General features: G+C 34.9%; 5 protein-coding genes, 1 non-coding gene and 1 pseudogene across 11 annotated transcripts; 4 read left to right on the top strand and 3 right to left on the bottom strand.

Moving 5' to 3' along the window:
• Positions 1 to 2160: 2160 nt before the first annotated feature.
• On the bottom strand, positions 2161 to 4523 carry LOC143561149 (F-box protein PP2-A13-like). Its single transcript, XM_077049282.1, has 3 exons — positions 4119 to 4523; positions 3102 to 3220; positions 2161 to 2688 (listed from the first exon to the last, which is right to left on the bottom strand). Exons 1-3 carry the CDS (start codon positions 4458 to 4460, stop codon positions 2292 to 2294), a joined length of 858 nt encoding a protein of 285 aa, XP_076905397.1. The 5' UTR covers positions 4461 to 4523; the 3' UTR covers positions 2161 to 2291.
• Positions 4524 to 10908: 6385 nt separating this feature from the next.
• On the top strand, positions 10909 to 14888 carry LOC143561148 (uncharacterized). 2 transcript variants are annotated; one of them, XM_077049280.1, is made up of 14 exons: positions 10909 to 11193; positions 11285 to 11332; positions 11740 to 11800; positions 12050 to 12079; positions 12435 to 12559; positions 12636 to 12770; positions 12859 to 12935; positions 13521 to 13753; positions 13826 to 13882; positions 13972 to 14140; positions 14229 to 14286; positions 14371 to 14456; positions 14554 to 14610; positions 14690 to 14888. In XM_077049280.1, exons 1-14 carry the CDS (start codon positions 11040 to 11042, stop codon positions 14780 to 14782), a joined length of 1383 nt encoding a protein of 460 aa, XP_076905395.1. In that variant the 5' UTR covers positions 10909 to 11039; the 3' UTR covers positions 14783 to 14888. The 2 variants fall into 2 exon arrangements, with proteins under 2 accessions (XP_076905395.1, XP_076905396.1); XM_077049281.1 differs by having other exon boundaries at positions 11069 to 11193; positions 12455 to 12559.
• A 5152-nt stretch (positions 14889 to 20040) lies between these two features.
• Positions 20041 to 22937, top strand: LOC143561128 (cytochrome P450 87A3-like; annotated as a pseudogene). The gene is made up of 9 exons (XR_013140241.1): positions 20041 to 20275; positions 20636 to 20957; positions 21042 to 21190; positions 21578 to 21829; positions 21894 to 21983; positions 22169 to 22247; positions 22337 to 22443; positions 22514 to 22641; positions 22723 to 22937. The product of XR_013140241.1 is annotated as a cytochrome P450 87A3-like (transcript).
• Positions 22938 to 23115: 178 nt separating this feature from the next.
• LOC143561142 (protein HAPLESS 2-like) lies at positions 23116 to 28196 on the bottom strand. The gene is made up of 17 exons (XM_077049273.1): positions 27972 to 28196; positions 27746 to 27889; positions 27084 to 27172; positions 26386 to 26425; positions 26181 to 26238; positions 26016 to 26076; positions 25745 to 25823; positions 25504 to 25638; positions 25068 to 25262; positions 24914 to 24994; positions 24729 to 24829; positions 24535 to 24652; positions 24418 to 24450; positions 24253 to 24346; positions 23859 to 24165; positions 23684 to 23784; positions 23116 to 23599 (listed from the first exon to the last, which is right to left on the bottom strand). The coding sequence occupies exons 1-17, from the start codon at positions 28137 to 28139 to the stop codon at positions 23196 to 23198; spliced, it is 2208 nt and encodes a 735-aa protein (XP_076905388.1). The 5' UTR covers positions 28140 to 28196; the 3' UTR covers positions 23116 to 23195.
• A 1207-nt stretch (positions 28197 to 29403) lies between these two features.
• On the bottom strand, positions 29404 to 33627 carry LOC143561147 (putative NOT transcription complex subunit VIP2). Of its 4 annotated transcripts, none has more exons than XM_077049277.1 (13): positions 33524 to 33627; positions 33316 to 33430; positions 33073 to 33245; positions 32927 to 32975; positions 32702 to 32857; positions 32408 to 32611; positions 32211 to 32306; positions 30849 to 30937; positions 30632 to 30763; positions 30134 to 30547; positions 29969 to 30063; positions 29760 to 29904; positions 29404 to 29684 (listed from the first exon to the last, which is right to left on the bottom strand). In XM_077049277.1, the coding sequence occupies exons 1-13, from the start codon at positions 33539 to 33541 to the stop codon at positions 29625 to 29627; spliced, it is 1746 nt and encodes a 581-aa protein (XP_076905392.1). In that variant the 5' UTR covers positions 33542 to 33627; the 3' UTR covers positions 29404 to 29624. The 4 variants fall into 4 exon arrangements, with proteins under 4 accessions (XP_076905392.1, XP_076905393.1, XP_076905394.1 ...); XM_077049278.1 differs by having other exon boundaries at positions 32702 to 32851; XM_077049279.1 differs by having other exon boundaries at positions 32702 to 32851; positions 33073 to 33236.
• LOC143561157 (small nucleolar RNA snoR35) lies at positions 33325 to 33405 on the top strand. Its single transcript, XR_013140250.1, has one exon. It is a non-coding gene; the product is annotated as a small nucleolar RNA snoR35 (small nucleolar RNA).
• A 10120-nt stretch (positions 33628 to 43747) lies between the features above and the next one.
• LOC143561141 (uncharacterized) lies at positions 43748 to 44467 on the top strand. The gene has a single exon (XM_077049272.1). The coding sequence runs from the start codon at positions 43748 to 43750 to the stop codon at positions 44465 to 44467; it is 720 nt and encodes a 239-aa protein (XP_076905387.1).
• Positions 44468 to 60978: the final 16511 nt, after the last annotated feature.

Below are 60978 nucleotides of genomic sequence, written 5' to 3'. Positions count from 1 at the left end.
AATATGGGAGTAAAACAAATGATCATATAAACTTGGAATGGTATTTAGCATATATGATCTTATTTTCATTATCATGAAAATTTACAATTATAAATTTGCATGTATGAACCAATATATATATAAGCCATTTTCTTAGGCGTGTTATACATATACGATTATGTTAGAACAAATACTCGTCTATAGTCGTCATATAATCAACACCTTGCTTGTGTACATACATTCACTCGCCCGTAGCAAACTTTATGCAATAACAGTACTTAAAATATTTATGAAGTAGATACGAGAATACAATTTGAGTACCCGCCATTTAGAATAGTATACTCCTAAATAATGTTTTTTTTGTTCCACACATATTAAATGACACTGAAATCAAATTTAAAATTTTGTCTTTTAACAGTGTATGCTTGTCATCTTCTCATATTATATGATACACGAATCAAATTCGAGTATCTGCCTATTATATACGCCTCTAAAAATGCTATTTTTTGTCTACGTTTATCAAATAATATACAAATCATATTTTAATATCCGTCTTTTAGATTCGCACAACCTAAATAAATGTCTATGCCTTTCCCCATATTTGATTAACGACTGCGTTGATCTTTGGAATATTGAACTAGCTTGTCGTGTCTTAAAGAAAGTTATAGCATTTCTTAATCATTGATTCTGAACTTGTTTAGGATGATTATATTTGGATAAGCATTGCTTAAAGTATTCTTATGTTTATTTTTTAAAATTTGTTATACTAGCTTTTAATTTTCAAATCGATAAAGACTTTATATGTTATTAAGATCGATACGACTAGTAAACTAACATCATCAAAAACTATTTGATAGATACATAAAATCCTAAACCCGTACATCATGTACCCGTCAACAATCAACATCATCAAACATTAAGAAAACTAGTTATACGCCACTTGACATATCACACATACATGAATGTCTATTAAACTAATCTTGAATTTAAAACAAGTTGCATATAAAGCCATTGGTTAAACACGTCATAGGTAGCACATAATCATTGATGTCCAACCTAGTTTTCTTGTCATCTTCTTGAAGAAAGATACTTCTTCATCCCTTGAGTTTCATGTTAGGTTTAACATTCTTTTTTCCTTGAAATAAGCTTGGCACATGGATGTGACAAGATTGTGTAGATACATATGAACCTAGAATATGCAAGTCATGTCTAACATAGGTTCTCAATGGTGATGGCAACAAATCATTTGAGTCTCATGAAAATATCTAATGTGACATAATTATGAAAAACCAAGTGATACTAATTATTATATATGTTAATGGAGATGGCTACAAAGCATTTGGTCCCTCTTAAGAAAATATCTAATGTGGCTGAAAGATGAAAACCAAACGAGACTAATTATATAGAAGAAAATTACGAGAACCGCATAATTACTTGTATGTAATGCTAATCAAATGTAGTGGGATAAATATAAATATAATTATATGGTTACATAAACATATTAGAGCTAAAATAATCGGTACATGTGTTTATGCGCTTTTCATATCATTTATATATAAAAAATTAGCTCTATATTGAACGATACTTTTTATATAAAAAGAGGAAATTTCAACACAAAACCAATTTATTTTATGTAGATATATGTTAAAAGACATGATTACTTGTAACAATTGTGATCCATATTCCATAACATGATTATGTAACCATATAAGTGCTAAACCACCTCTTTTTTTCTCCAATCATTAACTTTTAAGCGCTAAATACATCTATGAAAAATTAACGGATAAACAATCGATTAAAATTGTATTTGTGGTAGATTAAGGTCTTCAATCTGGTATGTGTCTTTTGCTTGTACAAAATCTTATTTTTAGTTGGAACATTCTCTTATCATTGTATTACACACAAAATCGATATCGGTTTCATGCATCTCAGGTATATACGCCACCTGATTTGTAGTTTTGGTTCGATTTCTTATGGATCCAGATCTATTCCGGGGACCTACAAGCTTATGCTAAGGATTCTATAATCAAAATTTGATGTTATATTAAACATACACTACATATGTTTGGTATATCTTTTGGTTTATATTATTAGTAAACAAAAAAAATATTACAAACAATCAAATAGACCAACAACTTGCAACACATCACCAAAAACAACTTAATAAAAATATACAACTTGCTTATTACTACTTCTTAATCTCACCTCACTGCATATATCATACACACATGCTATAAACTTACTAGCAAAAAAGGTTACATGCAAATCAAAAAAGTTGCTTATAACCTCATTCAAACAAAACTTATAAATCTTCACTTAGGGAGTATGACCACACTATCGACACACAGACCACCTTTAGTGTGTGTGCAATCGATTTGCGTCATCGAAAACTTAATTTTCATCGGCACCTTTGAATCCTCAACAACAAAATCACCAGCCCGATAAAGATTCCATTTCCCCGGATCAGTTGACAAATAGCATTGACTAACCGCCTTTTGACCATCTGAAGTTGAGAGCTGGAACTTCACGGGTTTTATATCCCAGCCATGGACATGGTCCGAGTTGCACACTCGTCGACCAAACCTCCTGCCTGACCGCCCGAGCTGCAGGCGGAAGTAAAGGGTGTAGGTCCCACAGGGAAATGGAAAGTCCACCTCACCATCAACTTCAAACCACCAAGTCTGCTGCAGATAAGCCACTGGATAGAATCTAACATAACAAAAATGAAAAATACAAATTCGTTTTGTCATTTGCTATAATCATTTCTTGCATTATTATGCTACAAGATATCTTTTTTTTCAAAGTAAGCATGAACCACATGTATGAAAAAATATCATAAACGCGATATATTCAACTAAAATTAAAGAAGCCGAAAAAGAACTCAAAATCTCACCTAGATAATCTTTTTATTAAACGAGTCCATTATTTATATACTTTTTATTTATTACATTAAAAACATATTTACATAATAATTATTATATAAAATTATAATAAAAATAAAAAAAATCTTATATATTATGTTACGTATAACAATTATAATCATAATCACATATATAAAAACAATAAGAAATGTATATAAATTAATTTATAAATACTAAACGGGTCGAGAGTCAGACCCTTACCTAGATTCCTCAGTAGAGATCCAGCTCCAGTATCTACGATCGTCGATACCCGTTATTGCTAATCCACTAGAAGATATTAGCACATAAGCTTTTCCTGTGCCTTTATCCAACCAAACTTTCTACAAAAAAAAATCGAAAATAATATCAAGAATTTGCTTAAAGGTAAGCCAAGATCACACCATCCGTTTTTTATGATCATTACTAAACTCAATCAAGTATAACCCGGGTTTTCATTTTATAATTAGGGAGTGCTTGGATGTGCATTTAAACTGAAAGTTGTAATAATAATTTTCTAAAATTTCCTGATTTCTACCTATAAGACCCTGACTAATTAACTAATTAATTCTTATTATTCATGTAACAATCCAAATCTTGATCTACCAATCAAGCTCAGGAATTTAACATAAACACTATACTTCAAACAAATTATAATCCAAGTCAGCAACTTTATTCAAACCCAAAATCAGATCAAATCAAGAAAATACTTCTAAATTACACAAAACAGATAATTCCATTAAAATCAAGAATTTTTGTCATCAAAAAAACCTTCATGCCACCATCAATGGAAGTGTGTGCAGACAATCTTGCATAAATGTCCTTTTTACAAAAGATTGAAGAGAAATTATTATTATTACTATTATTATTATTATTATTATTATTATTGTTATTGTTATTGTTATTATTATTATTATTAATGTAAGTAATAAATAATAAACGAGTCAAGCTCAAGCTTAAAAAACCACTCAGAAGCCAAGTTCAAGCTTTAGAATTCGAACTCAAAACCAGCCGAACTCGAGCTCTCTCTACGATCCCTAATTCTTATTATTCAAGTAACAATCAATATCTTGATCTACCAATCAAGTTCAAGAATTTAACACAATCATCAAATTTCACACAAATTATAATCCAAGTCAGCAACTTTATCCCAAACCCAAATCAAAACACATCCAGAAAACACTTGAAATTACACAAAGCATATTAATTCCCAATAAAAATCAAAACTTTTTGTAATCAAACCTTGGTTCCACCATCAATGGAAGTGGGTGTTGACAATCTTGCATAAATATCCTTCTTGCAAAGACTTGAACAAAACTTATTATTATTATTATCAAAGACTCTTGAAATAATCAACTCATAATTCTTGGGTAGTTTCAACTCCCATACAAAATCAGCCAAGGATGCATAACGAAAAGCACGGTTAATAGATGCAAGTCTGCATATTTGTTGTGGGTTTAAGTTAACAAGAACTGAAGCCACCACACTCTCCGGCAAGTCGCCGAGACTGGGCTCCGGCGAGTTCGCCGGAGATGAAGTGGTGCTGTTGCAGAGAAGAAGGAAGGTTGAAAACCCAGATCCCATTGGTGGGAAGATGATGATGATGAATAAAGGAAGGTGTTTTATAGTATTTATTAAAAGAGGTTTTTATACCGAAAAAGAGTAAAAATTTAGTCCCTTGGCTTAGGCTATATGTATGCGAAAGTTGTCCGTTCGAACTTTAAGTTAACTTGAATTTTCGTTTCAATATGTATTACGTCAGTGAATTATGCTCTGCTTTTATGGTGGCACAACGACTGTCAAGTGACAACCAGTGGTATTGCTTCCTCGGAGAACGCCCAAGTCAAACTTTGAAGTTAGCGTAGGTTCGGTTAAGACAACGTAATATGCCCAGAGTGAAACAACGTGGCTCTCCAAATATAAAGTGCAGTGGCCTAACATAAAAAAAGTCAATGTTCCAAAAAATTATGTATACTTATAGGTATAGTCCCTTTACAAGTTAAATTCGTTTTTATTTTTGAATTTTAAATTGATTACTTTGTTACGCTTAGGGTGCAAACGAGCCAAGTCGATCCTGAGCTCCAACTCGACTCGTTTAACTCACACAAAAACTTGAGTTTGAGCTCGGCTCGTTTTGATCTATGATAATAAAGCTCGAGTTCGACTCGTGAGTAGTTTTTCAAACTTGACTCGGGTTCGACTCGTTTACAGTTTCTTAATTAATTTCTATATATTTATAATTATATGTATATATTTTATTTCATTTATAATTTTATATGTAACCTAATATATTTTGTTTAGTTTAATTTCTCCATTGCATAATTTGCATTTTATTGATTAATTAATAATTATTAATTATATAAAAATATATATTATAAAATTATATTAATGATAGTCTCGTTTAGGTTTGTGAGTCTACTCGAACTCGATAAGGGAAGCTCGGGTTCGGGCACACTTTTTAAACGAGTGTAATTTTAGGATCGACCTCGGGCTCATTTAAGCTCAGCTCGATCGAGTTTTAAATGAGCCGATCTCGAGTAGCTCGTGAGCAACTCGGCTCGTTTACACCCCTTTACGCTAGTATGTTGCATATGTGAGTTGCTATTAGGTTAGTTGGGAAGTTGTGAGTGCTTGACGTAGGTGGGGCACACCTAGACAAGGTAAATTATAAAGAAATTAAATTTTGAGAAATTATGTGTATGTCAAATACCATAATTTTACTAATGTTTATATCAGATTACTTTAATATCAATGCAAATTAAAAGGATAAATTTTCAAATACTAGAGTACTTAAAAAGTAATACAATATTATAGGCAATATTGACATTTAATTCTCGTTATTCAATATATCTTCGTGACAAAACTACGAAATTCACAAGATTCGGTGAAAAACCACGAAAATTTGACTTATCCAAGTTGGATCGACTTGCTCCGAGTTTGACTGCCTCAAAGTAATATTAACCAAGCTGAAGCAAATTGTTTCGGCGTCCTACTGAGTACCAAATACTCGACGTCAAAACTGGTGTTTACAACACTTAGTAATGGGAATATTCTTAAGAAAACAGCCTACATGTGGTCACTATTAGGTTTGAAGTCGATTAAACTAAAAAATCAAATCAAACCAAAATTGATAAAACCAAAATCAAATCCCAAATTCAAATTTTTACTTTTATTAAAATACGAATTCGGTTCAAATCAAATAACAAATAATGTTTATTTAAGTTTTATCATTTAGTCCATTTCAGTTACAATATTACTTTTAATCATACTTAGTTCAACTCAATATCCATTGTTGTGGATCAATATTGAGTTATTTTAAATCAATTTGTCATTATAAAATAAAAAGAATGTAAGAAAAGATACAAAAACCTTTATTGTATTCTCTGCCTACTCTATTATTCTGATTTGGCAAACCTCTTAGATTTATTCTCTTTTGGGCACTTTCGGCAACCCGGTGATGTGTTAAAAGAATTTAAAAGAGCCAAAATAAAACACTCCACACATGTGTAAGACTTCCAAATGTTCTATACTATTATTTATAACCCGTTTTCTTAAATTATTGCATCTTATGCAATCATTAACATAAGATGTTTCATGTTCGTATAAATTTCATTTTAACACGATTTATTTGAGAGATTGTCAAATAAAAATTGTATACTGTGAATAAATTTGAAACGTTACAATAATGGTATGTAACAACAAGAACAATTGAACAACGACTTTATAAAATCAGTGAAACCAACGTATAAATAAGATTGGTCTTAAATGTTTTGAGTTTGGTAAGTTTTGATCAATTTTATTTTAAGCAATAAAATCGAAATAATTATATTTTGTTATGTAAACATGATGCTATTATTTGTATTAAAAAAAAAGATGGAGTGAAGAGTGGTAGAAACTAGAAAGTGAAAGTCATTTTTATGGTTTAGTTATGAGAAATGAAAGTTGATGTGACGTTAATGTGACAATGAGTGTGGAGTGAAAAAACGCTCACGGTCATGGTCATCTCCATCCATGTGTTCATTACTCTTTCTCTTGATGTTTAAGACTCGTGTTAATATTTGTCTAGCAAAGTTGCTTTCAATAGCTTTAAAGATTGGAAATATGTGTTTCCATCTTCTTCCTTACTGATAGTGGATCTTTCAAGGACTCTAGTCCATATAAAGTATCACTTTCTAATAAAAAGTGTAGGAAAATACAAAAGCGACAGATTACGAATAGTATTTCTGAAATGGGGGTGAAGCTATGTGGTGATGGATGGGAAGACAAAACAAAAGAGTAACAGATACCACTCATAGAGAGGTACTAGGTAACTCACACTTATCACTTATGGAACAACGTGCTACTAGTGGCAATTTGTTAGCACTAAGTAGAATTATCGATGATAGTGTAGCTTGCTATTGATGGTATGCTACCATTGACGATGATACCTGTAGTAACGAAGCAACTTGGTCTTGATAACAATTTGCCATTGAAGATCACTAATGGTAACTTACCGTTATAAAATATGAAAGTATAACTGGTTGATAGCACGTTACCATTGACAACTAACCAAAAACCAATTGAGTTGTTGTAACTTACTTCTAACACAAACCCTATGATACGTAGTTGTTCCTAGTCAATGTCATATAGCAAACGTGTAATCTACGAACTATGCATATACATATATTGACACTGAAATTTACACAAAGGTGACAAGATTTGAGAGAGCAACTGATCCATTCATTAAAAAAAAACTGATCCATCTATCCAAACCATATGACAACAACACTCATCTCATGTGGGTAATGTGCATGGCTTCATTCTATGATAAAGATTTGATGTGACAGTATATGATTGACCAATACATGAGTGGCACCCATGAGTGTCCATTCCCCTCTTAGAACTATGTTGTAAGGCCCCGTTACCGTGCCCTACACTGGACGTTGGATTTACTCATAAACACAGTTTTAAAATCAGAGTTAATTAAAAACTTTCGCGCAATAATAAAATAGTCAACCATTCGTTACAATCATCCATAATTCGTCTTTTTAAAACATAACGTAAAATATAGTGATAAAAATCATAACAAAATCCTCGGATGCCAGCTTCATCCAACCATGCCATGTGTCATCCTCAAGCTAACTGCCTCATCCTACTCACGTGCGTGCATACTAAAAGTCAGCTACGCTGAGTGAGTTCTAGTTAATACAATCAACATACAATACACTCTTTTATTACATACTTGTCCTTCTTTATTTTCTTTCATACATACGTAAGTATATACTTTCATTCTTACCTTCATACTTTCTTTCTTTCATACCTCATATTTTATCTTTCTCTACATACATACTTATTCATTATAAAGAGCATTTCGCCCTATAACCTCAAATATTATTAGGGCCTGCCACCCTTTAAGAGCCTTTCGCCCTATAACCTCACAGATATTATTAGGGTCTGCCACCCTTAAAGAGCCTTTCGCCCTATAACCTCACATATATTATTAGGGTCTGCCACCCTTCTTCACATATATTATTAGAGTCTGCCACCCTTTACCGTCAATTCCTTCATATTATACCTTCTTTCTCATTTATATATTTTACATACTTTCTTTCATACTCATATTCTATAACATACATACTTCATACATGCAACATATATATAAACATCCACATCATCTAACTATCTCCTGAAAGTACATGCAGTATCCGAAGATCGTTCATGTACTGTCAAGCATTATTCTATAGCATACATATATATCATAAATAGGCATACACTTACCACTTAAGGTAAGTGTATTAACTAATCACATCGAGTATGCACACAGCCCCGAAAACATAACAAGGAATGGGACTAGAAACTCACCTGAGTGCGGTTACGTTCACCATTAATAGTTATTCCCTTCTTGAGCTGTGCACGGCTAACTGTATAATATTCACATGTATCAATTAACTATTGCTACTCATATCGTATTTCTATCCTTATATAACCCACAACGAACATGGGTCCGGGGGTAGCGCCCCTGGCAGCGAGGTTCTAAGGGCGGCAGCCCCTAACGGGGTCCAAGGGGCAGAGCCCCTGGCTGGGGTTAAGCTGTCTTAACACATTTTCCATTAACATTTAAAGTTATTTTCTAAGTTGGGCTTGTCTGGTTAAGCCCCAAGATAATGGGCTAGTTTGTCTAAATTGGATATGGGCTTAGCTGATTCAGGCCCAACTGTCCATTATGGTATCTGGGCCCAACTGGACTCAGGCCCAAATCCAAATAGAGAACAGGGATGGGTGAGAACACTGATCTGACCGAGAATTCAGATTTGACCGAGATCTCATGTTGACCGAGAACCCCAGTCACCGAGAACCCAGGTCACCGAGAACTCTCGTTAACCGAGATCCCGTATCTGGCCGAGGACATGGGTTAGCCGAGAACCCTCAATCTTGGCCGAGAACACTCAGCTCAGCTCATCTTTCCATTTTTATGTTTCTACCATGCTAAGTTACTGTTCTAAGGTTCAATTCATGAACTTTTAACACCTTTTTGCCATCATTCATAACTGTTTTACACCCATTACCACCAGGGCTTCAAGATTTAACCCTTTTAGACATAAAGCTCAAACCTTTATAGGGTTAAAACACTCTAGGCTAGATTTAGGGTTTCCTTTATTAACCGTTTAAACCCATGAGTCCATTTTGCACATTTTAATCATCAAGTTTGTATTTTTATGAAACATCTAGACCCGATCTATCCTAGGGTCAAGTTTCATGGCAAAACGTTCATAAAAATGTAACCTTTAAGCTTAAAACATACCTTTGGAATTCTCTCCGAACCGTGTTTAGATTGGTATGTGATCTAGGGCTTGTTTGCTTACTTGTATGATCGAAGATTCAATATTACGAAGCTTGGTTTTGGGGTCGGATGGTGGCCGCCGGCTAAGGGAGGTATATTTGGCTCAAGTGTGTGTTTTAGGGTGTAGGCAAATGTGTAGAATGGATGGGAATGAAAAGATTTAGGGTTTAAAGGGTATTTATACTCCCTTAAGCCTATGAACCTAAGACTCATCTTTCCTTTTTAGTCAATGATTAATTCCCTTAATTAGCCTACTTATCTTCCTCTTTTACCATTTTACTATTTATTTATTAACTCAAGTAACTTTTCCGTCATAACGAATCAATATACCATATTATTTATTATTTGAAATTTTGGGATGTTACATATGTGTAAACCACTTAACCTATTATTGGATTAAATAATAGTTCCGCCATTTATGTCTCACTTCTCATATCAATCTAACCTAACACGTAACCTGTGTTGACTGTTGATATGCATGTAACCGATTTTGTTATATATAAACGAAGCCTTTAAAAGCTCTCTAGTTATTTCTTACTTTTAAAAGTTATTCTCACAAAATATTTGATATGGAAATTTCTATAAGATAGAGATATACTAAAAACTAATATAAGATTTTTTTAAAATATTATTTATAATCAAGAAACAACGTTATAGTAAAAAATTAAGGACGTCATGGGTCTCACCAAACCCAATTAACTTTTAAAACGACTTATAACATCTCATTTATTTGTGAAACCCTTTTCACATCAAATCCTAATTACATTATTAACTTTCTTATAATAAACAAAATTTAAAAAATCCAAAAAAATATATAAATATTATAAACGAATAATGTAAAACAACTCCGTAATCCGAGAGATAAAAGCTAGTTAGCCTATATACAGCTTTAGTTATTATTTTTATATTAAAAAAAATAAAACCTTAAATAAACCTAAGTTCGACCTCGAGCTCATGTAGTATGGTACCTTAAACGAGCCAAAGCTCAAACCGAGCTTGGGTGTGCAATGCGAGTTTAATACAAGGCTCGAGCCTAATTGAGTTTCCCATAAGACCCGACCCGACCCAACCCGTTTACCGGTCCAAATTATGCAGTTGATTCAGATCTCACAAGACAGACTAATTTTAACCCCAAATTCCGTCACCGGCGATCAACATTTTCCGGTCTCAATTGGTCCCACATAAAAGGTTCAGTTTTCTCAATTACATCTCATATTCATCACTTTAAAGTTAATAATAATTTAAATCACAACTTTTATCACACTGCACAATTTAATCACACGCTCCGACGTCGTTTCACAGGTACAGATAATATTATCAACCACCACAAACAAACCCTAACAATGGAGAACTCATCAACGAAGAAGAAATTGTGGTTTTGGAGGTCTGCTGGAGCTTCAGTTGTGTTGAGATTAGTGCTTATACTCTATTTCCCCAACTCGCTCAACTTCTCGTCTCGGCCCGAAGTTTCGACTCCGGTTACCAGCCTTCGCAGGCGTAATTACTAATGTTTATTACCTTTAATTGTGTTTTGTTTATTGAATATTCATTCAGTTACTTGATCAAGGGTTTTGTGTTGTTGTTGCAGTGGCGGAAGGTTATTGGTTGAAGCGGTCGTCGATGTTGCCGTATGCCGGTTTGTGTTTTGATATTTAGTTAATGAATGACTTGTTCGTGCATTTATGTTCGTGAACGTTCGTTAGTTTACATTTGTTTAAGTTTGTTCATTAATATATAATCATTCTAAGTTTTCTGGCCCAATTATAAGTTAGTATAGTTTTAAATAACGTTTTAGGCCCAACAAATTTTTTTTCACTGGTTTTAACTCCGTTACATTCGTTCATCTATGCTTTGCTGTTATTGGTTGGTTTACGTTCGTGAAACGTTCATTTATACTGTTAGCGAACGAACATAAACGAACATGAACATGTTTATTTTCTTAACGAACGGACACGGACAAGAAAACTTTGTCTGTTTGTGTTTGTTCAGTTCGTTTACAAGCCAGTTACATTTTTCATCTTCACTGAATTTGGTTGCTTACAGGTTCGATGTACCATGGATCTCCTCTTTTGCTATCCATCCTTGGTCCTCTTACTGTCGATAGGTAAATAAGCTATTGACGAGTTTCATGATTTTTATTATATGTGTTCAATCCTATAGGCTATAGTAATTTATTTATAGTTATGCAATTTTGGAAATAACAGGAAATGATATGAACATTTCGTGTCTTTGGTTTTCAAAATCCACACATGGAATTCTAGGACTATATTTACTGGGAGGGTCAATTCCATGTTTGTGATATGACGTGACGTGGTTATAATGTTCTGATAATTGCTTGTTACCTTGTTTGCAGAGGCGAAGGGCAAAGTCGTCTTTTATGCGGGTAAGTTTCCATTTTCTTTAAGTTCCTTTCATATGTGAAGTTAAACAGGAAGCCAAAGCTAAGGATGATGTGCTATGTACCAATATCATACATGTTAATTGCTAATGATACTTTCTTGCTGATGAAATTACGGCATTATATTGTTATAAATTAGAAGTCGAATAAAACGTTAACATTGTCTTATTATAAAAAGCAAATTAATAAAGATAGAAGGTATACGAGGATGGCTTCTGAATTTACTCATGCTTACATCTTTACTTGGTTAATATTGTTACTTCTTTGTTTGTTTATTGTTATCATCTTATTGTATACGTATTAATTACATTGTTGATATAAAGCGTATTTTTGGAAACAGTCTGGTGTTTGTTATTGCAGATTTCATCACTGCAATTCTTATGCGTTCAATTGGTCAGCATCTCCAAGTGGCTGATATCCTGAGTTTGAAATTGTTAGGAGCTGGCAAATTTTCACAAATTTCAGGTTTTTTACTCTCTCTGCAAAATTCAGTATCTTTTATGTTTCTTTATTCGAAAAACTAAAACTTTATGTTAAGCAGAAAATTTTCCATCTGGTGATATTGCTTCTCTTGTGTACTTATGGAATCCTTTGACCATCATAACCTGCTTGGGATATTCCACATCACCAATAGAAAATCTTGTGATCGTTTTGTCTCTATACGGGGCTTGCAAAAGTAAGAACTTTATCTCCTTTAGATGCATGATTAGTGTTAATATTCTTTTCTAGCAGTTAACACTTTTTCTTAATTTTTCCTGCAACAGGACTAGTTCCTCTAGCTGCTTTTGGATGGGTGGTAGCATCTCATTTGTCTCTCTATCCTGTTATTCTAATCATACCGGTATGATTATACTTACACATTTCATCCTCTTTTGGTAGGCCTATAAACGAACCGAATGAACACGAAGGGAGCATGCTCATGCTTGTTCGTTTAATTTTAACCGAGCAAACGACTGAACACAAACAATTAAACGCATGTGGTTTTCTTGTTCGTGTTTGTTTGTTAAGAAAATGAGCGTGTTCGTGCTCGTTTATGTCAATTTGTTATCACCATAAATGAATGTAAACGGACAAAGGTAATTGTGAACATCAATGTTTTGGGTCTAATAAGTTGTTAAAACCATGCTACATTGTAATGAGCCTAAAATTTAATGAAAATACCAACGATCATGAACGAACAAACTTAAACCAACATAACTAACGAACATAAATGAACATAAATGAACGTAAACGAACGAATATAAATGAACGAAAGTAACTGAACGTTCACAGACATAAATGAATGAACGAGACATGTGTTCATGTTCGTTCGCTTAACTAACCCAGTTTTTTGTTCATGACGCGTTCGGTTCGTTTACTGGCGTATCTTTTGATACACCAGTCTTCAATGTTTTAACATTTCTTTTCTTCATTTTTCTATGTTTAGTTAGTTCTGTTAGTAGGTTCTGGTGTAGACACACCACCAAGAAAACTGTTTCTGCAACAGACTCATGGCGATGATCACAAGAAACCTACAACTGGATCGTTTAATTTGGTAAATTTTTCATGGAGACGAGTCGTTTTGTTCCTTTTTTGGGCTTCTGTTTGGGCATTATATGTCCTAGTTCTGTGTGGTATTTCTCTAAAAGAGTACAGTGGCCTTGGAGAAATGTTTAAAAGGTACAACCTCTTATATCATATTTCACTAATGTAATTATATTACCATCCTTATGTTACATGTTTTGTTTTCAGAACGTATGGGTTTATTCTCAGTGTAGAAGATTTATCTCCAAACATTGGTGTGTTGTGGTGAGTACATAACCACATATTGTGGTAGTTGTTTATGGATTACGTTTTGTTAAAATTAAGATTCTTGCAATGAATTTATGTGGATACAGGTACTTCTTTGCAGAGGTTTTTGATTTCTTTAGGGATTTCTTCCTGATAGTATTTCATATAAACATTCTTTTCATGGTGTTACCACTCGCTATACGGTTATACCATCGGCCTTGCTTTTTAGCATTTGTCTACATTGCAATCTCTTCTATTCTTAAATCCTATCCTTCGGTAACTCAACTTTATATTCTTATTCTGGTACATTCTTAATTGATAACATATTAATATTGCCATTATCATTGTTCATGAATATGGATAGGTTGGAGACTCGGCTCTTTACTTGGGTTTATTGGGCCTGTTTGTGAATGCACTAGCTGGTAATTGATCAAACCAACCATTGTTTTATGATTATTGATTTCACCTTTTCTAAGTTTTTAAAGTTTTTATTACATTTTTGGCAGAGATGCAATTCTCCTTTTTTCTTTTCTCTGGGTATTTGGGGACATTACTTCTTAGCCCTGTGATGCATAACCTGTGGATATGGAGGGTATGATTATTGATTATTAATCGTTAATTATTGCTAGCTTGTTTTCTATACTTGTGCTATGATACATTATTAAGTATTGTTCTGATAAAATTTACAGGGAACGGGAAATGCAAACTTTTACTTTGCTACTGCAATGGCTTATGCTTGCTTTCAGGTCGGTCAATCTACTGTCAAAACCTGTTCTGTTGATTCAGAATGGCTAATTCTGTTACTTTATGTTTTCAAATGTACAGATTATCTTGGTTGTGGAGAGTGTTAGTTCGATGCTTAACCACGATAGAGCTTTAAAGAAAGGTACTACAACGGCCGACAAAAAGGAACAATAGTACAAACTATGCATGATACAAACAAAGTTCTAGTAAGTTTGTTTTCAAGAGGTGATCTGCGCCTTCAACCAGGTTTCATAGGTTGTTTTCCTTATTAGACATATATGGGTCTGTATCACTGTATTTTGTATTAACAAATTTGTAGCAGATAGAGTTGGATGCATTCATCACAATTAGGCTCAATCATAATTTAATAATCTATGATTGCCAAACCGTGCTAACCCTCTAGTTTGATCCTGTTAATCCATCCTAGTAGAACTAGTAGTTGACCCGTCCGGTGGACGGGAATATCAACTTAGAAATGTGATTACATTAATTAATTTAGTAACAAATGTGACGGTTTGGTTACTTTCCCACACATTTTGAGAGTTACGTGTTCAAGAATAGACGTAAACTACAAGTAGAAAATGATAAATTTTTTGACGATTAGATCCTACAAACTTAGAAAAAAGAAATTAATTGAATGGAAAGGTTAAGGAACAAATACAACACCATCTGAGAATAGATTAAGATAACCAAACGCCAGACTTGATGAGTGCGCAGGTTTGTTCTCAATCTCGGGCTTCGTACTTTCGGGCCCGTTTTCAGTAGTTTTTCTCTGCAACGTAGATTTTGATATAGATGATAAATATAGTGCGTGAACCTAGTTTGATACTATCTAAAGCCACCCTGTTATTTTAGTCAGGCCCGAACCAAACCGATACTTTTTAAAAACGGCGTTTTTGACCCACTATTTGATCAGAATCCATGTTACCTGAACCAAATTAATACCTTTCAAAGACAAACCATATGATCTGCTAGTGGGTCAGAAATCAGAGCGCGTTTAACGGGCTATTTGGTCCGAACCCATTTGACCAGCTATTTGGTCAAAGCCCGTTTGACCCACTATTTGTCAGGAACTGTTTGGTCTTTATCAGAACCCACTTGACCCGAACCAAATGGATTCTTTTTAAAATGATCCGTTTGACCTGCTATTTGGCCAGAATCCGTTTGATCCAAAAGAAAATGACACTTTTTTAAACGAACTATTTGACCCACTATTTGTGGAGTTGATCAAAAAAACCGGTTCCTGGAACCGAACCGGTGGACCCGAACCGGAACCGAACCGGTTCCTACCCGTTTTTGGTAGGAACCGGACCCTATCTGATTCAACCCGATGATCCGTGACCGGTTCTTGCAATTCTGAGTGGGGCGGGAAAGGAACCGGAACCGGTTCCTAACCGGTTCTAGGCGTTGGAAATCGTTTTTTTGGCCGTTTTTTGACCGTTGGGGTCAAAAATAGCCGTCTTTTGGCTCCCCCAAGCACCCCACTACTAGTATAAATAGGTATTTGGTGTGATGGGTTCATCACAACACTCAAAACGCAAACCCGAACGCAAAAAAATACAAAAAAAACGCTATTACAACGTTTTGAGTTCTCTAATCTCTTGTTTTCTCTTCTTCTATATTCATATTTGTTGTTATGGCTGCCTCATAATCATCGGTTGGTCAAGGTTCCAACGCCGAACCAAGTTTCGTTTGTATTGTACCTCATAATCGTAATCAAGAGATTTGGTGCAATTGGGATTTGGTTGAATTGAGTGACCATTCATTGAAGGCTCGGTGCAAGTTTTGTGGGGTTTATTTAAACCCACTTTCGAATTCAAATTTGAAGAAACACATCGAAAAACCGTATTGCAAGGCGTTGAAAAAGAACGTCGATTCGCAACAAACGCAAATGGATAGTGAAGGCGGAATATTTACATACCAAATTGATCGAGTTCAAGATCGTATGGCGAAGTTTGTGATTCAAGAAGCTTTGCCGTTTAGCCACTTCGACAACCCTCGCTTAACCGCCATGATTCGAGATACGCTTCAACCACAATACACTCACGTAAGTCGTCATACTTTTAAACGTTATTGTTTAAAATTGTGGAAGAAGGCCAAAGAGGTACTAATTGCATATTTTGAAAATATAAATACGGGAATAAACTTAACTAGTGATGTTTGGTCGGCTCCACATGGTCTACCCGAATCTTATCTTTGTGTCACCGCTCATTGGGTAGACCCGTCATCGTGGGAAATGATGAAACGCACCATTGCTTTCGAACTCTTTGAGTATCCACATACGGGAGATAATTTGTTTGAAATTTTAGATTATGTTATAAAAACTTATAAACTAGAAAATAAAATACTTTCAATGGCATTTGATAACGCGTCGAATAATACATCGGCGGTTGATAAATTAAAATTAAAATATACGCCGATTTGCAATGGTGTATTTTTTCACTCAAGGCGTGTTGCACATATCATTAATTTAATCGTGCAAGACGGACTTGCTTCAGATGAGGTTACATCGGTTATAAACGATTTTAGACTAATGATACATGAAGTTTTTAAGAAAAGTAAAAAAAGACAAATGGAATATAGAAAATTTTGTAAAGATACGGGAAGAAAAGCTTTGGGAGCTAATTGGGATGTACCTCATCGATGGAATTCCACTTGCATAATGTTTCAAAGTGCTTTGAAACAAAGAGAAACTTTACAAATGTTTCATTCTAGTCTTGCCGAGAATGATTTGGCAATCCCCTTTTCAAATGAGAAATGGGAAATTATCAATGACTTATCGACTTTTCTTGAAGTTTTTAAAACATCAACTACGAAACTATCGGGAACGTATTATCCGACAAGTCCCTTGGTTCTTTCGGAGTTATTTTTAATCGTTAACAATCTTAAAGAATTTGAAAATAAAAGTCCAATGTTTTCAAACATCATATTACCAATGAAGTTTAAATTAAAAAAATACTTTCTTGAATTGCCACCGGTTTTTACTTGCGCCGCCGCTTTAAACCCAATGTTAAATGTTACGGGGGTTGAATGTGTGATAGACGAAATTTTTTCAGCCTTAGATATGCATGAAGTTGACCCAAACTTTTCAACAGAGGCAAAAAATGATTTTAACTTGAATTTAAATTTATGTATGACTTTTATTTAAATAAATATGGGTCAAACATACACATGCCTATGCCGGGGGGGTCTTCATCAAGTTCAAGTGCTATTAGAGTACGAGATCCCATGATTAGCCTTATGAACACCGTTCGCAACGTAACGGCTAAAAAACAAAGGGGTAACACCCCTTCAAGCGAACTAGGAAGGTATAGTGCAAATGATTACTCTACCGTTTATCCGAAGAGGAATATGGCACTTTTGATGTTTTGGCTTGGTGGAAGGTAAAGGAAACCGAGTTTCCGATTCTTGCCACCATGGCCCGTGATTTACTAACCGTCCAAGCTTCTACGGTAGCTTCGGAATCCGCTTTTTCTCTTAGTGGCAGGGTAATATCGGTGAGAAGAACAAGACTAAATTCGGAGTCGGTGGAGATGTGCATTTGCTTAAAGGATCACTTGGACTCAATCGATCGTATTCAACACGTAACCACTCTCGAAGATGAAACACCACTTGATGTTCGAGTGCACGACGAACAAGAAGACATTTCTACAAGTAATTCCGAGGAAGAAGTCGCCGCTCAATAATTACGACGAACAAGAAGGCTTTTCTAGAAATAAGATGTCACAACTTTATATTTATAAGTTTAATGTTCCCACTGATGAGTATTCCTCATCAGTGGCAACCTTCAGTAGTTGTCATCCGTGGCAGCTTTCCCACTGATTTAACTGATGACTGTTCCCACTGATGAGGAATACTCATCAGTGGCAGTTTTCCCACTAATGAGTATTCCTCATCATTGGCAGTCTTCAGTAGTTGTGATCAGTGGCAACCTTCAGTAGTTGTCATCAGTGGCAACCTTCAGTATTTATCATCAGTGGCAACCTTCAGTAGTTATCATCAGTGGCAACCTTCAGTAGTTGTCTTCAGTGGCAACCTTCAGTAGTTGTCTTCAGTGGCAAACATCTTCAGTAGTTGTCTTTTCTTCATCAGTTAATTGTTTATTTTTATGTTAATTGTTTTTTTATTTTTCATGTTATACAAATACGAATCGTAGTTTAGAATCCAAATCGCAAACGAAAAACGAAAAAAAAAAAATTTTACACTGTAACCGGTTGGAACCGGTTACGGTATAGGAACCGGGTTAGGAACCGGTTAGATAGGTTAGGGGTCCGAGGGTGGGAGAACCGGTTCGGGAGCCTGGAACCGGTTTAAAAGGGGGTTTTGAATATAGGAATCGGTTAGGAACCGGTTCCGGTTCCTAGTCCCAAACCGTTTTGAACATGCCTATTCAGTGGCTGGCAAACAAAAAGTGCCACTAAAGTGCCATTGTAAGTCCAAATTTTGGTGGCAAATAAAAAAGTGCCACTAAAGTTCAAAATGCTTTTAGTGGCATATTAAAAAAGTGCCACTAAAAGTTCAAAATGCTTTTAGTGACATACAATAAAAGTGCCACTAAAGCCAAAAGTTTGTAGTGGCAGAAGAAAAAAGTGACACTAAAAGGCTTTAGTGGTAGCGCTTCCAGTGACATTTTTTTTGTGTGTCACTCATTCCAAAAAGGTTCTTTAGTGGCACTTCTTTGGTTTGTTGTGACACTTTTTGTATGCCATTAAATGGCATTTTATTTGTAGTGCACGTTAAAAACAAGTAAACATATATTAAATAATCAAAACAAAACATCTCCATGCATTGTTTAACAACCCACGTTTGCCTCCAATATACTTGATCAAACTCTTGACCAAATCTGCAAACTATTAATGATCCATATCCATCTCTGACTCGGTTAAAACCCGTACCCATTAAGATTAACTGAATAGTGATTGGTTGGAGCCGGTCCTACCATTTGGAGCTCTTGCACGCCCGGCGCCCAAGAAGGCTCAGGGACCGTGGGTTTGTTGTGGGTCAGGCCACGTTGAAGGCTGAATCGGACAAAGTTGTTAAACACGAGAAAGCTTGTTTAGAGAATCAACATGTGTTTCTCCCTTTTGCTTTTGATACATTTGGTTTCCCGGGCCACAGATTGTGAAACTTTTTTAGTAGGGTCCAGCGTGTCGTACATGGTACCTCTCCGGCTCCTAGGTCCCAAAGCTTCGTTTTTAATAGGATTGATTTTGCTATTCAAAAGAAGGGTTGCGGCGCTGCTTGTTGCACGTTTGCCTGCCACTTTATTGTAATCGTTTTTGAATTTGATTATTAAGTTATCTTTGAAAGCACTTGGAGTGGTGTAATGGTTTAACCACCAATTTAGCGGTGATGTGGCAGGGAGTGGCGTCCACATCCCACTACACTTGCTATAAAATACCTCCTCACCAATCATTCCCATCTAGCTTAGCTTCTTTCAATTCTGTAGTTTTCTTGCACACCAAAAATGTTGCTTGTTGGTCTATGCATTGCAGCTTTGATTGTAGTAAGCATTACCCATTGGGTTTACAGATGGTTAAACCCATTATGCAATGGAAACCTTCCTCCTGGTTCAATGGGTTGGCCGCTACTCGGTGAAACTTTACAGTTCTTCTCCCCAAGTCAAACTTGGGATACTCCTCCTTTTATCAAGAACAGATTTGAAAGGTGAATAGTTTGTTATTTTGAGGTGAAAAAAAAATGAACAGGCCAGCTTTTTTGGCTAAATAACGAGTTATTTATGATTAGAAATACTAGTACAAATTAATCCAACTTTTCTTTTTCACAAAACTATTCAGGGCCTTTTATGCACTTCACACTTTGAAACTTTGTATATACTTTGGACAACTTTGAAATTATCTTAACCCATTTGACTGACTTGTTAGAGAAAAATTATTACCATGATCTTAGCAGTTAACTTTAAATGGGTAGAGATAGCTAGTCACCACTCACCTTGTTGTAACAATATGCCTGTTTCAGTCTTCTAGTCATTTGGTTTTGACATAAACATGCCTTTTAATATTTCAGATATGGATCTATATTTCGAACCAGTTTGGTTGGATTTAAAGTTATCGTATCAACGGATTCGGAACTTAATTATATGGTGTTCCAACAAGAAGGCCAGTCCTTTGAAAGTTGGTACCCGCCGAGCTTTACAAAGATATTTGGAAGCCAAAATTTAAGTTCTTTGCATGGGAGCTTGCATAAGTATCTCAAGAACATGGTACTAACTGCCGTTGGTCCGGAAAGCCTTAAAAAGATATTTTCTGAAGTCGAAAGTGTAGCAAACCAAAACATGGACAAGTGGGCTAGCAAAGAAACAGTGGGACTGAAAACTGCAGTTGCGGACGTAAGTGGTTTTCTTTTGTTTTTTTTAAGGCAAGTTATATATTAATTAACTTAAATTTATGAAACTACACTGGTGTTTAATCAGATGATATTTGACTTCATGGGGAAGATTTTGATAAGTTATGATCCAGAGAGGTCGTCTGAGAATTTGAGGTAAATTTTGAAACTTTTATACAAGGATTAATTTCATTCCCTTTGGAGATACCTGGGACTGCTTATTACAAGTGTTTGCAGGTAGATAAATGATTTGATCAATATGCATACTATATTCCATCAGTGTGTATCATCAGCCGTTACCTTTAACGGGTCGAATTGAAGTTTACTTATCTTTAACACAAAAAAAATCACTAAAATGAAAACAGGTCCCAAAAAAATATACGGTATAAAACGCATGTCTAAACGAGGGCGATGCCCCCTTGGAACCTCCTGGTCTAGGTGTTTCTCCCCTAAGAACCATTGAGGTTCCATGGTGCTAAAAACTATAATAGTCTTGATCGAGTGTGTACTCCACACCCCCTAACTTATTTGGTCTTTTAAGTAAATCTTGAATGCCTAAAAAACTTGATGACACTAAAATTACCAACAGATCGAGACCTCATTATTGATCCTAAATTTAAGCAGGGAAGAAAAAAGGTGATGATTGTGCTCAAGAACATGCTAAAAGCAAGACGGGCCAAGCCGAATAAGTTAAAAAATGATTTCTTTGATTATTTTCTTGAAGAACTAAAGCAAAATGACACTATCCTTACTGAAGAAATTTCTTTGGACTTGATATTTGTACTATTGTTTGCTAACTATGAAACGACTTCTCAAGCAATAACACTAGCAATCAAGTTTCTAACAGACAACCCTCTGTCATTGAAAGAGTTAACGGTATGTAAAGAATGGAAATTCGCCAAATAAATATCAATCATTTAACACTTGTTATTATATTCAGGAAGAACATGAGAAAATCCTAAGAAAGCGGGAAAACCCAGAGGCTGGACTCACATGGGAAGAATATAAGTCGATGACGTTCACCTTTCAGGTGCACTGATTATTGCAAATCTAATTATTAGTGATATAAGTAGAAATTACAAGAGGTTGACCCATTTAACGATTCGAGATAATCATAAGTCATAACACAAATCAACTTATTCATATGTAACGGATCAAAGCTACAAAAGTGTGTATGCACCCTAATTTGAACAAAATAACAGCTTAACATTTCAGCTTATTAATGAAACATTGAGGCTGGGAAACATAGTTCCAGGAGTATTCAGAAAAGCCGTAAAAGATATAAAGTTCAAAGGTAAATACTAAATATTCACTATGGCATATAAGTTTCTAGATATGGTAAGATTCATAGGCATACTTGATATAGCAACCGGCTTAATGCAGGCTACACTATCCCGTCTGGTTGGATGATAATGGTATGTCCCCCAGCTGTTCATTTAGACCCCATCAACTATAAGGATCCACTTATATTCAATCCATGGCGATGGGAGGTAGGTAGACTCTGTTTGTTCCCATATTGCACTTAACAGAAAATAAAACTCTAGTGCAACTTTCAAGCAGGGGATGGATTTGAAAGGCGCGTCAAAGACTTTCATGGCTTTTGGAGGTGGCTTGAGGTTTTGCGTTGGAGCAGATTTTGCTAGACTTCAAATGTCTGTCTTTCTTTATTGCCTAGTGACCAAATACCGGTAAAGATAAATCAAGAATATACCGCTATGCTAGAGATGGAATTATAGAGATATGTAACCTGTTTTCCTTTTCAATCTTAGGTGGAAACCAATAAAAGGAGGAGATATTCTACGGACTCCGGGTTTACAGTTTCCTAACGGATTTGATGTTCAGTTCTTTGAGAAAGATAAACCAAACTAAGATATGCAACTTCTGGATCTTGCTATGTTTAATCATCAAGTTTTATTTAAATAAACTGATAAGGAGAGTTTCAACTTTCAACTGTGTGATTGTAATTCATATATCTCCCTGTATAAGGACTTTGCCATCATATAATGTAATATATATATAACCTATACATATGTATTTTCACTTTGTATATATAGCTTAATTAGTGTTCGGGCATTGAATCTTTAATTCCGAACACTTAAAAGAGGAATTTAGATGCATAAAAACAAAACATTCAACACTGGATAACAAAACCTTCAAGGTCTATTTCTACTATTCTAGTCTTGTTTTTGTCCTAAATGATAACATGACTACTTAATAAAGAACTAGCAAAAGTGTCATTCCTCTATGTCCTTCTCTTAGTTCGAAAATGCTTATGCCCGTGCTTGTACGCTGTCTTTGAGGTTCCATCATCACGTCTAGAATATATGTTTTCGTCTTCCATAACATCTCCCCGTTTACTTGCATAAAGCAGATGCTGCGTGATACTTGCATCCTTAACTCGCTCGGATTTGTGTTTGTCCCTCTTGAAATGATGATGATGGTGCTCAGTTTTGTGTTTGTCTCTCTTAACATTATGAGTACCATCTGAATGTTTTGTTTTCTTCTTATGATGTTTAACCAAATCAACTACCCGGTGTTTATTAATGTGTTGGAGTTTTCGTTCATTGTCCCAAAAATGGTCTTCCCACCAGTCGTAAACGGGATCAAATAGTCCGGTTTCGTGTAGAAGCCAGATTAGTATAATCACTATAAGTCATAAAGATGAAAAAATTAATAAGAAAGTTGAATAAGTAACAAAAAATCAGAAAGTGAAATTAGTAGTTTAATTACCAGTAGGGAAGACTGCCAAAAACAGACCAAATAATAGCATCCAGGTCATACAAATGTGGCGTATGTGACAACCAATGTCGAAGAAACCCGAGCATTTCATTCTGCTTGCATCGAGTAATGTAACAATCAGATCAATAAACATTTATGGAGATTTAATTAAACTTAGATTAAATATTTTAACCTGCAAGTTTTTCCAGTGATGAAGTCCACCATATACTCCCAAACTGAGTGCCAAAATTCCTCAAAACCTGAAAAGTAGCCTTGTGCACCCCCCCCCCCCCTCGCCCTCAGGCGGTTCCCATGGAATCTAAAATAAATAATATGCAAGCAGATTAATGAAATATTGTAAAACCATAAATTTTTGTTTGTATAGATTATATACAGATACAATACCTGTGTTCCATTGTCAAGAACTGTGGCAGTTGTTGTAAATTGGCACTCAGCTCTATCAGTTTCTTGATAGTCCGAATCTTTTAATATAGCTGCATTGTGATGTTTTTTTTATTTGCAACAGATTAGCATACTATTCATAAACAAATGTGGTAATATGATGGTTATACCGGCCATACCGTTACACAAATATTTGGCAGCTTGATCAGTTGTTGGTTGCACTTTAAAATATCGATTTACGACTTCTCTTGGCTTCATGATGAAAAATTGTTCCTGTAAGAAGGTGTTCAAATTAATTATTTAGTACAAAATATCATTAAATGATGGTTTAGTTTAATGCATACCTCCATTTGATTGACACCTCCAGAGCAATCAAACTGCAAAATATAAACATGTATAATGAAGTCTGTAATTTTAATCCAATACTTATATTAAGAACATATATCAAATAATATAATTACAGTTAAGCTGTAGGAGGCTTCCACGTCACCGGTGTTGTTAGTTGTGATTGTGGCAGTCCCAAATTGAGTAAGGGCTTCAAAAGTGGGGACTCTGATGCTTAAAATGTTCCCGGGACTCCTGCAACCAAACAAGATATATGACTTGTCGTTTAAAATGCAGAATAATAATAATTTTTTAAAAAAAATGTACTAACCTTTGATACACATATTCTATATCATCAGCACTCAGTTCTATCAAAAGGTTTGAGTTTACAACTTCTGTAACTCCTATGGAAAATGAATGGCTTCTTGCATTCTGCATAAAATTTAATTGGTGATTAATTGTTTATGTAGATATGTATAAACATACATAATATATTCAGAATCTAAGGAACCTAACCGGATGCTCATTTATCCTTTCAAATCTTCCTACCACATCATAAAGAGGGAGCTGATTTCTACGGATCCTATCCTGATCCGACTGTAACATTCAAGTGTTAAAATGAACAGGTTAAAACAATAAAAATAATAATAATAATAATAATAATACTCACATCCCAATAGTTCCATAACTGATTATGCAGGCAACTCATAAATGGTATATTGCAGAAATTTGGCTGGTTTCTAAAAGCTTCAAAGCTTGTGCCAATTTTATCGCATTCGAGGCCATCTAACGAGAACCTCATTCGTTCAAGTAGCATCCACCTAGAAAAGTCCCTTCCCAAATCTTGTGGTTGACCTTGACCACCCTTCACATAAGTATTAAAAGAAAAAAAAACAATATGTGTTAGCTAAGAATTTATAATTTAAAGATTGCAATTGATAAGGGTAGGGTTCCATAGAAAACTACAAAGTTACGAGAAAACTACTAACTACCAATATTTTTTAGAACTTTTTTTTCATTTCTTTTATTTATAAGGTAACAAAATGTAAAAAGCTAAAAAAATTAAAATATATATATATATGTGTGTGTGTGTGACACAAAAATACCTGTCTTGGTGTAACAAGAAAGAAATTTTCAAAAGAAGGAATACTGTGATATCCAACATAATCCCCAATAAGATTCACTCGTAGAAAGTTATCAAGTGACGAGGCAGTTCGATTATTAGGCCCGATAATGACTTCCTGGTGCAACAAAACCATAGAAAGGAAAGGACAATATAAGTTTTTTCAACAGTTTTATTCAATAGTTTCGGTTATGGTTTAGTTGATGACTTTTAGAATGGCTTACAGAATTTTTCAATCCTGTCTTGACATTAATATGAATGTTGAACCCAATTGTGTGCTGGCCAATAGCGAACACGTGGAACCTAGAAACGCGTTAAACAGTTTTACAATAATATGCAATATATCCTTTGTGCATAAAGTATTCTTAAAAGTATCAGGCATTCATATCAACTTACATTAGTAGCTTACATTCACTACATAAAATTTTAAGAAAAAGATAATTATTTTAACCTGCATAACATATAACATGATTGCAAGAATGGCAAAGTCCATACCAATCACCTGGAAACCGGAGGCAGTGGGCGGTGTTCCTTTTTCCTTTCGATAACTTAGTAACTGATTTGATCAACAACAATTCAATATACATTATCATGAAGTAAAAAAAATGTCTAAATACTTAAATGCATAATAGAATATGTAACCAATTTCACAGAACTTACAAAATTTTCCACACGATGACGCTATCCGACGCCAGTCCCCACAAGGACAACAAATTGGCTATACCAGGAGCATTTATAGAAAAAAAAATGTTAACGAAAATTTGATAATATAGAATCAGTAAATCATTCATGATAAAGCATGCTGTAAAGACATGTTCTTAATATACAAAATGCTTCAATGAGGCTGTATCCCTTGAAATAATACCTGAGTATTCGCGATTTCATTTCCTTTGTCGTCTCTAGCCCTGCTTGTGGTGCGCACATATGATGTATATATGTGTGAACCCTCGGGTGGGCAAAAGTGAAATTGCACTAATTTTGACGTTATTTTACTAATCTCGTGAAAATAACGTTAAAAGTGACGGACGGTTAATCAGGCATCATGTAGTGGCGTTGATAGCCGAAAGACAAGGGTACATGCACCGATCAGCCGGTGTCCCGATGATTGAGTGCTATGTGCCTTATGTCCAAGGCTTGATGCAAAACTACTATCGAGCCGGGGGTCTCACCGAAAGCAGCCTCTCTATCCTTATAGGGTATAGGTAAGGCTGTCTACATCTTACCCTCCTCAGACCCTACCATAGCTTTGCTATTGGTGGGATATACTGAGTACGATGATGATGATGATGATGATGATGATGATGATGATGATGATGATGATTTCCTTTGTCGTCTCGCAAACTATGAAGAACAGTAGTGAAGAAATAATAAGTGGGTGAATATACCAAATAAAGTAGTTGGCCTTAGAATTGCACCTCTTTAAAAAGATTATTGTTCATGGATTCCGAAAAAAAAACAAAAACGTTATGTTCTTATGCATCTTTCCAAGATGAAGTCACTTTTAATTTGAAGTTTTGCAGATCAGATAAACAATATATATACTAGAAGGTTGATGATTCTTGCCTCGCGCAATTGCCAACAATATTTGAACCAGCATGAGACTCACACTTGCGCGTTCGAACATGCCACTCTTCAGGCTTATAAGGGACATCCTGAACATATTTATATAACAAAGTAAGCATCAGAAAACAATTTAACACCTTTGTTTGACAAACTTGAACCAATTAAAGATTCATTCTAAAGTTCATGCTATAGCTATTAGCTATACCACTCTCATCTGATTCAGACCCAAACAGCCGTTCACAAATCACTCGGAAGGCCGTGTTGGCCAAAAAATCAAACTTTGGAAATTATTGGTCAGAACGGTCGTTTGAAACAATATCTGACGGGACTTTTTGACCATTGGAGGTCAAGCTTTGAAAATTAATGGTCAGGTCGTTTGACCAATATTAGGAAAGTCGTTCTGATCATAAACGGTCAAACTTTGGAAATATGACCTCCTATAGTTAGAACGGTCGTCTAGATACTGTGCAAACGGCAGTTTTGACCAATATTTTTTAAAGTTTGACTTTTTTATCAAAACAGCCACCTAATAATGTTATCATATGGAGTGTAGCTATAGCATGACCCTCGTTAACAGCCAAAAGCCCTAGATCACTAAACTTAATCGATTACGCAAACATACTGAAAAAAATAAAAGTTGAAAGAAGTTGCAAGATGCATACTATAATATATGTCAATGAATACAGCGCATACGCTGCGGATTTGCTAACAGTAATCACGGGTGGATTCCGGAGCTTTTTTATGTTATCACCGGATTTCTCCTCCACTTCATCCACTTTCGCCACAATCGACGATTCTTTGCCACTCTAAAACGAATAAAAATAAATAACATTCTTAAGTTTTTTATTAACATAATCACATACTAAACATATTTATTGATCAACTTACGGCGTCACTAGGGACCGCCATATCGATGACTACTTTGGAAGAGCAGTTTAGAGGAGAGTTGGAAGAGTGTTTTTCGCATTTTTCGAGCTTTGATTTCGAGAGGATTTGGACGGCTGTGATGATGGTGAGATTAGAGAGGATGAAGGAGATGAATAAGAGTAGTTTCATTTGTGTTTGTGTGTGAGTTTTGATAGGATGACGATGAAATATATGTGGATGATTATTGTGGCGGGAAATAACTGCTAGTGGTTTTTTTTAATATAAGAACCGATTATTTTATACTGATTTTTAAGGTTTTATAACTACTAATTCTATCATGTAAAATAAATTAAAAAAAAATCCGTGACAACTAAAAAATAATAAACAAAGCAATAATGAAAAATAATAACCTAAGTAGTAAGTATGCATGTGAAGGTGTTTCATTAGGTGTAATATGAATATATCGATTTGTAGTTTTGTATACATCAAATTTGATATGTGAACGTCTAAAGTACAAAACTAAAAGCATAAATGCAATGCCAAAAGTTGTAACTTATCGGTTACATTTTTATTTATCTATATAAGAGCATCTCCAATGAGGTCTCACATACATGTCTTTCTCCTTCACATTGGCACCAATTGTTCCTACCCGCACAATTGTCTTCCCTTCCCTCCACCCCCTTCTCGTAATCTCCAATTCTCCATATGTGGGCATGTGTCCTCATAGGTGTATTTATCCTTTTCTCCCTTACAACAATCAAAATGCCTCGTTTATATAGGCATCAAAAGTAACTAAACACTATACAACACTGTTATTATTGTCCTATACTATTGCTAGCGCCAAGAAAATGTTGCACAACTATGTCTACAAAATGAAAATTTCAAAAGAAACATGATTAAAACGACACTTTATGAAAAAAAAAATTATGTCAACGAAATCTTGAGTCGTGCTATCCTTTGGAGCCCAACTCTGCCACCATATTTAAAGTTTAATTTCTTCCTCTATTACTCGACTTCCACTTATTATTTTCATATTAAAATGACTGTACTGTAGAGGAAACACTCTATATTCGGTTTCACACATGGTCAACTCGTCTCTTCGGTTACACAGAGCAACATCATAACATCAACATTGTCACGGTTCTCTTCGGTTTCAGCTTACACTCTCAAGAATTTGTTTCTCAGAATTTATTGAGAATTTGTATATTATATATAGTTTTATATTTTGAACTTGTTGGTTCTAATCAATGCATAAAATTCAAGTGAATAGACATAAGTGATCACAGATGAGGAAGAACAAATAGTGTGTGCAACTTTGCAACTCAAATCAAGTCAAATGAAGCAATATTGCCTCCTCCAACAACAATGCTTAAAAGATCGCTGCGACCTAAAATCAACTTCCTTCATCTAGAAGAGATAAACCGTGCAAGTTGGACAAAGCAGGAACCAAACCAAAGAAAACACAACATAAAGTACCAACATTTTTATGATTTCTAAAGGAGGTTTGTAGCCTTATAACACAAAACATTTCCAAAACATATCCTGATCTGACACAACTTTCTAAACTTTTGCATTATGCACCAAACCATTTGGATTACTTACTTTCTTACTATATAAACTTCTAAAAGGTTTATCTCATCAACTTCATTTAGATTATCAGACGCTTCAAAGTCACTAATGACGGGGGACCACTGGTCGATCTTCCACCATTTCATAGTGAACCACAAAGTTGTCCTGCAATCCAACAATTAAAGTTAACATCACCATACCAAAAAAAAATTAAATAATTGGTCATTAAGATGTTGCTACCTTTCGAATAGTTTCCCAGGTGTTAGGGTCAAAACAGAAATAACAACCCCTCTCATAAGTACTTGTTTTGACTAGCAGTTCCATGTTTGGAGCCCTCGAAAACCATAGGCGAACTTCTCTATGGTAAAACCATCCCCTATTGTGCCTGCAACATAATGTCAAATAACATTTAAAAAGAACAAAAAGAGAACAAATATCAATATACATACAGTTCATTAGCTGCAAACAGCTGAGCCTCATCCTTTGGCATGCTATAGAATATATAAAACAAAGTCTCGGTATTAAATCTTGAGAAGTTATCTTGCTGCAATATACAAAAAAGCAAAATCAGTCCCTAAATTTTATGAATAACTGGTTAGCAGAAAGAGGCTCACGTTTAAGGGTGCCGGTGGTTTTGTATTGAAACACTCAGGAATGGAATAATGGGGATCGCCTTTTGCAGATTCATCAGACCATGGAGATGAAAACTTCTTGTAAAGATTATCGGGTGAATTCAAGTTTAGACCGAGTGTCATCAGGTCAATGCCCAAAGCAAGTGGGGTCAAATCAGGATTATTCATCCTGATGACATTCAATAAGCCTAGCAATCCAAATCGGTCTGCAGCAGATTGAGTTGACTGGGTTGGCTTCACATCCTGGTCTCTAAACGGGTTGACTAGTCGTATCTGTGACTGTTTTTGAAAGTGTTGATACTGCTGCATGAGGTGATCGTAGGACCCGCCACCTGACACTGTGTTTGATAAGTTTACAGGCCTTGATCCAGTAGCTAGCATACCCGAGTTTCTAGCCTACAAGAAATATTATTTTAAGATGATAATAAAATAAAAACTATTAAAAAGAAGCTTGTAATGGGAGTATAGAGTACAGACCACCTCAGAACCATGAAAATGGAGATCTTGAGTGTTTGCAGGAATGTAGGACCCACCACCATTAATTGGAGCATGTTGTTGCTGTTGATGTGATGAATATGCGCCTCCCAAATTGAAAACACTTGATCTTCCAACCTGAGAAACAAGAATAAAGTAATGTTGGTTAGTTAATTTATGAGAAACTTGATGCAGAATCAAGTTTTTATACAGCGGGGCCTACTGGCAAATGTTGCTGAGACTGCATCATAGACACTGAATTGTCACGAAGCTGTTCCTTCTGATGCATATTAACTGGAAACTCATTACCACCTGTAAAAACGATAAATACAAAGAAGATACTTTAAATGATCTGTATTCAAAATCACTACCCTGTAAGTAATATATAACAGAGTGTCAGTAATGAGTAATCTAATAAAGTATAAATTTGATCATATTTGACAGTTTATTCTTCATAGATTTTCTTAACCACTCATATAAAAGATATTTGATCCTAATCCTGATCCTGATACACAACCTAATAAGATTTCATAATCCCTTTTACGAATGGATTGATTCGGGTTATTTTTAATCCCAAAAGGGTCAATTCTTCAAAGGAAAGATAAAATAAAATCTTCTTTTCAGGAAAGATGAAATCAAATAATGGAAATGTGAGATAAATGCTACGTACTGTAATCAAATGAAACAGTATCCAATTTTCTATCTATTAATGGTTATTCACAATAATAAGCATACCTCCCATGTTTTCCAAATGATACAAATAACAATATTACTTTGAAACTGATAGATCGGTTGCAAGACAATCAAAGCCGCCACAAAGAAATTAGGACTTTTATAGATCCTTCCACGAAGAATGAAAAATTAGGGATTTAATATTTTCCTCCACACAAACCTTCAGGTCACCTCAATCTTCATTTCCAAGCTCCAGAAGTTGAATTATACACACGAAAATGTAATAAGAGATTCTTGGATTATAAATTTCCCCAGATGGAGTGTAAGATGAGAAGCCGAGAAGGTGAAGTAAGTGTATACAAAGGGGAAAATATAAGAGGATCAAAACTATGAAGTTTCTTAAAGGATCACCGGATCGGTGCAATTGGTAGCATTTGGGGCTTTCTCTAAGCTTGCGACACGTGAACCATTTGCCTTTCGGTACACTTTGGTGCTTTCTGTCATCTTGAAACACGTGACTGCCAGATCATCAAATTGACCAAGACGCTACGATCCTTTATCTTTATAATAGTTATCTTAAATTAACCGAGTTTTTTCACTTAATGTATTAATAGAGAATTGGTGAAAAGGAAGAATATATCAGTGTGTATTTCCATACATTTACTAAAATTTGTAATACCCTTCTTATTAACTAGCAGATATTAAACATATACAATGACACCATTCAAACACAGCAACACAACCGATATTCGCCTACTTGATTATCAAAGTTTTTTGCTTCTAACATTTAACTAATACTACAAAACCATCTTACTGCCAATATGATCTCCTGAAACCATAACTCGGAATGTGCAATTATAACTCAAAAGTAATTAAAGTCAATTGGTCAAGGTAGAGAAGATGACTGATGTACCTTTATATCCAGGTAAAGCTGGAAAATCTTCATTTTGGATACTAAATTCTTGGCTTTGTTGCATAAAACTAACATTTTGCCGACGTGCTAAACCCCCTGCATATTAATAAGATAAAAATATTGCTCTGCTTTAATCAATAAAAAAGGATTAAACAGAAAGATGATGCAGGTATTGTATAGTTCAGAAGCTATATTACCTAGTTGTCTTTGAGTACCACCAGCAGAGCTAAGATGACCACTTAATTGAGGAAAATCATTCATGTCAAATGAATGGTCACGATTCAGCTCAGATAATAAAGCCATTGAATTTAAATGATTATTTCCTGCTTGAAATTGATTTTGTGAAAGTGGCCCTCCACCACCAGAGTAAGAATTTCCTAGTAGCGATACCATCTGGGGTGCTAAAGTTCCAGGTGTCAGTCAAAGAACACACCAAGTTACTAACCAATAAACACAGAATAAAAATACATAAATAAAGGGTTAGATGTTACCAGTTAGATTTAATCGAGAAGCAACACCAGGCATATTAAGTCCACCCGAGCTTAAACTCCTTCCAATGTTTCCGCCATTAACAAGGTTACCCATTGCCATTGAGCTTATAATTTGTTCTCTGTTGCCAATACTTTGACCTAGACCCGACCCTGAAATTATAGTTTTCAATAAATGAGGAATAACACAAATGTAAAAACCTTAATTAAACCGACACAACACCATACCTCCATTATTTGAAATTCCTGAAAGTCCAAGTGAGCTGGCACCAGATTGCTTTACCCAATAAAGCACACATGAAAACAATGTGTGCATCAAAACTAGAGCCATCATATTAGTAATAAACTGACAACTATGTTTTATGACATAATACCAGAGAAAGTGCAGCAGGAAGATTATTTACTGCATATCGTCCGTTAGAAATACTTCCTGCAGGTGGTTGTACACCATTCAAATGACCGTTTAATCCTGAATTCCTTGATGTGTATGCGCCAGACATGCTGGGAATGTTGTAGTTGCCATTTATGCTTCGCAACCCTAGAACGTCTTTTACCAAGTGAGTGTAAACTGTACAGAAATCGAGAACTGAAGGGTAATTGGAAAACTTGAGCAATACCTATTGCGTCATTGTGGTTCATATCAGCAGCAGAAGAACCTAACTGAGAAGTAAATGCTGAAGTAAAAGCTCTTCCAGTGGCATCTGGAAAAGTTGTTGAGCCATTCACACCTGACTGAAAACAAAAAATAATACGATTTATTAAATATATAAATAAGCGTTAATGAAAAATCATTATAATGAAGATAAGAATGGAGAAAAGAAATACATTAAGTATCCCGGACATTGTAAAAGAAAGCCAAGACAAATGGCCTCAAAGCATTCCTCTTTAGCCTTGTTTGTTTAGGTATTATTTCTGCAGCAACCCAATCTCTGAAATAGATATATAAAGAGTAGGGATCATTACAGAACACACAATTGATGCGCTAACTAAAGAAACAAATCTAAATCTTTTTATCTTTATATTTCATGTTTCTAAAATTCTGTGCTTCTTGCATACACATGTGTATGTTCTGTACATAAAATCCCACCAAACTAATTTTTTATATGCGTTTTAATTATGTACCATGTACCTACACATGTAGCTTATATAAATAATTGAACACTCGAAACTAATATGTTCAAACATTTTCTGAATTCTAGGAAAGTGAGAAACAAAAACCATTAAATTTTTACCATTTTCCTTTATTTTAAAGTTTTTTAAGAATGAAAAAATGAATAATTTATCTTTAAAATTTTCATTCTTGCAATAATTTGTGTTTCGCCAAGATCTCTCCTATATGGAATCAATTACTTAACATTCCTACTAAATATACACCTTATTATTCTAAAAACATTCATATTGGCAAACAAAATTAAGTATGCATCTTAGAATTCTCTATAGCACTCAATGAAATCTATATCGAAAATTACCGAAATTGCCCCATGACTACATGAGGCTTTAAAGAGAGAATATCAAATTAAGATCTGGTCACAGAAATAACATCTTTTTAATTTATTACCCAAGACATGTATATATAACCAGATATTAAGGTAATTAGCATTCAGATTATAAGTGCACACAGCTGCTGAATTGTAGAAATTCAATCGATCATAATAACACGACAAAATCACAAAACAAGTACGTGAATCAAGAAAATATGCAGCAAAGTATAATACCCAATTTAGAGGCATGTGAGGATTTCTAGATTGTTTATTGTTGCAATATATTGTGCGTTTCTCCATCATGATATAAATGATACACGCAACGAATCCAAAATATGGCATTCAAGAAACAAATATTTATGATGTTTGTCATCATATATATAAAACTTGCCAAATAGAAAAAATGATATGTCAATAACTCCTCTGCGCAATAAAGGTTTTTCCCATGCTCTATAGCATACCTTAAACTAACTTTTGGTCACTGAACCCGTGAACCATGATATCTACCTATTTGGAGACGTATACAAACAAACTCCATGACTAAAGCATCTAATAAACTTGCACTGGCCAAAACATTGATTGTAAACGTTTAAACAATTTAGCATCTATAATCGAAATCTGAACACTGATATTGCTAAGAACTGCACCTTTCACTTTAACTTTTACCGAATAGTGAAGCTTAGAAGCTATACACAACAATTCACAAGCATGTTATAGTCCTATCACATGAAAATCATCATCCCACTACTTACAGATTAATGAAACTATCATCAGAACCTTAAAAGACGCGTTCGAAAACCAAATATTTATCGCCGTAGCAAACCACAAACTCACACAAACAGCATTTTTGTAAACTGTATGACGTAACGATCAACACGCGATTACAAATTTAAACCAGCATTATTCATTTTTCTAAAGTCAAAGAAAACACAATTTTTTTTGCCATTTTTCTTTTTGTGACCTCCACATTAATCATTAAAAATTCATCAAAAAATAATAATAAAATCTGATCTACGTCTACTGAAACTAACTGAAAACCTAAATTAAAATTCCACATTTCACCTATCTAACTCAGATTAAACAATTAAACCAAACAATCAACAAATTATGCAATAATCCGAAGATCAAACTGAGAAACACGTAGGTAGCCGTAGATACAACCTGTGGAATGAAAAGTGATTGATTCGTAGTTAAATTGAAGCAAAATTGACGATTGAAATTGATCGTTAGGTAGAACCGATTCGATTCGATTAGATTAATTAGAAGGAAGAAATTATTATTATTATAATTATTATTATACCGTGTGTCTGTGTGTGATTGAATTTGATCGGTAGATACACAGTCACGATCTTCTTCTTCTTCTTATTTCGTTGTTGGTGGTGTTGTTAAGTGGTTAGAGTAGTGTGGGGTTTTATACGTGGTTTCGATCGTCGGTACGATTACAAAGGCCTCCTCCTTTGCGGTCTGGTCGGCTCGGGTGAGAGTGAGTTTAGGTTAGAGAGGGTTGTGTCACGAAGCTATCCTCCCTGACTTCGTGTGACGCCCGAAAGTCAGTCAATCGGTACGCTCATGATCAAGGTCTGTTGGATTCGTACCGCCTTGGACTCATCAGGCGAGCGGCAACAGCTCGCAACCAGCGATGCGATCGTCGTGCAAGCACGATTAGGCATGTACGCCTTCTTTCCCGCTGAGGTCGTGCCCGATGAAGTCCGGGACGAGCCAACAAACCCAAGCATTTCAACACAAATCAAGCATCTCGATCTTTAAATATTTGGTCCGTGGCAGTTGGCTTAACATGAATGTTGTTTTGATTCGGGTTAAATCGGTGACAGAATTACAAATTTTATCCTTTTAACGTACTTGATTTTTGAATCAGATTCTTTAAAATGTTTACTTTCAGACAGTGTCATTTACATGTTATGTTTATTTGATTTTCGTCACTTAAGCTAACTGTCATCCAATTCCTTCGTTAAGTTGATGCATGTGAGTAACATGTGAGGACTTTTTGGTCTTTTAGTATGTCAATTATCCCTACTCTTTCTCTTAAACCATGATAAAACACCATATCAATCACATCCAAATATCTTTTAACATGTCTTCATGTTACTCATGTGCATCAACTTAACGGAGGAATTGGATGACAGTTAACTTAAATGATTAAAATCAAATAAACATAGCATGTAAATGACATCGCCTGAAAGTAAACATTTAAAGGACCTGATTCATAAATCAAGTACGTTTAAAGGACAAAATTTGTATTTCTGTCTTAATTGGTTGAAATGAAGTTTGTTTTGAGTTGAAATGAGTTGTGTTACAAATAAAAAATATCAAAATAGGTTTATTCGATATTTTATGTTTATGATGACTAGTGGCGATGAAAATCAGTTGTGATGGTTGAGACCCTAGCTTGGGAGGGGACATTGATGGCGTGGAAGCAGCGGTGATGGTGGTGGTGTTATATAAGGCGACGCTGGTGATAATGGACGTGGTGGGGACGGTAGCGGAAGTTTTGTTACTGACGATGGTTGGGGTGGTCATTTTCAGCTGTCATTGGCATGGCGGTGGTGGTGGTTGCATTGACCGTGATAGTGGTGGTGGGGGTTACTTTGGCGGCGTTGGTGTGATGGTCAAATTAGGGGGTGGTAATAGCCATTGGTGTTTGGATATTGCTCGTCCATTTATACAAATGTATAGTGTTTTAAGAGTGATGTATTTGAATCATTCTCTCTTGTTTTTTTAATTTAAGTTCACATATATGAACCGGAATGTATTTTTCTTACCCAAATTGTATATTGACTAGTGGTCATAATTGCGAGGCTTATTTATTTTGAAAGATTAATTATATACAATGAGCCATCTTTTATGAAAGAATTATATTGGTTAAAGTATACGTGATTCATTTTAACCAAAACCTTTTTTTGTTTAACTATTTATGACATTATATCACAAAGTGTTTTGATAAATTTAAGGAGTTAAAAAAACCGATAAGGTGATGAGTGGGTAAAAGAATATGTTTTTAATGTCTAATATCGTGTGTTTTAGCAATTTATATATATCGAATACGATTACTTTGAGATCTTTTATAATTGTAGGAGTTCGGTGCTTAATGGGGCTAAACGTGGCTTAATATAAGCTATTGGGATAATACTTGAAAGGTAAAAGACCAGACAGGGCGCAAGTTGTGCTGACAAGGCCGCAACTTGTGGTTATGTCTGATAAGAGAGGCCACAGGCAGTTGCGTATATCAGGTAGTTTTGGGAGGAGGCTGCAAGTTTCGGTACCATGAGCACAATTTGCGGCCTAGTTCGTTAAAAGACGTGAATTTTAGGTTTTTATCTCCATATATAAATACAACTATATGGTTGCGAATAAAAGACTTCCCAACCATTTTTCATCATTAGAGGGCGGATTTTGAAAGTTCCAGTCATTCTCCAAGCCTATTTCTTCATGTGTTCATCAATTCTCTCACGATTGAAGATTCCATAATAACAATGAACGACTAATTCCCTTTGTAATCACCCCAGGTGTAAGATTCATGTGAGAAACTTCTTATGTTAGTTTTGTTCATTGATTGGGAATAAGTTTTATGTAATCTTTGGTTGTGTCAAACTTATCTTGTGCAACTAAAAGTTAAATAGTCTGGTTATTATATGTTGCGTTTTAATATCATAGCATATGATTAGTACTTCATGACCAGGTATTTGCTCGACACATAGAATATGTTAAGTTCGGTTTCTTAATCACCATATAAAATCAATGCATGCACGGAGTCCCCGTTAAGGATGTCCCAACGAACAAATTGTTGTTAGTTAATTACTGAAGCCTGGGGTGGTTATTGTTTGCTCATTATTGTTTACAAATCACTTTTAAACTGCTTGATATCGTTTGCCCACCATTATTTAATTACTTCACAAACAATTAACTTAATTAATATTTTTCAATTGATCCTACTTACCCTTGCTAGTTAAGGTAACATTAGTAGAATTTTAAAAATGTTTTTGCATGACTTGACAACGGTCATCATAAGATTGGCTGAAATGACATGCAAAACCTTAGGATGTGATGGTTAGTTGTTATATTAACTTGAATAACAACTACCTTGCAATCTAATGACACAAAAAAATAAATCATATTAAAAATATTTTCGTTATAATGTGATCATTTGTATAATTATTATAACATTTTATCTTACTCAACTTTATAATTAGCACTATTTACATAATTGTAGTATACACATGTTACCTAAGATGATTAAACATAGAGAAACTATGGCATGACTTGACAAGCTTAGTATACTCGTGTTAGTGTTCATCATAGGAAATAGTAGATCTTATTATTCGTTTATTTTGTTGCAATAAACCACAAGCAACACTCCGTTAACATTCGAAAAGTTTTTAGATTCTTAAATAAATGATTGGAATAAGGCCCTAGAAAAAGAGAACTTTTCGGGGGGGGGGGGGGGGGGGGATAATGAGCCAAGGTTCTATTGAGCTAACCCTCAACCATGTGGGAATCCCTCGCTATAAGGGGGGTTTGTTTAAAAAAATGTTATAAGTTGCAAACCGCTTGAATTATGTAGGCGCGCATACTGATAGTTAGTCAGCAGTTGACCTAGAAGATGCGACATATATTTGATTCATATGATTATTGTAAAAAACTTGGGGGTACATAGTTTTTCTTTGAAATTAATTCAATTTTAATGAGCTAATGGCTTTGTTAAATTGAATAAATTCTTTTTATAACGAATAAAAATACACACAAATAAGTATAGGTGGAAGTGAATGTTAACTAATTCACCCTACGTTATCTCCCTGATCCATCGATTGAGAGTTTTCTTCACTAATCGTCTCTCGAAAATGGTAGTGATCACAGTACATTCGTCTCGCTCTTTAAAATAAGTGATTATCTTCTTCACCAACCAAACCAAGTACTTAGATTTACAATTCTTCTTAATCTCACTAGGTCAAGATAGCGAGTTTTCACCTAATAACTAATTAACTCTATATCAAGATAAAGTTCCTAACCCAATACAATACAAAACAACACTATATCAAGATTGTGTGTTACCTCTCAAACTATCAAATAAATGATAAATCCTCATTTGTCAAATTACTAGAACAACCTCTAGTATTGATTTCTCAAATTACAAGTAAGATGGTTGGATGATAGCTTTGAAAAGCTCTTCTTGTACCTCTATACTTCGATCTCTTTTCTTGCTAATTGAAGCTCGATTTGACTTGAATATATAAAGAGATTAACCTTGAAGTGTTTGTGTGTGTGTAAATGTTGTAGAGCAAAATGGTTGAAGACTAAGTTCAAACAAGTCTTTTGTTTATATTCAAGCATATGAGATGCAAAGTTAGGGACTGGCACCCGGAGGTCGATCCCACAGTCGCTCCAAATAGTCGTGACGCCCAATCCACTTCACATTAGTTTTAATTATGTGAAAATTATGTATAATCATTGTCTTTATTTTTAATTTCTTTTGGCTGACTAATACATGTGATAAGCCATATATCACTTACCACTTCTACATGAAACAAAACCCATATACTTCAGTGTCTTCAACTAAAGCTTCAATGTTTGCCTTCCACGGGTTTGACTTATTTTTTGATAGTGGTTAAGTCTTCAAAGCAAGGTTTGAATGAAAGACATGCTTAAAGTGGAATAAGTCTTTCAAATTTAAATATTATATATTTAAACAATTTTTTTAAATATATATTTTTATAAACTTATCCCAAGTTTATTGAACTAACCTAACTTGACTAAGTTATTAATTAATCTTCAATGAATTAGACTTATGATTTTCATTTAACACATTGTAGATCTTGACTTGTTAATTTCTCTAATTTTGATCTTGAGTGTATAGTCTTGACTAAGTAATTTGTTGCTTAATTGTAACTAATAATGATCGATCAAGTGTTAAGGGACATGTGTGTGACATATAACATCAATGATGAAAATGCTATTTTAGTATTTTATGCTGCATTGCCTTAATTAATTCATTATCAAAACAATAAGGTTGATAAAAATTTAAACCATAGTTTTCTCAACAATTATAATAAGTGTCACATGGTGATATATATTATCAAGATGTTTAAAGAGAGAACTATGAATCGGTTGGACACAATGAGTGCTACTTTGGTCATAAAACTATATACAACCTCACATAAGCGACATTTATTAAAAGATTCAGTAGAGATCAATATTCTAATAGAGATTAAAAAATAAGACGGTGGACTCTAGTTATAAAGAAAAGGGTCACGAAAGTACATGATTATGTTGATTATTCCATCAAGAAGCTAAAGTTTACTCAAAGTGGCTTCCAATGAGGAATAAACGATGAACTGTCCCTTAATATGTCTACCTACTACATGCTTTAGAGATTCACAACTCCAAATGCAAACATCCAATAAGGCCAAACGTAGTGGGCGCTGATTAGGGGCAAAATTGGGCGAGTAAGGGCGCAAACACCGCCCCCTGGCCGATATTTGGGCGATTTGAGGCGGGGGCGGGGTTAGTTTGTCGCCGGCAAGATTGAATAATAATAATAATATAATAATAATGTTACCGTTGGGGGGGGGGGTAACGGCTATATATAAAAAAAATTAATTTAAAAACTTAATATAAATATCAACCAATTAAACCATTTTCACTCTATCATACACAAACCCAAACATAAAAATACCAATCATTTTTATTAATTTCATACTTCTTCAAACTCAATGAGTTCCCCGGATTCCACGAACTCTGCCGAGATTTGGGATCAATTAATCAACAAGAGTCGAAGAATTCATCAGATTCATCGACAAGTGGCGGAAGAGCATTTAGAGGTCACGAACGCGGTTCGGGCCGTCGCCAATAACATGGTGTCCGGCTCTGCTCCATCTACGACACCACGTAGACAGTCATATATCCTTCGGATCGTACGCAAGCGAGTGCTCGTTTGATGAAGGACTACTTCAACGACACACCTACATTTAACGACGCTATGTTTCGACGTCGTTTTCGGATGTCCAAGAGTTTATTTTTGCGCATCGTTGGATATATGGGGACGAAGACGAAGATGAAGACGAATAGATTAGTTTTTTTATTTGTAGTTTTATATGTATTTTGTTGTGGTGTGTTTTTTTATTATAATTTATTTTTATTATTTGTGTGTTTTTTTTTTAGTTTTATGTATTTTTTTGTATTTATTTTTTTAATTTTAATACATTTTTATTTAATTATTTAAATAATTTTTTTTATTTAATTAGTTTAATTATAAAAAGAAAATAATAAAAAAGACAATGTGGGCCCAACTTGTAGCCCCTACACCATTACACCCCAAAAACAAATTCACACCCTTTGCTGATTGGGCGCTACGTGTCACAATTCGTCCCCAATTGTAACCCCTCTACTACACATGACCTAAGTTAAATTGCTTTGCATGAGAAAAGGGTTCGTACGTCGTAGGGAGAAGAGAAAAATGGGATGGACAATAAGGTTTTATATTGATTCTTTTTCATATTATTTGAATGACTAATATTCATTAACACGCTTGTTATATTCTTATAACTAGGTTAGCTACCCGTATAGCATATGGGTTAAAATATATAAATTTGTTTAAATAATAACCCAGAGTAATCGACATAAGATATGGTGTCGAGACGGCTTTCATTAATATCACCTAGTTACTCAGAAGTCGGAATCGATCAAAGATTGTCAACCTCAACCATAATGAAACTTTTGTTATTTTGCTTTTTACCATTAACTTTAGGGGATGTTTGGGTGAACTTTTAAATTTTTTGCTTATTGAATTTTTGAAAAGCAAAAGGTGTTTAACAAAGCCTCTTCAAAAACTTGAAAATGAAGCTTTTCAAAAGTTCTTTTACTTTTCAAAAATAAAAATAACAAGTTTGAAAAGCTCACACAAACACCCCCTTTAGTAATAAAACTTTTGTCTTCTCAACTTTTGCAACTATATTTTTAGCTTTAAACCTTTGGCAACAAAACTTTTATCCTTTTATTTTTGGCCATAAATGTTTACATTTTCAAAACTTTTAAACTTTCAACTTTGGTCACAATACTTTTTCGTAACAAATCAAATCGATACCAATCGTCTTCTTGCCACATACCAATCAAAACACATAGTAGCTTTCGAATATATAATGCATTTAATGTACTCCGTTAAAATACTTGCTTAAAATAAAATGTAAAAAAGATTTATCGCCTAACCAAAATATGCTAACAATGGCATAATGATCCAAAGCAACCCAAAACCCAAGATGCAAGAAAACAAGAGTTTTTAACCAAAATGGGTGAGGGGGGAAATATTTACTTAAATGGGTGATTTGAAAAGTATTTACCAAAATAGGTTTTTCTCTATAAACCTATCTTTTGTCACTCTTAATCTTATTGAGTAAAATAATTTATATTAAAAAGTTTTTATATAAAAAACATAGATAAAATAAAGAGATAAAAAAATAAAACTTTATTTTCATATTTTATTTCGTTTAAAACAAAAATATTCAAAATATGTTTTTGGAGTTTTTTTCTTAAATTTATATTTTTTTTTAATTATTTATCAAACGGATTAAAATAAAACACTTCTGTTCGTAATTTTATTTTTTTATTTTTTTTTCATTGCTTTGTTATTGTATTTTTTCTTTTATTGTTTTTTCTTCAAGGTTTTTTTTTCATATATATTAAATGTACAACATGTTTATAAATGATAATACAATTGTTATGCTTGTAAAAAAGTTACAGATTTTTGAGTTGTTTTATGATAAAAAAATATGTTTAAAAAATAGACAAAATACATAGTTGTGTTTAATGTTTTTTTCTCGGCGTTTAGGATTCAAACGTTGTTGAATACAAATTTGTATTCAAACTAAAGTGTTATTTATATCATACGCTATACGAGTATCAATAGTCAGTACTTTTTCGGTACTTGCATGATCCCATGTAACATTCGTTACTTTTCAAATCTGAAAATCAGACCCATTTTAAATTTTTTTGGTTTTCGTTCATATATATATATATTATAATGTCATTAATTAATCTCAATTTTTCGTTTCATTTATCTTATGTGACATCCTTCATTGTCACTTGCATTTGTATACGCTAAACCGACTCGTTTGTCGTTTCATTATATTCGTATTTGTCGTTCATTATTTAATATCAAATCCAATGATTTAAAGTTATTATTCGTTTATTTTCTTTCAGTTATGTTCAAATAATGAATCTCCGGGATTTAAAGTTAATAAAATAATCAATCTCCAAACCAGTTCAAACAATCCAAAGATACAAGATTTTACCAAGTTTATGTAACATTTATAAGTTAAGTGTGACTTTTTGTTAAGGAGGAAAAAGTTTCAAACATTGGGTATCCATTTGAAATGTTTCCATTGGGTATCCATTTGAAATGTCTCTTTGTAAGGAGGTGGGAGATGTTGTGGATACGAGATTTTGGTTAGACGCTTGGTTGTGCAGGTTCGTTTTGAAAGATTTATTTCCGGATCTTTACAAATTGGAGGTTCGTAAAGGATGTTCAATGAGCGAAAGGTTGGTTTTTTTTGGAACAGAGATGGTAGATACGGTGTGGAATTGGTCTCGGGTTAACCTTTCGGCCACTAACCTTGCCGACTTGGATGACCTACACCAAATGGTAGTTTCTTACTTGTTCCATGCTAGAAAGGAGGATAGATGGAGATGGATAGGAGATGGTTCTGGTTCGTTTACGGTTCACGGGATGAGAGGGGTAATGGCTGAATCATTGTATGGAGACGATGCAGGCTCGCTGTGTTCATGGGATAGTTGGATACCTATCAGAATCAATTGTTTTATTTGGAGGCTTCTACAACATAGAGTGCCGGTGGCTGTCAACTTACTTGCTAGAGGTATGAGCTCGGTTCCGCCTAATTGCTTATGTTGTGTGTTAGTGGGAGAATCTGTGAACCATGTATTTCTTGATTGTTCTCGGGCAAAGGATATTTGGAGGGCAGTTTCTATTTGGAGTGGGTATGACGTGGCAGGTTTCGAGTCCCTCTCGCAGCTGGTTCAAGTGGCTGAAGAGCCCATAAATGTTATGGGTAGGAGAATTCTAAAGGCGATTATCTTTGTGTCGATGTGGTTTATCTGGAAGCAGCGAAATGCAAGAACTTTTGACCACCGGGATTTGTCCACGTATGCAATTATGGAGGAGATTATGCTAAACCTTTTTGGTTGGATTAAATCTAGGTCCTCTAATAAGGAGATTGTTTGGTTAGATTGGATTAATTCTCCTTTATCCGCTGTAATAGGTTGATACTTTCGAGTGCTTGCTTTCTGTTTTGTTGTTGTTGGTTCCAGCTTCTAGCTGGTGGTTCACGTTTTCTTAGTTATAAAACCTGCTTGCTGTTCAAAAAAAAATTTATAAGTTAAGTTTGAAAGTGTAAATGTAATATAAATTCAATTTTAATATGTTTTGAAACTTGAGAGGCCATAAATGAAATATAATAATAATAACAAATAAGTAGCCCCAACCCCCCTTCCATGTTCCCGTTTTTCCGATGGCAACCGCCGGCGACGGCGCAAACAACTCCGGCGAGTCTTCAAACACCATCAAAACGTAATTAAAAAAATTCGTTAGACCATAACAGTAAGCAATAATCAATGATGATAACTCGTTATAACACCAAATTATGTCCGATTTAAACCCCGTAACCGCCGATAACATTGGAATCCATTAACGAGCAATCAAGCCTCTAAGCTCCAATTGAACCTATATATAGAACGATAATCTCAACCTAAACTTACTTCAACCAACGTAATTCACTAACATACACTGTGTATAGCCAATTTAATCGGCCAAGTTGTTTTCCGGCCACTTCGCCGTTCCCAGCCCTTCCGGAAATATTAGAGGTAATGATTATATGGTATTGCTTCGTTTTTTGCTAATTAACAAAACCCCTAACATCAAACTAACAATCTTGGAGCTGTTGATCGTAATTGATACCTTGGGTTTTTTTTAAGAAAGATGAAGAACATGAACTGTTTTATTTAAATTATTTTTCTGCTAGGTTCGAACCCGGGTCAGCCCGTTTTGTTGTCTTTATTTACTTTTAATAAACCTTTTCTTTTATATTTTAAACTAAATAAAACCTATAAAAAAACTATATTATGTTAAGTTAAATAAAAATAGTTGTAATCTCTTTTCAACTATAAACCCGACTTTCGTTTCCATTAAGTTTTCGTTAGAAACCCGATTCATATTATATAACTAATTATTATTTTGTTAAACTTTATAACACGCTTACGTAATTATTTTCAAATTAAAATTTCCGTTAAGATCCATAACTTCATAAAGGTTATAGATTTCGAACCCGTCAAGCTTGTTTAAAACTAGTTTAATTTATATATATATATATATATATATATATATATATATTGTCGTAGTTAAACTTTAAAATCCATTAACATATTCATTATTCAAAATAAAATATACCGTTAACATCAAAATTTCCATAAACGTTATAATATTCAAATTTGATAAATCTCATGATTTAAACTAATATTAAATTAATAATTCGTTAAAATAATATTATAATATTAAAATATCAATATTCATAAAATGATGAAAAATATATAAAAATCCCGACAACCCGATTTATTTACTTTTATAAATTGTTAGTTAATATTTTATTTTTTATATTCAATTCTAGTTCGTGAAGTTCAATTGCTTTGGTTTCATTTACACGTTATTGGTTTTATTTCAAGTTTGTCTTCGAATTCAAGGTTAGTTTATCACACCCCCTTTTTACGTTTTTAACTATTTTGGGGGTAGCATATATATCCTATCAACTTTACAATTTCGTCTATTCATTATTACAAACTACAATTCGTTACATGGACTTGTGTGTTTATTTGCTTACATGCTCAAAGATTATGTGCTCATGGTTTCCTCATTAAGTATGATCATACGCCCCCCCATGCACTCAGGACCTCGATGTTATGAATGGAATAGGGACCCCCGATCCGAGTACGTTGGTCGTTACCAACGGAAAAGACACTTACTCGTGCTGTTATCTGAGTACGCTGTGCACAATCCCAGTTGGAAAGGACCTTAGTTGCTCATTTATACTTGTTCATATAATTGTAGATTTTTATGTACTTATACCAAAACTTGTGTGAACTCATCAACTATTCATTTAGTTGACTTTATTTTATATATATGTTACAGGTACAATTATTAGAGAATGAAACGGAGAAGACATTAGGACTTAGGTTATATTAATAAATGGACAGGTTGCTAATTGTTATTGTATTTTCCTTTGATTTCTTGTTACAAACTTGTGTATTTGATGTTTAAATTAATTAATGATAATATTGTCACTTAATAGTGTCACATGTGTTTTGGGCAATCTGTACGTCACACTCGGGCGTTTCCGCTTTAGCCGGGGTGTTACAGATTGGTATCAGAGCCGTGACTATAAGATATGACATTAGACGTAGTGTTCTAGTTGGTTATAGTTTATTTGCTTAATTGTTTATGTTGCATGATTAGAAATTACGTTAATTGTTTATGTTGCATGATTAGAAATTACGTGAGCCTAATTTGATTGTTCAATGCACATTATTATTATATTATTAATTTCTTTATGCCTCATGTACGCAAATACTATTATAGTGATGATTCAAGTACTTCAATTACACAATCACACACAAGTCCAAGCCTAAAAACAAAGAGTTTTTCAACATTTTCAATTATTGATTTTTATTGTGGTGTTCTGATATTTATTCTTCTTAAAGATGGTTCTATATGGCGGGTATGTAGTAAACTGTAAGGGGGACGTGCATGTTTTCCGAAACTCTTGACACCAAGGTTATTGAAACCTAAGGATAAGCAATGCGTATAAATCCCAATCAGACGCGGGACCCGGTTGCTTACCTGGAGAGTTAGGAAATAGCATGAACTCTATTGAGACAAAGCATACCACTTTCAACGCCATATGAATCACAACTTTAAGTTTTCAAACGCGATCATGTTCTCTTTGTGAAATGAATATGGTTGCACTCCTCTATGTTTTACAATGTGTTTTAACTGGAAGTCTGTACATGAATGCCCAGCTTTCGGTTCGATTTAATTACGCATTTTTATACGAGAATAGTTAAGTTTTAAAAAAAATTTGTGACGCGTTTTCTTTATTTATACGCTCATTTACGGCTTAAACTTTTAAAAGTTTGCAAAGTAATAACCGAATTTCAAACGATTCCTTTGTTATTTTACTATTATGTTTTAGAATTGAAAATTCAAAAAGTTATGGTGATACATAAATCATTGAATTTCGATTTGATTACTATATTATTTTATTTATTTACTACTACGTTTTAGAATTGAAAATTCGAAAGGTCATGGTGATACATGAATGGTTGAATTTCAATTCGATTACCTTATTTCCATATTCATTTACCCTTATGTTTTAACTTAAAAAGTCATAGTGGTACATAAACCATCGATTTTTAAATCGATTTCACTATTTATTGTTAAGTATAATACTTTTCCATATGATTTATGAGATTTTTCGTTTCTTGAAATATGAAAACCTATAACTACTCATAGGAACTTTCATTTTTGATTTTGAATTTTGTTTCATACAATTTCATTTGTTTACTTATTCTTATGATTGATCTCGATAAATCTGTTGGTCGTGTCACACTTACGTCCCAAGTCACGCGAATTCTTCAAGTTTCGTATCGTGCCTTCTCGTTTTCCAAGCTAACACGCTCAACCTGCAAATGACAATCCAAGTTCTCAAGAAATTCGCCTCCGCAATTCCGATCCCCCCACATTTGACCGCACCCACCTTCATCGCTATAGTAAATTCAAATTTAAACCCAACACCATTCTTGGAAACGCAAAACAAACCCAACCAAAGAGCCTCGCACAGAAACACGTTCTTTGTATAGTATGTGTAAATCCACCGCTTTACTTCCTTGAAACGTAGATATACTTCAATTTGTGATAGATTCCAATTACCACTTATTGCTAAAACCTACCCAAACTCAACACCACTCACCCATCTGCAAACATGTACCTAACCATTTGTTCCAATCATATGCTTGATCTCATGCTTCAAACCTACTATCATTGTGGAGACCCAAGAACACCCGCCATACTTTGGAAGGCCTAACTTGTTTCCGCCATGCAATATCCTAACCCCACATCCTTTGTTGACTTTATACGATTTTCCGATTTCAATACTTAGATCTTTACAAAACTTAACAAACTCGTCTATATTTTCTTTTGCATACTTTCCTACATTTTATTTATTTTACTAACCCTTCACGCCTAATCCCATATTCTCAGTTATTTTTAAATTTCAGTCAAAAGGATTTTCATTAAAAAGAATTTATTATCTCTATTATTATTATTATTATTATTATTATTATCATTACTAAAGTTATTAATATTATCATCACAACTAATATTACTACTACTATTGTTATTAGTACCATCACTGTCATCATAATCATTATTGTTACGGTAATTACCAATAGTATTATTATTAAAAAATTTATATTTATTATTGTTGGTATTTTTATTATTATTAATATTAGTAATATTATTATTACTTCGTCGTCACTAATATTAATATAATAATATTTAAAGTAAAATATTTGCTTCAAACAAGTTTTGAGCCCTTTTAAGGCTATATTTTATTCAACAAGTCAGTTTATCTGACAATCTTTTTCCTAAAAACATTTATTTTTACGTTAAGGATTTCATAAATTTCTCAAGTTTTAGCGCTAGTTAAAAACGTTTTGCCTAACTAAAATAGAATAAATCTTATTTCACCATGAGATATAAAAACACCACGATTACAACCGATTTTGTAAATAAAAATATATGTAGTATCCCTTTATTTCTTTCCCTTTCATTAACGCCAATGAGTTTCGACTAAGAAATCATGGCACCACCTCCCACATCAACCTCTCATACCTCAAATGAATCGACATTCGAGAAGACAAGCGTCACAAGCTACATTTATTTTCTTTAACTCTTCCTTCACGTATTTTTCAGACATACCCAAAGTGATTTTTACATTCACTTCTTTATAATATTGTTACGAAGTTTATTCCGATTGTTCATTGATCTTTGGTCCGTATTCGTTTGTATTTTACAAAACGTAAATTTGTACATCATTCTTATTCGCTTTATTAAATAGGTTTACGTTTTTTATTTCAAATCATGTGGTCTATGACCAATTTTTCATAAATGTAACCGTTAAGTGGAAATTGGGACCATGAACATGTATGCGTATATAGTTACCTAATAGAAGCCGTATTTTCATTTTATTCCTACCTTTGACTATCGGTGGCCGTTTCTCTCCAAACGTATTCGTTTACTTTGAATTGGAACTGTGTCCCATGTACATGCTAAGTTTATGTTATGTTTATTTTACACGAATTGTTTTGGTAAATTTTGTTCTCTTTCCACTCAAAGTTTTTATTTGAATCAATTCGTTATTTTTGATCTCAGACCAACGATTTAGTTTAATTTCGAGGTTTCAGCTACTTACTTTGATAAACTCAAGGTTTCTATTGGAACTTTTCTTCCACAAACTTAATGAATTTCAATATTGTGATAATATAATTTCGTTTATCAATTTTATTTCAAATTATTAATTTATATGTTGTAATGCTCACCTTATTTCATCTCAATGCTATCGTTAATTGCGCTGCAATTCATTCGGAGATTTCCATTTGATAAACATCATGATATTTTGATAATTAAAAGTTTCGTTTATCTAAGCTATTCTCGAATCCAGTGCGTTATCAATTTACATGTTCATATTTTGTTGGTTAAATGCTACGTTACTTGCCAAGTTGTTATCGACCCCATTCAATTACATATTACGATTTCAATTACATGTTATGATGTTCATAATTCAAATGTTTTCATTCTTTAAATTTCATTACCTCGTTTATTTTGTTTTCAACATCGTTTACCTGGTTCAGACAACATTGATTTCATTTACTCGACTTAGAGTTTTTCGTCTTGTTATTGGCCTGAATGGTCTAACAATATGTTTTGTAATGTTTTTACCCTTTTAATTCATTATTTTTTATTTTCAACGTTCTATATGAGAATTTTATTTATATATCTAAGGTCTATATCTTAAAAACACACAATAGAGCAAGTTATATGGACCATCCGACGGTAGAGGTAATTATGGGTCGACACGTAATTATCAAAGTCCTCGCATGGAAAATATAATAAGTCCGGTTGTGTGAAATAACTCGGAACTTGGAATGATTTTGGGGAACGGGACAAATACAATATGATAAGGGCATGGTGGATACGCCGCTGGTACATCCTATATATAAGTGTCCTTGTCATAATTCCTATTTGTGGCGTTCTGTCAGGTCATTCAAAGATCAACGTTATTTTTTTATTTTTATTTTTTTTAATTATGAATGTATAAAAATTGTTAACATTTTAAACAACCCCACATATTAGTTGTTCTCTTTTAAAAACTTTATTTTTATTTTAATTTCGAGACAAAATTTCCAAAAGTTGTAAGTCCTGTAACATTCGTTACTTTTCAAACCCGAAAATCAGACCCATTTTAAATTTTTTTGGTTTTCGTTCATATATATATATATATATATATATATATATATATATATATATATATATATATATATTATAATGTCATTAATTAATCTCAATTTTTCGTTTCATTTATCTTATGTGACATCCTTCATTGTCACTTGCATTGTATACGCTAAACCGACTCGTTTGTCGTTTCATTATATTCGTATTTGTCGTTCATTATTTAATATCAGATACAATGATTTAAAGATATTATTCGTTTATTTTCTTTCAGTTATGTTCTAATAATGAATCTCCGGGATTTAAAGTTAATAAAATAATCAATCTCCAAACCATACGAGTATAATGTTCAAACAATCCAAAGATACAAGATTTTACCAAGTTTATGTAACATTTATAAGTTAAGTTTCAAAGTGTAAATGTAATATAAATTCACTTTTAATATGTTTTGAAACTTGAGGGGCCATAAATGAAATATAATAATAATAACAAATAAGCAGCCCCAACCCCCTTCCCTGTTCCTGTTTTTCCGATGGCAACCGCCGGCGACGGCGCAAACAACTCCGGCGAGTCTTCAAACACCATCAAAACGTAATTAAAAGATCGTAAATTCGTTAGACCATAACAGTAAGCAATAATCAATGATGATAACTCGTTATAACACCCAATTATGTCCGATTTAAACCCCGTAACCGCCGATAACATTGGAATCCATTAACGAGCAATCAAGCCTCTAAGCTCCAATTGAACCTATATATAGAACGATAATCTCAACCTAAACTTACTTCAACCAACGTAATTCACTAACATACACCGTGTATAGCCAATTTAATCGGCCAAGTTGTTTTCCGGCCACTTCGCCGTTCCCAGCCCTTCCAGAAATATTAGAGGTAATGATTATATGGTATTGCTTCGTTTTTTGCTAATTAACAAGACCCCTAACATCAAACTAACAATTTTGGAGCTGTTGATCGTAATTGATACCTAGGGTTTTTTTTAAGGAAGATGAAGAACATGAACTGTTTTATTTAAATTATTTTTCTGTTAGTTTTATCAAAAGAAAAGTTGGTCTAGTGGTCCATAACTTCATAAACGTTATTGATTTCGAACCCGTCAAGCTCGTTTAAAACTAGTTTAATTTATATTATATATATATATATATATATATATATATATATATATATAGGTTTAAGTTCAAGAAATAAATCAAATTATTGCAAGAAATGAGAGAAATGAATATGAGTCACTAGTTTTATTTTAGGTTTTAAATATTTAAAAATAAATAAAAAAGATGTAAATGTAACAATAAATGCACTCTCTTTCTCTCCAATTAATACAACTAATATAACTATAATGAATCTCTCTTTAATTAATATAACTAACTAATTTAATTATAATAATTAAAAAGATAAAAACACTACTTTAGTTTTATTTTTTATTTACACATTCTTCATTTTATTCAACATAAATACAATTTATTCATATAATATTATTCTTTATATTAAAAAAATAATTTTCATTCAATTTATTAGCATGTTTTTTAACACTAAATATCAAAACATAATATATATATTTTTTCAATTGGTATGCCTATAAAAATTATTGTCATAAATAATAATAAAAAATATCATATAAATGTGTCCATTAAATGTAAACAATAAATATACAACCTACACAAAGTTATATAACCTACACTTGTTTTGAGCGATAAAAACGTACAACATACAAAAATCGTACAACTTACATATGGAATTCGACATCAACAACTATATAAACTACACAAAGATACACATATCCTACACATGCGTATGTTATATGTTTTTCGTATGTAGGTTATATGTTTTTTTATTCTTAGAACAAGTGTAAGTTATATGTTTTTGTGTAGGTTGTATATTTTTCATTGACATTTTATGCAAACATGTATAAGATAGTTTTTTGTATTATTTATCACAATGTAACTACGTGTTGATGGATATTGATATTTTGAGTTTGAAGAAATTGGTTTTGAATAAAAAAAATTAATGTATGAATAAATTGTATTTGTGTAAGATAAAACTTTCGTGTGTAGGTTATATGTTTTTCGTGTGTAGGTTAAATGTTTTCGTGTGTGTTTGTATTTTATTGATGATAAATTTTGTGTGTAGGTTAAATGTTTTTCGCGTGTAGGTTATATTTTGTCTTATTCTTAAAACAAGTGTAGATTATATGTTTTTGTATAGGTTGTATGTTTTTTGTTGATATCTAATGCAAATACATGTAAAATAGTTTTTTGGTATTATTCATCATAGTGTAAGTATGCGTTGATGGATATTAATATATTAAGTTGGAAGAAATTAGTTTTGGATAAAAAGAAATTTTAATATATGAATAAATTATACTTGTGTAGGATAAAAATTTAAGAAACAAAAATTAAGTTATAAAAATAAATGAGTTCTAAATATTTTCAAATTATAATAATTTAATTAGTTATATTAATTAAATAGATAAGTATTATGGTTTATTAGTTATATTAATTGAAGAAAGAGAATAATTAATATTTTCTTCATTTAGATTTAAGCATTTAAAACTTAATACAAAACTAATGGTCCATATTCATTTCTTACATTTCTTGCAATAATATCATTTCTCTCTTGAACCATCTCATATATATATATATATATATATATATATATATATATATGGGTGAGTTATTTTGAGAACCATGGTGAGTTTTAAGAACTTTAAGAACTTAATTTTGGACCACACATTTAATTAAATGATATGAAACATGTGGCTGAGATTAAATGTAATTAAAAAATGAAGCAGGAGAGAGAATAAGTATTTTTGATAATTACACAAGTTTAAACGTTAGTTACACATGTGTAAAAAGTCGATTCGGTGTGTAAAAAAATACCGTAATTTTTTGTACATCACTTACACTTATGTATTACACATGTGTAAAAAAATTTCGGAAAAAAAAATTGTTACGTTGAGTTCTTTCGAGTTCTTAAAACTCAAAGTGGTTCTCAAAAGAAATCAATCATATATATATATATATATATATATATATATATTGTCATTAGTTAAACTTTAAAATCAGTTAACATATTCGTTATTCAAATTAAAATATACCGTTAACATCAAAATTTCCATAAACGTTATAATATTCAAATTTGATAAATCTCATGATTCAAACTAATATTAAATTAATAATTCGTTAAAATAATATTATAATATTAAAATATCAATATTCATAAAATGATGAAAAATATATAAAAATCCCGACAACCCGATTTATTTACTTTTATAAATTGTTAGTTAATATTTTATTTTTTATATTCAATTCTAGTTCGTGAAGTTCAATTGCTTTGGTTTCATTTACACGCTATTGGTTTTATTTCAAGTTTGTCTTCGAATTCAAGGTTAGTTTATCACACCCCCTTTTTACGTTTTTAACTATTTTGGGGGTAGCATATATATCCTATCAACTTTACAATTTCGTCTATTCATTATTACAAACTACAATTCGTTACACGGACTTGTGTGTTTATTTGCTTACTTGCTCAAAGATTATGTGCTCATGGTTTCCTCATTAAGTATGATCATACGCCCCCCTATGCACTAAGGACCTCGATGTTATAAGTGGAATAGGGACCCCCGATCCGAGTACGTTGGTTGTTACCAATGGAAAAGACACTTACTTGCGCTGTTATCTGAGTACGCTGGTGCACAATCCCAGTTGGAAAGAACCTTACTTGCTCATTTACACTTGTTCATGGAATTATAGGTTTTTATCTACTTATACCAAAACTTGTGTGAATTCACCAACTATTCATTTTGTTGACTAATAGGGACCCCCGATCCGAGTACGTTGGTTGTTACCAATGGAAAAGACACTTACTTGCGCTGTTATCTGAGTACGCTGGTGCACAATCCCAGTTGAAAAGAACCTTACTTGCTCATTTACACTTGTTCATGGAATTATAGATTTTTATCTACTTATACCAAAACTTGTGTGAATTCACCAACAATTCATTTTGTTGACTTTATTTTATATATGTTACTGATAATAACCTCACACGTGGTCATCATAAAATGAAGACAAATTCAAATAAAATAGAAAACAAACGGCTGTTACTTCCCGTATAGGTCTACAAGTTGGGCTGCAATGGTCGACGAAATATGTCAAAAATAGAAAGTACAGACACGTGTCACGCCTCTATTAGCATTAGTCTTCGGCAAATTCAACGTGTCATGTGACTACGTGAGCTCCCAAGATTTTAGCAAAAAAATCTGTGCTTGTGTCCCACTTGCCAACATTTAATATATGACGATATGTCACTTCTTTTGCTCAATCACACATTCTACTACCATCTACTTTCATATGTTACATTTCAACCCCACAAAGTTTGGTGGATCGATCCCACACACCAAATTTAAGAGTACTTATAACAACAAACTTTCACAAACTCTTACATCAATGTCACATCAAATTTAAAAATTTTATTTTAAAACATTATTTTCTTCCACAACAATAAACATATATAAACCTCATTTAAAATTATTAAATATATGTATATGTGTGTGTGTGTGTGTGTGAGAGAGAGAGAGAAGGGGTTGTGAAGAGGTAGGTCCCAGCAGAGCCCAGTTGGACCCGCAAGACTCACCTTGAAGAGGAACGTCTGCGCAGAAACCAACTGGATCCGCAGGACCAACCATGCTCAGAGACGTGACGTCCTTACGCGCAGTACGCAAGCTGTTCCCGCAGGAAATGCCTCCCAATGGTGAAGGACTCCGCCTGTCCCCGCAGCCTCGGATACAAGCCATCAGAGAAGGCCACCCGCGCAGCAAGGCTACAAGCACAAGGCACTTAGCTCTCAATCACTCAGTGTCACCTGAAGGAATGAGCAAAGCCGGGAACAATCCCGCACAAGGGCGGGAGGGGGAATACTCCCGCCCAAATAAGCCAGTCCGTACGATACGGGAAGATCTTCTGTACTGTACCTGACGAGGTATGGGCAAAAGATCTGACTAAAGATACGGCAGCTTATTGACAACAGTATGGCGAGCAGCATGCTCCTGTACTGTATGTCACTATTAGCCGCTGCCTACTCACCAACTACTGCCATACCACGTGCATAGCCGGCAGTTGGTGGAAAAGGAATAGTACACAGCAGCCCTGGTCACTATCAGCCGCTGCCTACCCACCAACTACCAGGGCACGTGCGTAGGCCACTGTTGGTGGAACAGGAATACTGTTGCGGCCGGCCACACCTCCTTGGAAACCTACCTTCGGCTATAAATACCACAAATGGTATGACCATCGGATCTTATCATATCTTATCTTGTATCATCATATTATACCTGATATCTGCTCTAGCAATCTCTTAATATACACTTATATTTAAAGAGCAATCTAGTCTGATTCTCACGCCGGAGGGTGGTCACAAGGAGGAACCCCCCCTTCTCAGTGACAAGCTCACGGTGTCTGTTTTGCAGGTTATCAGAAGAACCATCTTCTCTGGGTCTAACCCCTCGTGGGAAACATCTATCTAACCCCCAGGTTACTCGTAATCTGCCCGGGGTCCGGTTAGTGTTTCTTCATTGGCGCCATCCGTGCATAAAGCTAGAACATTTTTCTCCAGTTTTTTCAAACTTCTAAGATGGTTAAAGAAACTCCGGTAACCACAACCCCAGCTACTGGGGGAATACCGGCAACACAGTTTTTACAAACACTACTCCGGCTACCCAAGCCGGGGCAAGTGAAGTAAATTTTACGAACACTACCCCAGTTACCCAAGCTGGGGCAAGTGCAGTAAATAATCGCCCACTGGGATTCACTGATACCCAGTTTGAAAAACGAACAAGACTCCCCCGCCAAACTCTCGATGAAGTTAAGGCATGGGCGGAGGCACGTCAAAAGGAATTCCAAGCTGAGTTGGACGAACGCTTGCGTTCCGTCCAACAGACCGACGAATTCGAAGAATACTTGGACAATGACTCGGAGGAATCCGACTCCGACGCGAACCCTCGCCATAGGGCAAAAGGGAAGCGTAAGGAAACGGACTCCCAACCGAGAAGGCATTTTGGAGAAGCCTTCAAACCAAAAAACACAGGTGGAAGTCCACGTGACTTCTCCAAAACATTCAGACCAAACGTTGAAAATGCGGGAACGTCCAAATTTGCAAGGGACATTGCAGAAGCAATTGCCCCAAAAAGTGCCAAACAAATGTCCAGCATAGGCACATATGATGGTATATCCGACCCAGATGATCATTTGAACAGATTCATAGCGGGGGCAACCGTCAGTAGTTGGACGGAACCTACGTGGTGTTACATGTTCCAAATGACACTTGTCGGGGCTGCTAGAGCGTGGTTCGATCGTCTACCGGTCAACCACATCTACGACTGGGCAGACTTCCAACAGAAGTTTAGCCAACACTTCAGCCAACAACGAAAGTATACCGAGGAGCAATGGACAATCCTCAAATGCATTCGAGAAAAAGATGAATCTTTGCTAGACTTCATCACTCGCTTCAATTCGAAGTAGCTAAGTCTGGGTAACATTAGCGAAGATCTTGTTCGCGCTGCCTTTATTCAGGGCGCGAACGACCCAGAGCTTATCCGCACCTTAACGGGTAAAGATGGCATGCCATCCACATGGGATGCCATCATGACAGCAGCTAAATGCTTTGCAGAAACGGAGAAGCAACTGGGTAGAGATCTCCCACAGAGCACAAACCTCTACACCCAGAAAACAAGAGAAGACAACGTCCTTACCGCCCGATTAAACAAAAAGCGAAAGCTAGGCATTTGGCAGTAAAGGGTAAACTTTGACACCTCATCCGGCTTGCAGCATCGGTTAGGCGGAAGGGATAATGTACAGTCAAACAAGAACTCCAGATGGACGCCGCTCACCAAAAGCGTCACCGAGATATTCGCTACTGAGGAGCTCCCATGGCCAAAGCCTCAAATAATCCGACATCGTCACAATGCTGATCGGAGCAAATACTGTGACTTTCACAGGACAAAAGGCCATAACACCGAAGAATGCATAGACGTAAAGGACATGATCGAAGCATTTGTCAGAGATGGGACGCTCGCGCACCTCGTGGCGCAATGAACGCTGAGTAGGCTGATGCGTGTAGAACCCCAGCTGGGGAAAACACGAATAAAATTCCAGCTTCAATGTGGAGACTACATGCTGCGTAAAGAACGAGATCCCGAACCAGGTGCGTATCGGCTCGATGGCACTCCCATCCCAACATGGAAGGGAGCTCAATTACACAGTTTGCATGTAAATCAATTCCAAATTTGTAAAGAAAAGGCCAAGAGCCACTTCTAATGGAAATGATCCTCCTTAGAACGTCGACGCTGATGATTTTACATTTATACTTTATGAACTATTAACACTGATGCCGGTTTTCACCGCATACATAAGTGTGAAAGTCGTTGCATGGGGAAGGCGGCAAAACCCGCATAAACCCAAAAAACGACAAACCTTCACGCAGGTCAGTTGAAGGGGAAAAGTTCAGTTATCCCATTAAATGAAAGTGCCGGTCTATCCGCATGAATCATGATAGAGGAAACTGAACACTAACCTATTAACAACCGCGCGTCGAACGGTTAATTTATTCAACACGGATATGCCGGTTTTCACCGCATAATTACGTGAAGTCGTTGCGTGGGGAAGGCGGCAAAACCCGCATAAACCCAAAAAACGACAAACCTTCACGCAGGTCAGTTAAAGGGGAAAAGTTCAGTTATCCCATTAAATGAAAGTGCCGGTCTATCCGCATGAATCATGATAGAGGAAACTGAACACTAACCTATTAACAACCGCGCGTCGAACGGTTAATTTATTCAACACGGATATGCCGGTTTTCACCGCATAATTACGTGAAGTCGTTGCGTGGGGAAGGCGGCAAAACCCGCATAAACCCAAAAAACGACAAACCTTCACGCAGGTCAGTTAAAGGGGAAAAGTTCAGTTATCCCATTAAATGAAAGTGCCGGTCTATCCGCATGAATCATGATAGAGGAAACTGAACACTAACCTATTAACAACCGCGCGTCGAACGGTTAATTTATTCAACACGGATATGCCGGTTTTCACCGCATAATTACGTGAAGTCGTTGCGTGGGGAAGGCGGCAAAACCCGCATAAACCCAAAAAACGACAAACCTTCACGCAGGTCAGTTGAAGGGGAAAAGTTCAGTTATCCCATTAAATGAAAGTGCCGGTCTATCCGCATGAATCATGATAGAGGAAACTGAACACTAACCTATTAACAATCGCGCGTCGAATGGTTATTCAAAACAGAGAATTTCTAACAAAGGGATGAGGAAAAACTACACGCAGGTCAGATATAGGTAAAGTTTAGCCATCCTACTAAGTGCAAGTGACGGTCCTACCCGCACAATCACGAAAGAGGAAGCAAAACTTCAACCTATTATCTACCACGTTCAAAGGTTAACTTATCCTAAACAAATAGAAATTTCAAAAAAAAGGGATGAGGAAAACCTACACGCAGGTCAGATATAGGTAAAGTTTAGCCATCCTACTAAGTGCAAGTGACGGTCCTACCCGCACAATCACGAAAGAGGAAGCAAAACTTCAACCTATTATCTACCACGTTCAAAGGTTAACTTATTCTAAACACTTGGAAAATTGCTAATTTAAACTAAAGTATGCAAGTCATATAACGTTTACAAAGCAAGGAATCCAATGAAAGTAGCGGTCTTACCCGCAAAAAGATTTATATTTCACAATGATTCATTACAAGAATGGCCGGGTAACTACCCGCCTAAAAGAAAATAAATCTATACAAGATAAATCTATCCTAGCAGTGGGAAAGGATCTTCAGGATCAAGCTTCAGGGCCACTTCCACTTGGACCAGCACCATCAGTAGATCGTGGCAGTGCAAGGAAAGCTTTAAGGATAGCTAACCCATCATCAGCAGCAGCAACTTGATTCACCTTCTCCACCACCGGATGCGGGAAGGCGGCGTACTGATTCACTGCTTGGTCGTAAACAGCTTCAGTATCAACATTCTCAACGAACCCTAGACCAAGCAGGAAGCCGGCCTTTTCCCCATCCTCGTGAGAAGCGTTGAGGGCTGCCCTCATAGCATCATCATAAGAGGTCTCAGTGAAGACTCGATGCACAACCTACAAAAGAAAATATACAAGTGTCAAAACCTTTTCTATTTACAAAGAAAAGCGTGAAGACATGAAGCTAAACATACCTGAGACAACGCTTCTCGAAGAAGCCATTCCTTGGCAACCAGAGCTTCTTGGAGGCAGCTTGAGCTTCGTTACGGGCGCGTTCGGCTTCACTCTTGTTGAGGTTGGCAAGCAACACTTCTTTAGCCGCAGCCTCTTCGACGCCCTTTAGATTCCGCTCAGTATGGTCAAGCACCCCCCTCTGGTCCAAGATCTCCTGGAGCTTTTTGGCGTCTTCCATCGCCAAGGCATCATGAGCCTGCTGGAGAGCCTCTAATTTGGCTTTAAGCTCTTCATTCTCCACGCGTAGAGGCTCAGCAACAGCTTCAGCCTTGGTGGCCCTCTCGGTTGCGTTCCTTGCAGTTTCCTTAGCCAGCCGAAGCTGTTCATTAACAGCTTGGGCAGCCTTGGAACGGGCCTTGAGTCGAGCCTGAACTTCAACCTCGAGGGCCTTGAAGGCCTTCTCCTTTTCCGCAGCCACTGCGGAAAGCCTTTGGTTCTCCTCCCGGACAGCCCGCGCCTGAGCCACTTCTTTAAGGCGAGCTGCTTTTAACTTGTCGTTTTCACGACAAAGCAGCTCGACGCGCGGCTGCATCCGGTCGAGGAGAACCCGAAGCTCATTGGTTAGCCTACCCTCCTGGTAGCTAGCCATGGCTTCCCCCAACGCACCACTGGGAGCAGCGTGACGAGCCCATTCCACGCACTCCACAGGGGTGCGAAGGGTTGTTCCTCGACGAATGTTCCATCGTGGAACATACACTTCATTGGAATCCGACACTGCAAAAAACATAAAGCAGTTAGGAAAAGATGATAAAAAAAAAAATAATATGAAAAGGGCCAAAAGAATCCTACGCACCTGTAGGGTCAATAACAGGCCGATAGCTGCCGAACCCATCACCTGAACCCAAGGGAAATCCATCCAAGAGGTCAGGCAGATGGGAAGGTGGCAGAGATTGGCGAGAAGCCCCATGCGTACCTGATGGATCGGCCGTCGTTACCGATGACGGGGGCATGG

Source organism: Bidens hawaiensis, unplaced genomic scaffold (genome assembly GCF_021521415.1).
Source record: "Bidens hawaiensis isolate Kalapana, Puna unplaced genomic scaffold, B.hawaiensis_p1.1 tig00020557_1, whole genome shotgun sequence".
Lineage (NCBI taxonomy): Eukaryota > Viridiplantae > Streptophyta > Magnoliopsida > Asterales > Asteraceae > Bidens > Bidens hawaiensis.
Note: the sequence above shows the minus strand (reverse complement) of the source record. Positions and strands in the feature narration are given on the sequence as shown.

Excerpts from the sequence above, each read along its gene's own strand:
- LOC143561147 (XM_077049276.1), bottom strand. Across the intron at positions 30,548-30,628 it reads ATTTTCATGGTTCTGAGGTG|GCTAGAAACTCGGGTATGCT; the intron begins GTCTGTACTCTA and ends TATTTCTTGTAG. Across the intron at positions 29,905-29,968 it reads CTGTTTGCAGCTAATGAACT|GCACAATAGGGGATGGTTTT; the intron begins GTATGTATATTG and ends ATTATGTTGCAG.
- LOC143561141 (XM_077049272.1), top strand. The coding sequence starts at position 43,748 with ATGGTAGATACGGTGTGGAATTGGTCTCGGGTTAACCTTTCGGCCACT.
- LOC143561142 (XM_077049273.1), bottom strand. The coding sequence starts at position 28,139 with ATGAAACTACTCTTATTCATCTCCTTCATCCTCTCTAATCTCACCATC. Across the intron at positions 25,639-25,744 it reads AGACAGGATTGAAAAATTCT|GAAGTCATTATCGGGCCTAA; the intron begins GTAAGCCATTCT and ends TTGTTGCACCAG. Across the intron at positions 23,600-23,683 it reads TTTGGCAGTCTTCCCTACTG|TGATTATACTAATCTGGCTT; the intron begins GTAATTAAACTA and ends TATGACTTATAG.
- LOC143561148 (XM_077049280.1), top strand. The coding sequence starts at position 11,040 with ATGGAGAACTCATCAACGAAGAAGAAATTGTGGTTTTGGAGGTCTGCT. Across the intron at positions 13,883-13,971 it reads CCAAACATTGGTGTGTTGTG|GTACTTCTTTGCAGAGGTTT; the intron begins GTGAGTACATAA and ends ATGTGGATACAG. Across the intron at positions 14,287-14,370 it reads GTTTGTGAATGCACTAGCTG|AGATGCAATTCTCCTTTTTT; the intron begins GTAATTGATCAA and ends CATTTTTGGCAG.
- LOC143561149 (XM_077049282.1), bottom strand. The coding sequence starts at position 4,460 with ATGGGATCTGGGTTTTCAACCTTCCTTCTTCTCTGCAACAGCACCACT. Across the intron at positions 3,221-4,118 it reads CCATTGATGGTGGAACCAAG|AAAGTTTGGTTGGATAAAGG; the intron begins GTTTGATTACAA and ends TTTTTTTTGTAG. Across the intron at positions 2,689-3,101 it reads ATCTCTACTGAGGAATCTAG|ATTCTATCCAGTGGCTTATC; the intron begins GTAAGGGTCTGA and ends TTGTTATGTTAG.